This window comes from Delphinus delphis, chromosome 1, assembly GCF_949987515.2.
Source record: "Delphinus delphis chromosome 1, mDelDel1.2, whole genome shotgun sequence".
Lineage (NCBI taxonomy): Eukaryota > Metazoa > Chordata > Mammalia > Artiodactyla > Delphinidae > Delphinus > Delphinus delphis.
The window spans coordinates 167,205,238-167,272,235 of NC_082683.1; the positions used below are offsets into that span (position 1 = coordinate 167,205,238).

Here is a 66,998-nt window from a genome sequence, read left to right on the forward strand (position 1 = left end):
ACAATTGGGTTGCTTCACCTTTTTGGGTATTGTGAACAATGTTGCTGTGAACATGAATGTACAAATATCTCTTTGAGACCCTGCTTCCAATTCTTTTGGATATATACCCAGAAGGGAAATTGCTGGATCATAAAGTAATTCTATTTTTCATTTTCTAAGGAACTGTCATACTGTTTTCCATAGCAGCTGCACCATTTTACATTTACACCAAGTGTACACAAAGATTCCAGTTTCTCCACATCCTTGCCAACACTTGCCTTCCTTTTTTTTCTCTTTTTGGTGATAGCAGCCATCCTATTGGGTGTGAGGTGATTGCTCGCTGTGGTTTTAATTTGCATTTCTTTAAAGACTAGTGATGTTGCGCATCTTTTCATATGCTTTTTGGCCATTTCTATAGCTTCCTTGGAGAAATGTCTACTTAAGTAAGTCCTTTGTCCATTTTTTAATGTTTTTATTATTGTTGTTGACTTGTAGTTCTTTATATATTCTGGATATTAACCCCTTATCAGATATATAATTTGCAAATATTTTCTCCCATTTCATAGGTTGCCTTTTCACTCTGTTGTGTCCTTCAGTGTACAGAAGTTTTTGATTTTGATATAATCCAGTTCATCTATATTTACTTTTTTACCTGTGCTTTTGGTGTTATATTCAAGAAATCATTGCCAAATGAAATGTCATGAAGGTTTTCTCTATGTTTTCTTCTAAGAATTTTATAGTTTAGCTATTATGTTTAGGTCTTTGATCCATTTTGAGTTAATTTTTGTGTATAATGTAAGATAAGGGTCCAACTTCATGCTATACTGTATTTTAAAAAATGTGTGTGTGTGTGTGTGCTTAAGTGAACAGTAATCAGGTTATCTTAGCTTGGGCATTACTGTTGAGTTAGCAAAGAGTAAAAAATACCACTTTATTCCAACTCAGTGTAATAAATATCTCCCTAAAACCTCACAGATTTTAGCTGATATGGGTAATACTTGCTTATATAAAAGAAAAAGTTTTGTTTCTGAAACAAACATCATGACAGAGAAGAAATAAAAATTTAGAATTTCAAGAGAAAATTTGTCTCCTGAAAGCTGACAGCCAGTTTCATGGAAATAACTGTGGTAGAAACATACAGAATTTCAATTACATATATATGGACAGCTTCCACAGTATCATGAAAATTCTGTACTAAGTATTCTCTATGTATGTGTTATGGGGAACATCAGAAAAATCTCTATTTCTGAGACAGCTTAGTATTTAGTGAAAATAAGGCAGCTAGTATATGGCACATAGAAATACTTACATATACATATTTATTGGTGATTGTTTGACATAGCCTTTACCCTTATGAGAATATATATGTAGTTGCCCATAGATATTGATGCTCAACAAGGAAGGGAAGCATGCCAAGCTTGTCAAGGAATGCCAGATAGTCTGCAAAGAAACTGATGCAGACAAAACATCAGTCTGGTTGTACTTCCCCAGAGAGTGTATTTCCCATCTGTTTAAAAAAAATGAAGATCCTTTTTATTTTTATATTTTCTTGCTTTGGTGGTGGTGTTAAGAAAATAAAGGTTTGAAAATGAACATTTTCCATCAATTACCAGTGACATCTGTCCTCTAAAAATCCTACATACATATGAATACATGCAAACATATATATACACACATACATGCAATATATGTAATATATGTAACATGTTGCATAAATGTGTTTATTAACGTGCATGTTTGTCTGAATATATTTATATATTCAAGTTTCATCTCTTCTTGAAAGGAAACACAAATATTTTTAGTCCAGAGAAAGACTAAATGAAGATGCCATGGGTTTTGATATCTTCATATTCTTGCATTGTTTCAGAGTTAGGACAGTTGCTTACAATCACAGTGTTTGATGTTTTCAATGTTCTCCTCTAATATGTTTCAAACAACCCTTTCTATGTTCTCGCCATCTGGATCTCATCCTCATGCATGCAAGATATTCACCCACGTGGCCCTCCATCTGTACAAAATTGTTAAGGGATCTTAAGGATGATTTACTTAAAATTCCAAGCGTTTCAATATACTGGCAAGAGGGACTAATTTAAAAGTAGAATTATATTTCTTTAGAAATGCCTTCTACAAGTTAGCTGTCATTGTTAGTAGTTTTATGAGCTATTTTCAGGGATTTATACAACTAAATTTTGACAAGTAATTTTTTAAAAGGGCCTATAAAATAACTTCTGAATCAGAACAATGTCCATTTGGGTGAGTGACCAAGTGTGACTCTGGCATAAAGATTGGATTGAGACTTGCCCTGGCATGGTTTTCCCACAGAATTAAACTTTTCATCTAGAACAGCCTGAGTGAAAGCAACTTTGCACCAGCACCCTAAAAAGCTTCTTTGCACCAATTATTGGGGATTTAAAGTGAACAAATGCGGATCTCAGCTGAATATTTAGATAATGTCTCAGGCATTAAAAACCAACTGAGGTAATAGAATAAGGTTAAAGGAGACACAGATGGAGACAGATTTTTTCATTTGGGGATTGGAGGTTGTCTGCTAAACTTTAATTGCAATTACACCTAAGATTTTTTTTTTTTTTTTTTTGCGTTACGCGGGCCTCTCACTGTTGTGGCCTCTCCCGTTGCAGAGCACAGGCTCCGGACGCGCAGGCTCAGTGGCCATGGCTCACGGGCCCAGCCGCTCCATGGCATGTGGGATCCTCCCGGACCGGGGCACAAACCCGCGTCCCCTGCATTGGCAGGCGGACTCTCAACCACTGCGCCACCAGGGAAGCCCAAGATTTTTTAAATGACATGAGATTCACTTCATACATATTTTGCTTTTAGACACTATTGAAAACATATGGTCCAGGACAATACAATCCTAGTTAAACTAATTTTCTTTTGACCAATGGATTGACATTGCTAAACCAATCAAACAGCAGCGAGAACCCACTCGGCGGTTATTAAGTGGTCACTTCTTGAGCATCCATTTCCTCTCCTTCCAGCTTCTTCTTTCCTAGCAGAATCCAATTTCATTCAGGTATCTGCGCTCCACAAAGCGTGTCATGAGAAGATGATCCAGTCCCCAGTGCTGGGAAATGGACCCTGATTTAAGCAAATCAGGAGAACCCCACTTCTTGCCAGCAACTGGTTTAGAAATGGGCATATGACCCAAGTCTGGTCAGTAACATGTGAGAGGGAGTCTTCTGGGGACCTTTAGGGAAGTTTTCTCACTTCCAAAAAAGAATCAGAAAAAAGGGTGGTTCTTCTTCTTCCTCTTGATGATGCTGCATCTGAATGGAATGCCTGGAACTTCTGAGGCCATCACTCGACCAGAGAGGAGTTGGCCTGAGAGTACAGTCAGCCCTCTTGGGATGGCGGTGCCATGAGATGGAATGAATCTGTGTCCCTAACAGCCTGGCTGCACGGTGGAGGAGCCTGTGCAACTTCTGGACTTCTTGTTTTGTGAAGTAATACATTTATTTCTTTACTCAGTTTAAAAATATGCTGTAGGCTAAATGTTTTTGCTTCCCCCGTCAACCCCATTCCTGGTGCAGTCAAACTCATATTTGGAAACCCTAATGCCCTACGTAATGATGATAGGAGGTGGGGTCTTTGGGGGTGATTAGGTCATGAGGGAGGAGCGCTCATGAATGGGACTAATGACCTTATAAAAGAGACCCTAGAGAGCTCCCTCGCCCTTTCCATCATGTGAGGACACACTGAGAAGTCGTCACAACCCAGAAGAGGACCTTCACCAGAACCCCGCCATGCTGGCACCTTGATCTTGGACTTCAGGCCTTCAGAACTGTGAGAAATAAATTTCTGTCCTTTATAAGCCACCCAGCCTGTGGTATTTTGTTACAACAGCCCAAATGGACTAAGACGGAGTCTGTGTTTTCTATTTCATGCTGTTCCAAAGCATCCAAACTGATAATATGTCCTTTTAAAATAGACATTAAGCAGTAAGTTATTATTTAGTTAAACATATACTGTTCTCTTCTAAGAAAAGCATATCATGGAGAAAGAGTGATATAATAACATTCCCTCTTTTCTTCTCTAAGGTGTCAAAATCCGAGGATTATTTTTTAATGTCATTCTTTAACCAATTATTTTCATTGCCAAGTCCTATACAATCAAAAAACATTCCTGTGGCAATTTTCCAAAGCCATATTGTACAGCAAAAGTTTCCATTTAAAGTATGAGTTTCTTCCCAAGTGGGACACACTAAATTTAAGGAAGAGTGGCTGTTCAAAGAGCAGGACTACAGAATTCTCAACACTATAATTGACCAAAATGAACAAAAAGATGCAAAAATAGCATTGCAAATGTTAGTACTTAAAAGTAGGAAGAAGCCCAAATTCATTTCACAAACTCAGAAATATCAGCCAGGAAAAATATAATTTAGGTCAGAGTCAAATATACACCAGAAATGAACAGCCGACTTCTGTTTTTGAAAGAGTAAAGCAGAGTGATAGGAAGTAAGTAAAGGTAATTCTGAAAAGTCTTTTGATCTCCTCTGATCTGGATTTAGATTTCCTCTAATGGAGCACGCCACTAGAATGCAAGCTCCTTCAGGGCAGGAATTTCATATTCTAGCGTTTACAATACTATCCAGTGAATACTCATTGAATTAATAAACACATATTCTGTCACCTTGGTGGAACTGGGTCCCTGCATTGGAGTGTCAACAAGTTTAGAAAGCACACAAGTGGTTTTCTCTACATATTCACCCAGCAGAAAGACAGAAGAGTTAGTGTAAACTTCAAACTAAAAATGTGTGTATATATATATATTGTTAACAAAGTCAGAAAACTTTGGCTAAGCATGACTTTTTTTCTAAGGGATCTGGGGCCATGTAGCATAGTTCTGAAAACTAGTATGGAAGGAGGAGACAGTTGGGAGATTTCTGGGAAAGACTATGTTGCTTGAGAAAAGACAGACAAGTGATGAAGTCTTTCTTGGCCATGCCTTCTCTTTCTTCTTGCACTGAATGCTGCACTGTGAGGATGCACTGTTTGGTTCTCTGGCAGCCATTTTGTGACCATAGGATAACAATTGTCAGGAAAAAGGCCAACATGCTGGGGATGACAGCGTGAATAAATGGAAAAGTCTGGGTCCTTAATGACGGCATTGGACAGCTATACCAAACCAGAGAGCACTTCTCCAACTTTTCTTTGTGAGATTTATAACTGTTTTTACTGTTTAAGTCATAGTTGATCAGGATTTCTGCAGCTAAAGTCACTCTGTACTGATTACTTTAACTTTTAATACGTTTCAGAAAAGTCAGAAGGTATTCCATTATCATACACTATCTCTCATTCATGTATGAACTCATTCCATATATGCATATATGTATTTATACAACATAAATACATGTAAAGGTATGTCTATTGTATAACTCATAGAACATACATATACCTAAATATCGTTGTTAATGTGTGTGTGTGTGTGTATATATATATATATATATATATATATATATATATATACACACACACACATACATTTATCCCCAGTTCTTTCCACTAAGGGCCTGGGAACAGCAATACCCTAATAGAATGAGTCTATTTAGTGCCCAGATCTTGGTTTCTAAATTTCATGTTTCACTAAATAGGAACCAGGAGTCTTTGGAGAAATGATTGATTCAGTGGCTTGGGCAAGAAAAGTGCGAGATGCACCTGAAACATCTTTGTGAGCTGTAAAATAACACAATGTTCAAAGAATGAAAGGGACCTGTGAAAAGACCATTGAAGCCAACTCAAAAGGAGTTGGCCAATTCTGGGAAAATTTTGGTATCAAAAGGAAACGACAGAAGCATATTACAATCCATTGAATAAAATAGGGGGCCATGAGTTGATTCTGATATAATAAACAAATGAAAATTTTAATGAGGAATATGATGCTGCCATAGTCTCAAAGTATGTCCTCACAAAATACTTATTAACTGCCAAAGGGAAAGGAGTAACTTTACAGTGAATAACACTTACGTTACTATCCTTACTGATAAAATGATCAAAATGAACATTTCTAGTACTGGGAAATATTGAATCCATGAGCCACTTGATAGGATACAATGAGGAGTATACACCATCACTTCTATATTTCTGCACAAGAGGAACTAACCCAAATGTAATTGTGAGGAAACATCAGAATAATTCAGTTTACAAACCTAACTGGCCTAAAAGTTTCAAGAGTATCAAAGTGATAGAAATCAAGGAAAAAGTGAGGAACTGTTCCAGACCAAAGGCAATTAAACAGACATAACAAATAAATGTAACGTGTGATCTAGTGTGGATTTTTTTTCTATAAATGATATAACTGAACACTTGGTGAAACTTGAATGAGGGTCTAGTCTAATGAGGATTAAACTGTAGTAATGTATTATTTTGAACTCCTTGATTACTATGGTTGCACTATGGATGTGCAGAATGTTCTTGTCTGTAGAAAATATGCACCAAAGTATCCTGGATGATGGGGCATTCTGTTGGCAGCTTACTCTTGAATAGTTCAGGAAAAAAAGTTCTTTGTACGGTACTTGCAATTGATTTTTATACAAATTTTAAATTGTTTTAAAACATACACTGGCCTATCCTACCTTCCTACTTGTTATTAACTAAACCAGAAGACACTAAATTAGTTTTACAAGTTAACTACCTCATCGTATATAATATTTTAACTTAACAAAGTTAAGGGCAGGAGATGAAGCTAAAATAGTAGGTAGGGACTAGATTGCAAAGGGATTTGCTGCTTAATTAAAAATTTTTAATTTTTTTCTGAAGACAGTGGGAAGCCCACCCAGACAGTGAGGTTGTTAGGTAGTAGAGAAGGCCATCCTGGAGAATGAACAGACAAAAGAGGCCAGAGGCAGACAGGTCCAAAGGTACAATGAGACCAGAACTAAGGCAGAGACGATTTAGAGGTTTAGAGGCGAAAACAGAAAGATGTTTCACTGATAGAACATCAAAATGAATTGTTAACTGACATAATGAAAAGATGAGAGATGGAGAAGAGTAGGGTATGACACAAAGACATTGTTATGTGGAGGGAAGGTCATTGAAAACAGACCACAACAGGAGAAGTAGGTTCTGGAGTGGACAACAAAGCAATAACTCTCCACTTGCTGTGCTGGGCTCTTCACATTTAATCTCATAACAAATCCACTGTACAGGTGAGGGAACAGGAACTTGGAGAGATCAGTTTTTTTTTTTTTTAACCCAAATCACACTTGGTAAGTGTGAAAATTTTGCAATGTTGTGAATATATGACATATATCTTGGTTGTCTGACAACCAAGGTGGGAAGCTCCAGCAGGAAGTATAAAATGCACATGTGGAGCAACAAAGAGAGCTTGGGGCCAGAGGTGCAGATAGGAAGCCAGCCTTCTGAAGCCATAAAAGTGGAAGATCATCCAGAGAGAGAATAAAGACAAAAATAGAACCAAAAGGAGTCTCCACATTAAGGGACTAACAGTAAAGAAACCATTGAAGGAGATAGAGAAATCATAGTCCAGAGATATTAGAAAAACCAGGCTGGAAGAGCTGTTTCCAGAATGAGGGGTTCATCAGCGTGTCACATTCTATAAAGATATCGAGTAAGATAAGGACTGAAGCAGGTTATGGGATTCAGAAATTAGAATTCTGATAGAAATGGTTCATAATCTTTAAAAACTCTTAAATCTGTACCATTACTTAAAAATGAGGCTGGGCCTGCTATTACATTGAGGCAAAGGGAGAGACCACTACATTCATTTTAGCAAAACAGTACAAATGGAGCCAAAAGGAGCATGAATATAAAATGTCTACAAAGGTTTAAATCTAAGACATTTGAAATTTATGTGAATATTTCGCTATACTTTCTGAACAGTTACTGCTACGGCAATGTGGCATAGTGAAAAAAGCATCAGAAAGGGAAATTATGTTTTAGCCCTGCTTGTTCAGGACTATGGGTACATCACTGACTGTCTCTGAATCTCAGTTTCCATATGTGTAAAATGATCATCTCTGAATTCCCTCCAGCAGTAAAAATTGTTTGATTATATGGCAGAACTAAGACAATGTTAACCAGATGCCCTAAAGCACACTTGACATTTCACAGGATAATTAAGAAACGTTAAAAAAAAAAAAAGGATTTCAGCTACTATTTGAAATTGGCATATTTTTCATTTGCCATTTAAAAATCCTGTTTTTAGGTTTAACTAGAGATTTATTGCTCTTGAAGTTAAATTTTTAAAGAGAACCATTTATTTGCCTCTGCCAATTGCATGCCATGAACTTTGGTTTTAACACTTCTCTCTTGTTATATGGTAGAGAAACTGGCTTAATACTTAATGCCTAAGGGAAAGACTTCGTTTCTCATAGAGACCCGCACGCAAATTTTCAATTGCAATAATTTCATTGGCAAAAGAAAGCATACCAGAAGTGGCCAAAATTAATATGTCAAGTAACTAATATGTCAAGTGTTTCTCTAGTTTCAATTGGACAAGCCACCAACTGACTAGAAAAAATTGAGGTGGGAAGAAAGAGAGAAACAGAAAATGAAAACAGAGTGATTTCCTTTTTTAATATTTATTTATTTATATAGGCTGCACCGGGTCTTAGTTGCAGCATGCAGCGTCTTTTTAAGTTGTGGCATGCGGGCTTCTTAGTTGTGGCATGCAAACTCTTAGCTGTGGCATGCATGTGGGATCTAGTTCCCCTAACAGGGATTGAACCCAGGTCCCCTGCATTGGGAGCATGGAGTCTCAGCCACTGGACCACCAGGGAAGTCCCCAGAGTGATTTTTAATTAAAGTAATACTCTGCCCTTAAGTGTAGGTAGTGAAACACCAAAATAAAACAAAACAAAACAGAAAAAGTATGAATTTGTTACAATAACAAAAAATGAAGTAACAAGTTGTTTTGAAATCTCCCCTAAAACGAATTTAAAATAGAATGCAAAAGCATCAAACTTTCTCATTTCTTTAAAAAAAAAAAAAAGAAAGAAAAGATCCCTGAGGCTCTGCACTAAACTATTGGCAAAAACATGTCTCTTATGGGCATTTTGCCCAAAATATGATTTCTTCAAAACAGGATGTCCACTATTCATCATAGACTCATTAATTCTATTCCCAATATAAAAATCACATATGGCTTTTGCAACCAATCCAAGACAAAAAGACCTAAGTAAAATCACAAAGGTAATGCACATAATAACTGGAGGACAGCACAAAGAAAATGTATTTTAAGATAATATTTTACATTTTTGTAGAAGTGCACTCAATATTTCAAATTAAATTTCACACTCATTTTCTAAAATGCTGAAGTATGAGAAAGGAAAGAATGAAGGCTTTGCAGGATGATGAACAGAATTTGAGGGAAGTCCATGGGAAATGGCAGCAAACACATTGAAGAAATTGTATGTCAACTGGGCAATAAATGGTCTTCCAGTGTATTCATTCTTAATGAAAAGAAATTATGTAATAGAGAATAACAAATCTGACTCCATATTAGATCTGTTTTGTTGCCTGTGCTTAGTCATGCTGGCTCTGCACCTTTTGCAAAACAATGTTGCCTGAAATACACAGGATAGACTATTCTCATGGCTCTGATCTTTGACTCCATTCATATAGAGATAAAAAGTTGCAGAACAGAGAATAATATTTGTCTTGTTGCAGGGTTACAGGAACATCGTGACCTGACAAACAGGGACAGCTGCAAGAACAAAGAAATCCTACCCCAAGAAGTCTGCAACAACTAACCATGCCCCTCCCTCACCTTGCCTTTAAAAGTGCTTTGCTGAAACCCTTCAAGAAGCTCGGAGTTTTTTGGGCACGAGCCACCCGTCTCCTTGCATGACCTTGCAATAAACCTTTCTCTGACCCAAACTCCAACCTTTCAGTTTGTTTGGCTGTGCATGGGGCACACAAACTTGTGTTCAGTAACAATTGGGGGGGGGGCCATTGCAGGCTAAGGAACGGGATCCAGACAGCTATCCAATTGGTACCCTATCCATTGCTAATTCTCCTTCAGTGGAAGGACCTCGGTAAACCTCAGCTTCGGGCCCACCCCTTTAGAATAACTGATACTAACATTCATTCTGTATGGGTAGAAGTATCTTTTCTCTTTCAGACAACAGTTACAGAGACACATATCTGCCTTGAGTGTGAAAGGAGTGAAATTCACAATCCCTAAGAGGAGAGACCAGGCAAATCTTTAGAACGTTCTCTGGTTCACCCGGTAGATAGAGAGCATTGTGCAAGGATGCTCCTTAAGGAGGAACAGAACAGCTGGGTTGGCTTATGGCTCAGACCCTCCTGTAGTCTGTTATGCCAACCTTAGATCCATTTGAAGATGGCAGTAAAAAGTCTCAGAGCTTTGTCTTATTGTTTTGCAGTGGGTCCTGCCTGCTTTCAGGAAGTTTTGGCCCCACTTCCCTGAGACAATTTCCCATGGGAAACCACAGAGAGGGCATTGACTGGTATTCAGGCTTTTAGTGTCCTAGGTTCGGTTTACAATGCTGATGAGGCTGATCCTCTGAATGAGAAACTGACTCCAACAATCTAAATAAATTATTGCTTGCTGCTGACACGCCTCCCCAAAGTGAAATGTGACTTGCTTACTGCATGGAGTCACCCTCCCTCTCCATACCCCTATGACCCATCCTGTCTCCTTTCACTGACCTCAGCTGGTTTAAGGAGTAAGATGGTTGGGGCTAGGTGACATTGCTGTGTTCCCAAAAGGGATGAGAAGCCATAATCTATGAAAGGGGTTAGGGAATGTCGGGAAGAGAAGGGATTCAAACTTTTGTGGCTCTGGTGGATACTGGCACCTGAGTTACCATCCAACTGGGTCCCATTAGTGAGTTTATGTCCAAATTCAACTGCTGGGGTCGGGACAGGGTTCACAGTAAGAAAGGAACGTTAACGTGTCCAGGGAGTGGAGTCCTCTGTGTTAATGCAATGTATTGTTGTTCTGGCTTCCACTGCTGAATGTGTAATTGGTATTTATGTTTTATATGCTTATACTGTAAATGCCCATAAGATCCAAAAGGGATTCTCCTGTTTGGGAAGAGCTGCATGTAGAGAGGTACTGATGCTTCTGGGGCCTACATCCTCAATGATCCCTTTGAGCTACAAGTCTCTGTGAGTAATGATGCTGCCAGTTGGAGCTTCTGGCAAAGGGAGGTGGCCTCTATTTGGAGGTGCCTCATTGACTCATTGACTCCTTGACACAGCAACCAGTTTTACTTTTTTTGAAAGCAGCTCTTAGCTCACTATTGGGCTCTTACTGAAACTGAGTGCCTGACCCCTGGAGCAACTGTGACTCTCTGGCCTGGTATTTCCATTTTGGGATGGATCAATTCAGACTCAATGACTAACAAAGTGAAAAAGGATCTGGTAATGGAAATGGTACATTCAAGAATGTAGCCAGCCTGGCCCTAGAAGCATCTTGGCTCTACATGAAAAAATGGCAGCTATTCCACTCCACCACCTGTAGCAAAGTTGCTGGCTCATCGGGGCCCTTGATTCACAGAGGTTCCCCATAATGTCTGGGACTGCTTCACTGATGGTTTGGCTAAGCTGACAGCTGGTGGTGTCCACTGGGCGGCTGCAATTGTTCAGGCTCAGGGCCAACTTATTCAGAACTCAAAGTGGACAGGGTCATTCTGCTCAGGGGGCAAAACCCAAGGTCATTCTTATAGCTCTGACAAATACGACACTTGATAAATCTCATTATATTTTTACTGACTCTTGGGTTGTTGCCATGGCCTGATTATTTGGACTGTCACTTGGAAAACCACAGACTGTAGGATTGAAGACTACCCCCTTTGGCACTGAAACCAACTGGAATCAAGCTGCTGGTTGAGTCTGCACTGCCAGACTGCAAGTGTTGCTTACTTGAACCATCATCAGACCAGACAGAGTGACACATCAACCATCGTGTTGGGTACAAGGTAAAACAGCTTCTGTTTTTGATACACAGGCTACCACTACATGCCAAACTTTTTGAGTCCTGACAAAAGCTGACCCAGTTGTCTGTCAGTGAAGGCAACCACATAGCAGGGGGCACTGCCCATACTTGTTCCTGACACACTGATTACATCTGACCTTTCACCTCTTCTTGGGGTTATAGGTGGTGCCTCACTACTTATTAACACTTTTTCAGGTTATATGTTGACGTTCCAGTGTGATAAGTTTACACTGGCCACACTATTGTGGGTCATGAAACTCATCTGTGTTATATTTTTGGCTTATATTTCTGGACGGCTTTCAGTCTGGCAATGGTGTGCCTTTTGTTGCAAAACAGTGGGCTGGTAGTCAGGTATTCGGTAGTCTTTGAACATTCCCTGCAATTCACTGGGATTTGGTATTGTTGAGAATTGGGGGATTCTTGTCAAAAATTGACTCAAAAGATGTCTGGCTCTACCTCCTTCACTTTCTTCTGGTCCAGGCACCTTGGTAAGGTCAAGGAATACACCCGTCCTCAGAAAGGGATCATCTCCTCTCAGCTGTTTCCTGGGTAAGGGTCAGAATAAAATTATTGGGAGATTATATAAAGTGCTTTTGAAAATTTGTTGTTCCTCCTGACCACCGAGTGTAATGCTGCTTCTTTCCCCTAATGGCAACCCAGGCTGATCTGGTTGGTACACCTTCCTGGAGGTTGCTTAGTCAAAAGCAGGAAGGAGATTTAAACTTACTTCTGGTTTACAAGTATGGATTTATTTGTTTCAATGACATGATCTTGGAGAAACAAGATCATGACTAATTGGTTGAGCACAGTGTTTGCAGAGTCCCCCTATAGTGGTCCATGTGGCCCAAATGGGGGGCATAATGGGTCTCTGTAGGTTTTATAAAAATGCCTTTGCCCTTGTTGTACCCAACCCTTCTGGATGAAAGGTCTGGGCGTAAGGGGCAACTAGAAAAAAGATGAAGTTATAGCTACTGGAATAGGACATAAATTATGTATAAGTGGAGAGAAAGCAATAGGAGAGAGCATTTTAGACCCCAGGAACTTATGGGGAAGAGAGGGACATTAATGATTGTTGTCTTTTAGGACCACCCTGGAGCTTTCCTCAAGCTGGAAAACACCCTGGTGAGGTTTCCCACACTGTTACAAGCACCTTAGATTTAACTGACTGCCGGGTCTGCCATCTCTCTACAGAGGATTCAAGATTTGATCACCATTCTTCTTAACCTTACTAAGTCTGTGGAAACAGCAAAGGATGGCCCCAGCCCCTGTACCAAACCCTTCCCTCACAAAAGACAAAAACCAACCATCTGTCAGCACACTCCCCAGATATCTCCTCCATACCCATTCCCATAACTGTCACTTATTCAGTCTGTGGTATGGACAAATGCAACACAGCTCGTGGTGTGGACAAACAGCACAGGCTGGGGTGACTTCTCCTGGGCATTCTCTGCAAAAACAAGGACTAGACTCAATTGCTGAACTGAACTGGCCAGGAGTCATGCTGGAGACACTGTCACCTATGCCTTTGGCTGATGTAGGTCCCATTTGAGGGGGCCTCAGAATTGCGAAGTAGGTATTAACTTGTATCGCTGGAAAACATGGTGACTTTCACCTGTCATAATAGACTTTCAAGCGTTTTAGGAAATACCACAAACAGCTCATGCAGATCTAAGATGACTGGAGATCTCTCCAAAATGAAGCTACCTTGATCATTCGGGAAAGCTTTCTAGAGAGATGACAACCAGTTTGCTATTTATGTACAGCCTAAGGGCTGTGACCTTATCATGGGAACCATCCAATTGGAAAAACTGGTATGAAATTTGCGTGTATCTTTAGCTAAAATGATCAATGACACCTTCTTGTTCCTGGGAGCATTCAGGTCCACCTCAGTTCATGGCCATGGTTGCTGTGGAGGATACCTTGTCCTAGACTGTGTCCTCGCAGGCCAAGGTGGAGTCTGTGCAATTGCTCCTGCAATGCCTGGATTAATGCTTTGGTTCAAGTAGGAAGGTTAATACAGAAACTTAAGGAGAAGGACAGCTGGCCTCCTAAGGCACATCCTTACTAGGCCATGCAATTTGTTCAGCTGGGTGGCACCAGGGCCCTGGGGAGCACAGCTGAGAGCAGGGCTGTAGGTTGACCTCATTCTGGTGCTTGGAGTCCTGTTCATAGTCTTACTGCTGTATGAAACAAACTGAGCTGATTTGGTTGCAGCTAAATGGCAGAATTTAACAAATATGACAGAGAAAACACATGCATGGGTCTGCATCTTACCCTCAGTGTAGGAATATGCTGAGGCTACACTCCCTTCAGAAGACTGTACATGTGTATACTCCCAGAAACATAGTTCTAAAGGGTAAATTTTAAAGGAGAATCAAAATGTACATAACAGTACATTTGTTCTCTGTAAATATAATTCTAGCTTTTCATGTATTAAAATTATATACAAAGTCTTGTGAACCAGCGGTCTTTGTGTATCATATAATCTGACTTTTCTTGAAATGTTTACATGGCTTTCTGTTCTCTTATTGTATATCAGGAAATTCCTTTTATATGATAAAGACGTATTGTTTAAATATATTCTGGCTAAGTGATATCTGGACTTTTTTTTTTAACGTATTAAAGTACTTTAAATTCTCAATAGCCAAATTGCCAGTCTGTTTCATATTTTGTTCTCAGTTCATTTTGTTAATTGAAATTCTTAACTTCCTATAAAGAATACATTTAATTTTCCTACCACTGATGGTGATCTTTCCTACTCAGTCCTTAGTTGAGAAAAACTGCCATCAATAAACATTTTCCTTCACTTTAAGGATTACAAAACCAATAAAGCTCATTATAAAAATTCAAACAGAAGAAATATATGGTAAAAAGTGAAACATCTCCCTTCACTTACATACTAGCTTTATCTCGCCTCTCTTGAAAAATTCCAGTCTCCCCAACATATAAACATATATAATTTACTGTGATACTGATTTATGCTTTCTTCTTGTTGCTATTCTTCCTCTCCCATGTAAGAAAGTATCAAGATCATTTCAACTCTCTTGCCTTAGGAAATGTTTATGTGGGTGAAGCAACAGAACATGAGGAAAATGGCTGAGCTGTTTCCTTAGGAGGATAAAACCTTAAACTCTCGTGTGTCTAGCCTTAGCAATGACTTTTCAGGCTCAAATACTTGGCTTTAAGAGACCTCATGCGTATGGACAATAGGTGTCTCACAGTGAGTGAGCACTGGATAATGGAGGGCCTCCCCTAAAGATACTGCCCTTTGCAAGGGGGCCCAGACTGGCATGATTTGGAATGAGGTAAAGCAGCAAATGATAACTAAGATTGAATATCCTATCAGCCCAATGGGTAGGGGAGTAGAATTGGATCAAAGATTATCATATAAAATATTTAGATATATCTTCCATGCATAGATCAGTTTGTGGAGAAAGATTTATAACCATTACACACATACATCCCTCCATTTCTGGCAAAACAATACAGGTAATACCTTCAATTTCTTTAACTTTACATTTTATTAAAGGCTCTTACACATGCTATACAACTTGATCCTCACACAACAATTTCACAAGAGTATACTGTAGCAGAGGCTGAGAGTTATCCAAGAATACACAATTATCAAGTGATAGGACAAATATTCACCAAAAAAATCTGGGTTCCTTTCTCTTATATTTGGTATGTATATACTCCACACATATAAGCCTGACACCCTTATCTATGATATGTATATATGTTACTCCTAAGGCAAATTGCAGCCATAAGGGCTTTAAACATGAGTGATCCCATGTATATTCAAGCCAGGGCATTTAAAATTTCAAGAAGTTGAAGGTCATTAAAAGCTTAAGATAGGGGGCTCGAAGGGAAGATGGCGGAAGAGTAAGACGCGGAGATCATCTTCCTCTCCACAGATACACCAGAAATACATCTACACGTGGAACAACTCCTGCAGAACACCTACTGAAGGCTGGCAGAAGACCTCAGACCTCCCAAAAGGCAAGAAACTCCCCACGTACCTGGGTAGGGCAAAAGGAAAAAAGAATAAACAGAGACAAAAGAATAGGGACGGCACCTGCACCAGTGGGAGGGAGCTGTGAAGGAGGAAAAGTTTCCACACACTAGGAAGCCCCTTCGCGGGCGGAGACTGCGGGAGGCGGAGGGGGGAGCTTCGAAGCCGCGGAGGAGTGCACAGCAACGGGTGCGGAGGGCAAAGCGGGGAGATTCCCGCACAGAGGATCGGTGCCGACCGGCACTCACCAGCCCGAGAGGCTTGTCTGCTCACCCGCCGGGACGGGCGGGGCTGCGAGCTGAGGCTCTGAGGCTAGGGTTTCGGTTTCGGACGGAGCGCAGGGAGAGGACTGGGGTTGGCGGCTTGAACATAGCCTGAAGGGGTTAGTGCACCACAGCTAGCCGGGAGGGAGTCCGGGGAAAAGCCGGCACCTGCCGAAGAGGCAAGAGACTTTTTCTTCCCTCTTTGTTTCCTGGTGCGTGAGGAGAGGGGTTTAAGAACGCTGCTTAAAGAACTCCAGAGACGGGCGCGAGCCGCGGCTAAAAGCGCGAACCCCAGTGACGGGCGCGAGCCGCGGCTGAAAGCGCGGACCCCAGAGACGGGCGCGAGCCGCGGCTGAGGGCGCGGACCCCAGAGACGGGCGCGAGCCGCGGCTGAGGGCGCGGACCCCAGAGACGGGCGCGAGCCGCGGCTGAGGGCGCGGACCCCAGAGACGGGCGCGAGCCGCGGCTGAGGGCGCTGACTCCAGAGACGGGCGCAAGCCGCGGCTGGAGGCGCGGACCCCAAGGCGGGCGGGAGACGTTGGGGCTGCTGCTGCCGCCACCAAGGGGCCTGTGCGCGAGCGCAGGTCGCTCTCCACTCCCCTCCTCCGCGGAGCCTGTGCAGCCCGCCACTGCCGGGTTCCCGGGATCCGGAGACGACTTCCCCGGGAGAGCGCACGGCGGGCCTCGGGCTGGTGCAGAGTCACGCCGGACTTTGCCGCCGCAGGCCCGCCCCGCATTCCGTGCCCCTCCCTCCCCGCCGCCGGCCTCCGTACGCCAGAACCCCCGAATCAGCGGCTCCTTTAACCCCGTCCTGTCTGAGCAAAAAACAGACGCCCTCCAGCGACCTACACGCAGAGGCAGGGCCAAATCCAAAGCTGAGCCCCTGGGAGCTGTGAGAACAAAGAAGAGAAAGGGAAATCTCTCCCAGCAGCCTCAGAAGCAGCGGATTAAAGCTCCACAATCAACTTGATGTACCCTGCATCTGTGGAATACATGAATAGACAGCCAATCATCCCAAATTAAGGAGGTGGACTTTGGGAGCAAGATCTATGATTTTTCTCCCTATTCCTCTTTTTGTGAATGTGTATGTGTATGCTTCTGTGTGAGATCTTGTCTGTATAGTCTTGCTTCCACCATTTGTCCTAGGTTCTATCCGTCCATGGTTTTTTCTTAAAATTTTTTTTCTTAATAATCAATTTTAATTTTAAGAACGTTATTATACTTTACCTTCGTCCTTTCTTTCTTTCTTTCTTTCTTTCCTTCCTTCCTTCCCTCCTTTAGACAACGAATCATCCCAAATTGAGGAGGTGGTCTCTGACAGCAAGATTTATGATTTTTCCCCCTTTACCTCTTTTTGTGAGGGTGTATGTGTACGCTTCTGTGTAAGACGTTGTCTGTATAGCTTTGCTTCCAACATTTGTCCTAAGGTTCTATCCGTCCCTTTTTTTTTTTTCTAATTAAGAATTTTTTAATTCAATAACTTTATTATACTCTATTTTATTTTTACTGTATCTTCTTTCTGTTTTCCCTTCTTTCCCTCCTTCCTTCCTTCCTCCCTCCCTCCTTTCGTTCCTTCTTGCCTTCTTTCCTTCCTTGCTTCTTTCTTTCTTCCTTCCTTCCTTCCTTCCCTCCTTCCTTCCCTCCTTTAGACAACGAATTATCCCAAATTGAGGAGGTGGTCTCTGACAGCAAGATTTATGATTTTTCCCCCTTTACCTCTTTTTGTGAGGGTGTATGTGTACGCTTCTGTGTAAGACTTTGTCTGTACAGCTTTGCTTCCAACATTTGTCCTAAGGTTCTATCCGTCCTTTTTTTTTTTTTTTTTTCTCTAATTAAGAATTTTTTAATTCAATAACTTTATTATACTCTATTTTATTTTTACTGTATCTTCTTTCTGTTTTCCCTTCTTTCCCTCCTTCCTTCCTCCCTCCCTCCCTCCTTTCGTTCCTTCTTGCCTTCTTTCCTTCCTTGCTTCTTTCTTTCTTCCTTCCTTCCTTCCTTCCTTCCCTCCTTCCTTCCCTCCTTTAGACAACGAATTATCCCAAATTGAGGAGGTGGTCTCTGACAGCAAGATTTATGATTTTTCCCCCTTTACCTCTTTTTGTGAGGGTGTATGTGTACGCTTCTGTGTAAGACTTTGTCTGTACAGCTTTGCTTCCAACATTTGTCCTAAGGTTCTATCCGTCCTTTTTTTTTTGTTCTAATTAAGAATTTTTTAATTCAATAACTTTATTATACTTTATTTTATTTTTACTGTATCTTCTTTCTTTTTGTTTTTACTTCTTTCCCTCCTTCCTTCCTCCCTCCTTTCGTTCCTTCTTGCCTTCTTTCCTTCTTTGCTTCTTTCTTTCTTTCTTCCTTCCTTCCTTCCTTCCTTCCCTCCTTCCTTCCCTCCTTTCCTTCTTTCTTTCCTCATGCATCTACTAATTCCCTCTACTTTTTCTCCCTTTTATTCTGAGCCGTGTGGATGAAAGGCTCTTGGTGCTCCAGCCAGGAGGCAGGGCTCTCCCTCTGAGGTAGGAGAGCCAACTTCAAGACACTGGTTCACAAGAGACCTCCCAGCTCCAGATAATATCAAACGGCGAAAATCTCCCAGAGACCTCCATCTTAACACCAGCACCCAGCTTCACTCAACGACCAGCAAGCCACAGTGCTGGACAACCTGTGCCAAACAACTAGCAAAACAGGAACACAACCACACCCATTAGCAGAGAGGCTGCCTAAAATCATAATAAGGCCACAGACACCCCAAAACACACCACCAGACGTGAACCTGCCCACTAGAGAGACAAGATCCAGCCTCTTCCACCACAACACAGGCACTAGTCCCCTCCACTAGGAAGCCTACACAACCCACTGAACCAACCTTAGCCACTGGAGACAGACATCAAAAACAGGAGGAACTACGAACCTGCAGCCTGCAAAAAGGAGACCCCAAACACAGTAAGATAAGCAAAATGAGAAAACAGAAAAACACACAGCAGATAAAGGAGCAAGATAAAAATGCACCAGACCTAACAAATGAAGAGGAAATAGGCAGTCTACCTGAAAAAGAATTCAGAATAATGATAGTAAGGTTGATCCGAAATCTTGGAGATAGAATGGACAATAGAATGGACAAAATGCAAGAATCAGTTAACAAGGACCTAGAAGAACTAAAGATGAAACAAGCAATGATGAACAACACAATAAATGAAATTAAAAATACTCTAGATGGGATCAATAGCAGAATAACTGAGGCAGAAGAACGGATAAGTGACCTGGAAGATAAAATAGTGGAAATAACTACTGCAGAGCAGAATAAAGAAAAAAGAATGAAAAGAACTGAGGACAGTCTCAGAGACCTCTGGGACAACATTAAACGCACCAACATTCGAATTATAGGGGTTCCAGAAGAAGAAGAGAAAAAGAAAGGGACTGAGAAAATATTTGAAGAGATTATAGTTGAAAACTTCCCTAATATGGGAAAGGAAATAGTTAATCAAGTCCAGGAAGCACAGAGAGTCCCATACAGGATAAATCCAAGGAGAAATACGCCAAGACACATATTAATCAAACTGTCAAAAATTAAATACAAAGAAAGCATATTAAAAGCAGCAAGGGAAAAACAACAAATAACACATAAGGGAATCCCCATAAGGTTAACAGCTGATCTTTCAGCAGAAACCCTACAAGCCAGAAGGGAGTGGCAGGACATACTGAAAGTGATGAAGGAGAAAAACCTGCAACCAAGACTACTCTACCCAGCAAGGATCTCATTCAGATTTGATGGAGAAATAAAAACCTTTACAGACAAGCAAAAGCTGAGAGAGTTCAGCACCACCAAACCAGCTTTACAACAAATGCTAAAGGATCTTCTCTAGGCAAGAAACACAAGAGAAGGAAAAGACCTATAATAACGAACCCAAAACAATTTAGAAAATGGGAATAGGAACATACATATCGATAATTACCTTAAATGTAAATGGACTAAATGCTCCCACCAAAAGACACAGATTAGCTGAATGGATACAAAAACAAGACCCTTACATATGCTGTCTACAAGAGACCCACTTCAGACCTAGAGACACATACAGACTAAAAGTAAGGGGATGGAAAAAGATATTCCATGCAAATGGAAACCAAAAGAAAGCTGGAGTAGCAATTCTCATATCAGACAAAATAGACTTTAAAATAAGGACTATTAAAAGAGACAAAGAAGGACACTACATAATGATCAAGGGATCGATCCAAGAAGAAGATATAACAATTGTAAATATTTATGCACCCAACATAGGAGCACCTCAATACATAAGGCAAATACTAACAGCCATAAAAGGGGAAATTGACAGTAACACATTCATAGTAGGGGACTTAAACACCCCACTTTCACCCATGGACAGATCATCCAAAATGAAAATAAATAAGGAAACACAAGCTTTAAATGATACATTAAACAAGATGGACTTAATTGATATTTATAGGACACTCCATCCAAAAACAACAGAATACACATTTTTCTCAAGTGCTCATGGAACATTCTCCAGGATAGATCATATCTTGGGTCACAAATCAAGCCTTGGCAAATTTAAGAAAATTGAAATTGTATCAAGTATCTTTTCTGACCACAACGCCATGAGACTAGATATCAATTACAGGAAAAGATCTGTAAAAAATACAAACACATGGAGGCTAAACAATACACTACTTAATAATGAAGTGATCACTGAAGAAATCAAAGAGGAAATCAAAAAATACCTAGAAACAAATGACAATGGAGACACAACGACCCAAAACCTGTGGGATGCAGCAAAAGCAGTTCTAAGGGGGAAGTTTATAGCAATACAAGCCCACCTTAAGAAGCAGGAGACATCTAGAATAAACAACCTAACCTTGCACCTCAAGCAATTAGAGAAAGAAGAACAAAAAAACCCCAAAGCTAGCAGAAGGAAAGAAATCATAAAAATCAGATCAGAAATAAATGAAAAAGAAATGAAGGAAACAATAGCAAAGATCAATGAAACTAAAAGCTGGTTCTTTGAGAAGATAAACAAAATAGATAAACCACTAGCCAGACTTATCAAGAAAAAAAGGGAGAAGACTCAAATCAATAGAATTAGAAATGAAAAAGGAGAGGTAACAACTGACACTGCAGAAATAAAAGAGATCATGAGAGATTACTACAAGCAACTCTATGCCAATAAAATGGACAATCTGGAAGAAATGGACAAATTCTTAGAAATGCACAACCTGCCAAGACTGAATCAGGAAGAAATAGAAAATATGAACAGACCAATCACAAGCACTGAAATTGAAACTGTGATTAAAAATCTTCCAACAAAGAAAAGCCCAGGACCAGATGGCTTCACAGGCGAATTCTATCAAACATTTAGAGAAGAGCTAACACCTATCCTTCTCAAACTCTTCCAAAATATGGCAGAGGGAGGAACACTCCCAAACTCATTCTACGAGGCCACCATCACCTTGATACCAAAACCAGGCAAGGATGTCACAAAGAAAGAAAACTACAGACCAATATCACTGATGAACATAGATGCAAAAATCCTCAACAAAATACTAGCAAACAGAATCCAACAGCACATTAAAAGGATCATACACCATGATCAGGTGGGGTTTGTTCCAGGAATGCAAGGATTCTTCAATATACGCAAATCTATCAATGTGATAAACCATATTAACAAACTGAAGGAGAAAAACCATATGATCATCTCAATAGATGCAGAGAAAGCTTTTGACAAAATTCAACACCCATTTATGATAAAAACCCTGCAGAAAGTAGGCATAGAGGGAACTTTCCTCAACATAATAAAGGCCATATACGACAAGCCCACAGCAAACATCATCCTCAATGGTGAAAAACTGAAAGCATTTCCACTAAGATCAGGAACAAGACAAGGGTGCCCACTCTCACCACTCTTATTCAACATAGTTTTGGAAGTTTTAGCCACAGCAATCAGAGAAGAGAAGGAAATAAAAGGAATACAAATCGGAAAAGAAGAAGTAAAGCTGTCACTGTTTGCAGATGACATGATCCTATACATAGAGAAGCCTAAAGATGCTACCAGAAAACTACTAGAGCTAATCAATGAATTTGGTAAAGTAGCAGGATACAAAATTAATGCACAGAAATCTCTGGCATTCCTATATACTAATGATGAAAAATCTGAAAGTGAAATCAAGAAAACACTCCCATTTACCATTGCAACAAAAAGAATAAAATATCTAGGAATAAACCTACCTAAGGAGACAAAAGACCTGTATGCAGAAAACTATAAGACACTGATGAAAGAAATTAAAGATGATACAAATAGATGGAGACATATACCATGTTCTTGGATTGGAAGAATCAACATTGTGAAAATGACTCTACTACCCAAAGCAATCTATAGATTCAATGCAATCCCTATCAAACTACCACTGGCATTTTTCACAGAACTAGAACAAAAAATTTCGCAATTTGTATGGAAACACAAAAGACCCCGAATAGCCAAAGCAATCTTGAGAACAAAAAAAGGAACTGGAGGAATCAGGCTCCCTGACTTCAGACTATACTACAAAGCTACAGTTATCAAGACAGTATGGTACTGGCACAAAAACAGAAAGATAGATCAATGGAACAGGATAGAAAGCCCAGAGATAAACCCATGCACATATGGCCACCTTATCTTTGATAAAGGTGGCAGGAATGTACAGTGGAAAAAGGACAGCCTCTTCAATAAATGGTGCTGGGAAAACTGGACAGGTACATGTAAAAGAATGAAATTAGAACACTCCCTAACACCATACACAAAAATAAGCTCAAAATGGATTAAAGACCTAAATATAAGGCCAGAAACTATCAAACTATTAGAGGAAAACATAGGCAGAACACTCTATGACATAAATCACAGCAAGATTCTTTCTGACCCACCCCCTAGAGTAATGGAAATAAAAACAAAAATAAACAAATGGGACCTAATGAAACTTCAAAGCTTTTGCACAGCAAAGGAAACCATAAACAAGACCAAAAGACAACCCTCAGAATGGGAGAAAATATTTGCAAATGAAGCAACTGACAAAGGATTAATCTCCAAAATTTACAAGCAGCTCATGCAGCTCAACAACAACAAAAAAACAAACAACCCAATCCAAAAATGGGCAGAAGACCTAAATAGACATTTCTCCAAAGAAGATATACAGACTGCCAACAAACACATGAAAGAATGCTCAACATCATTAATCATTAGAGAAATGCAAATCAAAACTACAATGAGATATCATCTCACACCAGTCAGAATGGCCATCATCAATAAATCTAGAAACAATAAATGCTGGAGAGGGTGTGGAGAAAAGGGAACCCTCTTGCACTGCTGGTGGGAATGTGAATTGGTTCAGCCACTATGGAGAACAGTATGGAGGTTCCTTAAAAAACTACAAATAGAACTACCATATGACCCAGCAATCCCACTACTCGGCATATACCCTGAGAAAACCGAAATTCAAAAAGAGTCATGTACCAAAATGTTCATCGCAGCTCTATTTACAATAGCCCGGAGATGGAAACAACCTAAGTGCCCATCATCGGATGAATGGATAAAGAAGATGTGGCACATATATACAATGGAATATTACTCAGCCATAAAAAGAAACGAAATTGAGCTATTTGTAATGAGGTGGATAGACCTAGAGTCTGTCATACACAGTGAAGTAAGTCAGAACGAAAAAGACAAATACAGTATGCTAACACATATATATGGAATTTAAGAAAAAAAAAATGTCATGAAGAACCTAGGGGTAAGGCAGGAATAAAGACGCAGACCTCCTAGAGAACGGACTTGAGGTTATGGGGAGGGGGAAGGGTGAGCTGTGACGGGGTGAGAGAGAGTCATGGACATATACACACTAACAAACGTAGTAAGGTAGATAGCTAGAGGGAAGCAGCCGCATGGCACGGGGATATTGGCTCGGTGCTCTGTGACAGCCTGGAGGGGTGGGATAGGGAGGGTGGGAGGGAGGGAGACGCAAGAGGGAAGAGATATGGGAACATATGTATATGTATAACTGATTCACTTTGTTATAAAGCAGAAACTAACACACCATTGTAAAGTAATTATACCCCAATAAAGATGTTAATAAAATAAAAAAAAAAAAAAAAAGCTTAAGATAATTAGAACACTGCACGAACTGAGTCTTCTCTGAGGGGATTTGGACTTTATTAGTTAAAGTCTCAGTCTCTGTCTCTCTTCCTCTCTCCTTCCTACCCTTTCTTTCTCCTTCCCTCCCTCTTCAAATTTACAGTTTATAGCTTCAAATAAAAGGGGAATGAAGGGACTTCCACATATGACCAAGACGGCCAAGGTGGAACAGGGACCAGATTTATTTTTTGACCTGAAACAACTGAAAAGGTGGGCCACATATATATTTTCAGATATTGGGCACTAGCAGTGCAGGAGAGTCATCCCTTAAGGAGAAGCAAATGCAGTGAGCTCTACAAACGCCCAGCTTACTGTGTGAAGAGTTTCAAGGCTACAGCATGGAGACGGAGACCCAGATGGAGCTGAAGGAGGAGACAGAGTTGGGAGTCCAGAAAGTCAAGGAGCTTCGAGTTCACATGACAGAGTACTGGACGGCTGCAAGACTGCCAGAGATCTTCAGAGGGTCCCCCTCAAATCTTCAGCAGAGTACTAACCAACAGATTTGTGTAAGGCAAGTATGAACTACCTAGAAGGAACAGAAGGAATGATCACTGAGGCTCAGAGAGGACTGGGAAAAATTTGAGTTCCCACTAGTCAGAGTGTAAAACCTCACAATCCAGTGAGTATCAGCTAGAGTACTCAAACATGTGTTGCTTGAACGGTGGGGCAAAGTTAGTCCTGGAGCAAACACTGCTCTCGTACTACCTAAGAAAGCTTAAAAGGAAGCCTTAAAAGGAAGCCTCAAAATACTTCTAAGTACTTTCCAAGTAACTTAACTGCATTCCATGGCAAAGCTCATAAATATTTATAGAAATGCAAACTGATCTAGCACTTAACAATGTAGAATTCACAATGTCTGAAATCCAATAAAAAATCACTAGGCATATAAAGGAAGCAAAAAAATTTATCCTTAATAAAAAGAAAAATTAATTAAAACAAAGTCAAAAATGACAGAGATGATAGACTCAACAAATAAAGATATTAAAACTGCTATTAAAACTATATCCCATATATTCCAGAAGGTGGAGAAAAGACTAAGCATATTAATTATATGAATTCAAGAAATTAAAAAAAAGAACTAGAGATAGGCAATATCTGAGATAAAAAAGATGGGATTAATGACAAATAACTGCAGAAGAGAATATCAGTGAAATTCACAACAGGAATAGAAACTATCCAAAATAAAATGGAGAGTGAAAACAAATTTAAAAAAAGAAAAAAATAAGCACAAGTAAGTTGTGAAACAACTTCAAATAGTCTAATATAAGTATAATTGAAATCCTACAAAAAAGGGACAGGAGATAGGCAAACAAATATTTGAAAATGCAATGGCCAAAACGTCTCCAAATTTCATGAAAACTATAAATCCACAGATTAGAAACTCAAGAAATTCCAAGCACAAAGAAACTGGAGAAAACAACACCAACGCACACCATAATCAAATTGCTTAAAACTAAAAATAGAGAAAATTGTAAAAGCAGCCAGAGGATAAAAGATTAGAACAACAGTAGAAAAAATGCAAACTAGAAGATGACAGCATAAGATCTTTAAAGTAATGAAAGAAAGAAAACCCTGTCAAGTTAGAATTCTATACAGCTCTCAAAAATAAAAACAAAATAATACTTTTTCAGATAGAAAAATGTTGAAAGAATTTAACAGCAGCAGACATGTCTGTCATAAATGTTAATGTATTTCAGGCAGAAGGAAAATGATACCATATGGAAATCTGAAGCTATATTAAGGAATGAAGAACATTAGAAAAGGAAAGAATATGGGTAAATATAAAAGACTTTAAAAAACTTAAAAAAATCTCTTTAAAGGATAATTTAGCATTCAGACATAATGTTATTAATAAACAGGGACTAGATGGATTCTTTCACCTGAAACAAACAGAAAACAAAAACAAAACAAAACAAAACAGACAAAGGCAAAGTACTGGAGATAATGTTTTTCAAAGCAGCATACATCAGGCAATGAAGGATAGTGATCACTGAGAGAAGGAAAGGAAACACGGTGAGCCTTATAATGTCCCTAGCTTATTGCCTTGAGAGAGTTCCCAGACTGCAGAACAGAGAGGAAAAATCCATGCAGAGCCTGGTGGACTCCCTGAGTTGACATGCAGAGCTAAGAGTCTGAGTAGATGATGTTGGCTAGAATTGAGAGGACAGAGTACCAGAGAAGAGTAAGTTTCACAGAGACAGAACTCCAGAGATCTAGAGATGGTCCACCTGGAGTATTCACAGAGTAAACTATCTGGGGCCAGAAAGAACCACCTAAAAAGATTAGCAGGAACCCCTGGGATAAGAAACATGAAAAACTATACCAACCAATATATGTCATAATCAAATTGCTCAATATCAGTGACAAGAGAAACTCTTAAAAACAGCAAGAGTAAAAACACATACCAGATATAGAAGAACATATTATTAACAGGCTAAAGAGAATAATTTTATATTATTAATAACTATAATATAATAATAAATTATATCATTAATAATTATACATAATTTTATCCCTTGTTGTGGAAAAAGCATTTGATAAAATTCAACAACCATTCATGATAAAAACTCTTAGAAAACTAGGAATAGAGAGGAGTTTCATTGACTTGATAAAGAACATCTACAAAAAACCCTACAGCTAACATATTTACTAATGAAAGACTGAATGCTTTCCCCCTAAGGCTGGGAACAAGACAAGGATGTCTGCTCTCACTGTTCTCATCCAGCATGGTGCTGGAAGTTCTAGTCAGTGTAATAAGCAACGAAAAGGAAATACAAGGACTTCATTTGGAAAGGAAGAAATAAATTGATTCCAATTTGCAAGTGACATTTTCTTTGTAGAAAATGCCAAGGAATTTACAGAAAACCTCCTAGAATTAGTAACTGACCTAAACAAGATCATATGATATAAGACACCCACACAAAAAACAATTGTATTTCAATAAGCTAGCAATGTACACAGGGAAACTGTATTTAATAATACAGTACCAATTATAATTCCTCAAAAAATAAAATACTCAGGTACAAATCTAACAAAACATGTACAGAACTTGTATGTTAAATGCTACAAAAAAATAATGAAAGAAACTACAGAAGACCTAAATAAGTGGAGTAATATATCATGTTCATGAATTGGAAGATTCAATATGGAAAGGATGTCAATTCTCTCTAAATTGTTATACAAATTTAACACACTTCCTTTCAAAATTCCAGCAAGATTTCTTGGGTGGATATAGATTAGTGTATTTTAAAATTTATATGGAAAGGAAAGGAACTAAAATAGCTAATACAATTTTGAAAAGGAGAATAAATTAGGAAGAATTAACTGTACCTGACTGCAAGAATTACATAACTATAGTAATTAACGTTATGTGGACAGACACAGAGATCAATGGAACAGAACAGATAAACAAGAAACAGACACACAAGCAACAGACAACTGATTTTTGATAAAGGTACAAAAATAATTCAATGGAGGAAGGATAGTTTTTTCACCAAACAGTGCTGGGCAACTTGGTATCTATAGGCAAAAACATAAAATGAATGTCAACCTAAATCTCACACCTTATACAAAAATTAACTCACAATAGCTCACTAACACCAAAAGCATAATCCATGAAAGAAAAAGTCAGTAAACTGGACTTCATTAAAATTTAGAACTTTTGCATAAAAGGACCTAAGAAGTTGCAAAGACAAGCTACAGACAGTGAAAAAGTATTTGAAAACTATATAACTAACAAAAGACTCACATCTAGAAGATATTAAAAGAAACTTTCAAAACTCAACAGTTAACGCAAACAAAAAAGAAAATCCAATTTGATCATGGGCAAAAGACATGAAGAAACATCTACCAAATAGGATATAGAGATGGCAAATAAGCTTATGAAAGTAGGCTCAAAATCACTAGCCATTAGGGAATGCACATTTTGACCACAATGAGATTTCATTATATACCTATTAGAACAGCTAAAATTAAAAAAAATAGTGAAACTACAAAATGCTGATGAGGATGCAGAGAATATTTATCTCTCCTGCCTTGCTGGTAGGAATATAAGATGGCACAGCTACTCTGGAAAAGTCTGGTAGTTTCTTAAACATACACTTATTATACAACCCAGGAATCACTCTCTTGGGTATTTATCCCAGAGAGAAAAAAAATTACAGCTAGACAAAAATCTATACAAGAGTGTTCAAGGCAGCTTTATTCGTAATAGCCAAAAAAAACTGTGTTTTAATTGGAGAACAGTTTAACAAACTATAATACTGAATACATTCACGTCATGGCATACTACTCAGCAATAAAAAGAAGTAAACTATTGATGGTTGCAACAATTTGGATGGAGTGAAAAAAGTCAATCTCAAAATGTCACATACTGTATAGTTCTACTTCTATAACATTCTCACAATGTCCAGTTATAGAGATGGAGTACAAATCAGTGGTTGTTATGGGTTAGATGGTGACAGAGGAAGGGATTGATATGACTATAGGCAGCACAATGGGCATCTTTGTGGTGATGGAACAGTTCTGCATATCGATTGTAGTGGTGGATACATGAATCCATGCAGCCATGTGAAAAAATGGCATATAACTACACACACATTGTACCAATGTCAGTTTCCTGGTTTTGACATTATACTATAGTTACGTTAAGATGTAACCATTGGGCACAGGGTACATGGGACTCCTCTGTACTATCTTTAACACTTCCTGTGAGCTTGTAATTATTTCGAAATTTAAAAAAGTTTATAAAAATTATATGCTATAAACCCTAAAGTAATCATTAAAATAAAAGTACAAAGTATCATAACTAAGAAGCCAGCAAAAGAACACATAATCCAAGGAAAAAAGGGGGAGTAGAAAGAGAGGAATAAGGGAGCAAAGAAGAAGAGATGGAATATAGAGAAAATAAACAGCTAAGATGGTAGCTTGAAATCCAAACATGCCAACAATCACATTAAAATGTTCTAAATAATCAATTAAAAAGCAGGGATGACCATACTGGATAGAAAAGGAAGGCCTAACTGTGTTCTGCCTGATGGAATTGCTCTTTACAGATAAAGACACAAATAGGTTAAAAGAGAAGTATGGAAAAAGGTGCTAGGCTAAAGGGAGCTGGAAAGACTATATCAATATCACACAATGAGTATTTCAGAGCAAAAAAATCTATCACGGATAGAGATGATCATTTCATAAAGAAGAAGAGGCCAGTTCATCAGGGGAACATAATAGTCCTACATGTTTACGCATCTAATAATGGAGCCTCATAGTACATGAAGCGAAAACTGAGGGAATGGCAAAGTGAAACAAATTCAGTTATACTTGGAACTTTCAATATTCCCCTCTCAATAATTTATAAAACAAGCAGGCAGAAAATCAGCAAGGATATAGTAGATTTAAACAAGGATATCAACCAACTTGATCTGACTGATATGTAGAGAACACTCCACCCAACACTAGCATCATATATATTTTTCTAAAGTGCACACAAAACATTTACCAAGATAGACCATCTTCTGGGCTATAAAACAAGTCACAATAAATTTAAAAGGTTTCAAGCCATACAAAGTATGCTCTCTTGACCCACAATGGAATTAACTTAGACATCAATAGCAAAGATCTCTAGAAAATTCCCAATATACTGAAACAAAATAACACAATTTTAAGTAACCCAAGGGTTAAAGAAGAAATCAAAAGGGAATTTAGAAAGATTTGACCTGAATGAAAATGAAAACACAAAATATAAAAGATCGTGGGATGTTACTAATATAATACTTGCGGGAAGATTTATAGCACTAAAGGAGTGTATTAGTTGAAGAAAATATAAGAGAAACTCTTAGTGACCTAGGATTTCTTAAGATTGCTTAAATATGACATCAAAAGCACAAAGTATAAATGAAAAAAAACGAATAAACTGGACGTCATCAAATTAAAAACTTCTGCTCTTTTGAATTACACTGTAAAGAAAATAAGGCAAGCCACAGACTAAGAAAAAAAAAAAAAGGTAAAACATCTGGCTAACAAAGAATTTCTATCCAGCATATATAAACAGCTTTTTACAATGCAAGCTGTTACAATGCCCTAATAAAAAATGGGCAGAAGATCTGAATAGAGATATCATCAGAATTTATACAGATCACAAATAAGCATATAGAAATTGCTTAACACCATTAGGTTAGGAAAATGCAGATTAAACCCACAAAGTGTTACCACTGTATACCCACTAGAATGGATAAAACTGAAAAGACTGGCCATACTGAGTGCTGACAAGGATCTGAAGAGCAACCGGAACCCTAGGACTGGAGCAGAGCAGCAATCTGGTCTCAGAGAAAGGGAGCTCCACTGGGACCAGAAGGTCTGGATTCCAGTTTTTACTCTTGAGGCTTTGGGAAAGTTTTCAATCCTTCTATCCCTATTATAAAATACCAGTAACAACTACTCAGTCTACTTCATCAAGCTCTTGTGATGGTCAGGTGAGGTAACGGGAAACTACTCTATAAATGTGGGGTACTAATGTTATTCTGTCAAAAACTACACGAGCATGAATATCTCCGGAAAGGCAATTTAAAGAAAGTGACAACAAAGATAAAATAATATCATGTTAAAACTTTTCCTGGTTTCTCATTGCCTTTATTTAAGCTAGTTTAATTACCTTCTAATATTTCACTATTTACTTACTTACAAGGCCTTCAAATATTTATAAAAATGTATCTGCCAAATAATACACAGATGTTTGTCTAAATTAATGTTAACCATTAATAAGATTATACTACTCTCTATGGTGCTAAGCATTTCAATAACTAATAAGTCAGTAAACTGCTGATATTTTTTAATATTTTAATTATTGTTTATCAAATTAGAATTTGGCAGTAAAAATCACTTTTCATAAAGACATTGCTTATATATTAACAAATCAATCTTGACTCATTCAGTCTGGCAGCTTTGTAAGAATCCATGACTTCAGTTTTTCTAGCTCAGCTTCGCTTAACTCATGGTAAACACCTGGGAAACTATGAAACTTTGTCCTCACGCCTAGAGATTTTAACACTGAGTTTGTCTCTTCACCCCAAGAATGAAGAACTAACTCATCTGCGGTACCATGACACTGAAATAATTCAGGGAGGACACCATCACTTTTCTGAAGAGCCTAGAGAAGAGAACATAAAAATGGAGAAGTTTAAGAAATTCATTTAAGAACATTATTCTCAGAAATCAGAGGGACGGAAAAACTCCAATTTAACCAAAGCTTCAATATTTAAAGGGGAAGAAGAGGCAGTGGTAGAGCTCTCTGAGGTATATACTGATGGGCCAGGACCAGGAGCTTAGCTGGTTGCTGGCACCACTGGAGCTGCAGCTGTACGTGAACTGAATTTACTCCGTAGAGGACTGTCTCAAAAATGGTCAAAGCATTTCCCGCAGAAACCTTGTGTCTTGGGAAGACAAACCTCTTCACATGGAGTGGAAAGAGGGAGGAACACAGAGCTCAGGTACAATCAAGGAAAAAATAGCATTCTTGTTCTCATTTCCATACCTACTGGTTCTACTTCTGGTAATGAGGCTGCAGCACTATAATATGACATACTCATAAATCAGGATATTGCTGAAAAATAGGTATCAGCCATGTAACTGATTCTTTGGTTTGATTATGTTCATGACATAATAAGCAAACCTAGTTGTAATCATCTATATTTTTAATATGTATGCAGGATACATATATAGCATACACATATTTTTTATCCTTTTCTCTTTGACACTTTGCTTAACAATAATCTCTGTACAAGGCACTTCCTAAACATGAATGACCAGCTGGAATTTACCAATATAACTAATCTGAATTCCCAGGAATGCTCTGTGAATCAATTGTTATTGTGTAATTATCAATGTTGTTTTAGTTTCAATGTGTGAATGTCTCATTTTTTTTCTGTTTTGTTTTTAAAATCTGGAACTTACCTGGTAAACAGCAGATGTCTTATTCAGAAAACTAGAAAGAGCAAATACTCCTGCCACATCCTGATGATTTCTGTATGCTAAATGCATTGCCATGCACCCTCCCATAGAAAATCCTCCTAAAAGAAGCAAAAATTCACTTATCAGAAAAAGCAGAATATATGTAACGATAATTTAGAACAAGATATAGCTATGCCAATCTTCCATAAATATTTGGAGACCTAAAAGAGATACAATGCTAAAGAGAAATTTAGCCTCCTTTAGATCTCATGGAAAAAAACCTGCTATGAGTAAATAACACTGTTCTATCTATGCCATCACTGGTAAAATAATTTGTTATAAAAGGAGCTAGAATTGAAAAAATAAATTTTGGTCATCAAGTAAAAATATTTATTATATTTCAAAATATGAGTCATAGCACAAGTGTTATTTATTTAAACTTCTAGTGTCTACTTACATTTTGTTTATACTTACAAGAGTCCTCACACTGCAGCTACAATTAATAACATGCACCTTTCTGTCTTACTTGCCAAGCTACAAGCTCCATGAGGATTATATTTCTAGAGTTTGCCATATAATAGATGCTTAGTGATCTCTGAATTAGGAAGGATGATCAAAAATTTGGTGAGAAAGATAAAACATCTTTGTATTATAATATTATTTTGAAAACTGACTTGTGATGGTATAATTCAAACATAGGTACCCATATGTCCTTTTAAAAAAGAGTTTGGGGAAAAAATATTCACTTGACAAACTTTTATTGTCTTTTATGTGCCAAACACTGTCACTGGAGTGACACCAGTCACCAGAGATATGCAGATTAAAATACCTGGACCCTTCTGTTCAAAGGCGAAAACCGACACAACACAGAATATGGAGGTAGGGACCTGACCGTGACATAGCAGAGAGGATGGCCCAGCTTCAGCTTAGAGACTCGGTGTGATATTCCCCAGCATGACTGAGAGTTAAGAGACATCTCATGATTTAAAAGAAATCCATATGTTAGAGATAACAAGGCTGTAGGAACACAGTTTTTAGTTTTTGGAGAAATTCAAGAGCTTGAGTTATATTTTTTGTCAAATGTACCTAAGTAACATATTAAATGGGACTAGTATGACTAAGGAATTAAACATTTACTTTAATTTTACCTAGTTAAAATTTGAGTTTAAATACATGTGGCTAGGGGTTATCATATGGGACAATGAAGTTCTAGATAATCTAAGCTGCACCAATGATGGAAAAAAAGCTTTAAATTTCATAAATGGAGCAAAATGAAATTAATGTTCCATAAAAAACATAATGTGGCTAATATCATTAAATGTGATCTTTTAATGTGATATTTAAAAAAAATCATACAAAGATAAAATGTGAATAAAAATAGACCAGTGAGCAAAAACATATTTAAAAATTATTATAAAAGCACACCTACTGAGAAAATTTTTACACATTAAATGCACCCACCCCATCACTGCGCTTTTATTGACTAGGGTAACTTAATCACTTTATGGGATTCCCGAGCCCCTTGGGGGGACCAGCCTCACAGCAAGAACAGCAACAAGAACAGCAACAAAACTAAGAAAGAAAACACTTTCCCACGTATGAAATGCCATTATGAACAAAGGCATCCTTGAGACATTTAACCTCATGTTCAATTCTCCTAATTTATAATGAAGAAAAATGTACTCGTTGAAAACTCATTATTTTAAGATTCAATCTAAGTTCCTTGTCCATTTATAATCTCGTGAGGTAGCCTGCAATTCCTCACCAGCGATCTTTGACAATACAGTCACCTTTAACGTTGCGGACACCGGTGTGAAAGGGACTTTATGTATTTTTTTCTAATGGAAGAAAATTTAACACAAAAGACTAGTTATTTCAATTTTCATCTAAGTGTTTAAAATGCAATATAAAATATACTGCTCAATAAGTAAATACCAATGAGTAAACTCATTGTAGGTAATAGTTATGATGTATATTTATAGTCGCTGGTGAAGCATTAAAATGTCAAGAGTTAACATTTCAACATACATTTAAGATTAATAGGCTGAATAAAAAACATGTTAAAAAATAACCTAGTTTTTATGAACTCTTTAAATTAAATAAAACAGTAATAATGTATAAAAACTGTACTGGGAAAACTAAGCTAATCTATTTGAAAACAAAGTCCAGGGGTGGGGGGGTGCGGGGGGGAGGCAGGGAACTTACAATTCAAGTTTACCGTCAATTGAATGGGATTTTAAAAATGGAATAAAATCCACCCTCCAACCAAATTGCAACAATTTTTCCACTTTATACATAATTATTTTTCAGAATGAACTGTGATAAAGTCTCAAAAATTTGGGAATATATAAATTATGCCCACCATATTTGTATATTTTCTCTCATATAAAATTGACAGGGTAAACAAAATATTTATCATCTTCTATGGAAAGCTATTAAAACAGCAGTCCCAAGCCTTAAAAGTTCTGATAGTTGTTGCTGAAGAAACATACATTATTTAAGATATATATATGTTAAAAGAAAGTAGAAGGATGCTATCATTCTCCAGTTCCCTCCAAGAGCTTCAAAAGAAACTTATATAATGTCAGGAAAGTCAGCCTGGAAATTGTGGAGCTAGGTTTCATCTTGGTAACTACAACTATCCCTTCATTTTAATTTTAAATCTTATTATAAAATTAATATGTGAATATATGCCCACTGTGTAAAGTATTTCCACCACACAAAAATAAAGAAAATGCGTTATCCAAAATCTCACTACTCACATATAATTTTGACATGTTTTTAAAAATTCATTTTAACAGTTAAACTCACTCTATATGTACAATTTTATACCTTACTTTCATGTAATACTGATTTGAATGTCTTTAAACAGAATTACAAAATTCCACAATTATTTTTTTACTACTTGAACACATACTAAGTATACTAAGTACCTTCTAAATGTATGTATATAGTATATAATGGTTACATAATAGTCAGTTGTATTAACAGACCATTACTCCCTTAACCGCTTTCCTCATGATGGGTATTTAGAGCATCATAATGGGTATGTAGAGCATCCATGTAAATTATTCAGGTGTAATTCCAGAAGCACTTGATTATCCCTGCTTCAAAATTCTAATAATATTATCAGAGAACATGAAAAACTATACCAATAATCTGGTCATTATCATTTGTCAGGTTCTATACATCCTAGATCAAAGTTAAATCTAAATTATGTCAGTTTTCTCTTAACAACAAATTATCACCACCTAGTGGTTAGAAAAAGGAATCTCATTATGGTACAAAGTTCCTAAGTCAATGCATAGGATCTGGGTTCTAGTCCCAACTCTATTTTAGCCAGCAGTCTCTTTGAACTTTAGTTTCTTCTTATCTGAAATGAGAATAATAATTTCCTACTTCACCTATTACAAGGGTCAAGAAAGATACTGTATTTGAAAAAATGTGTATAATTTAAACACATTATAGTGTTAAACTATATTCTTAATAATTTTTTCAGAATACAGAATCTGAATCCAGGTTTTAACAATAGCTATGTTGCCAAATTCAGAAAGTAATTTAAAAGTCACTATTTTATTGCCTGTGTTTCCCCTAATTTTTACCATACCCTCTGTAGAATCATGTGTGGTATTATTATATAAAAATAAATAAACTTTCTTATACCTGATCTTCTTAATATGCATAGTAAGGATTCACGAATGTCTCCAAGGAACACATTTAAAGGTTTTGCCCAGTTCCTCCTTTCTAACCAAAGTTTATTCTTTCCATTAAGAAAGAAATATATTTCCATTGTTGAAAACAAGAAAACAAAGGATTTTTCTTAGCTAAACTCGCAGTTGACTGCAATGTTCTTTAGTGTAATCTTACTCATCCTTTGTTTCCAAAGTCGTGAAACACTGTACGTGTTGGTCTTTCATCATTCTACTGGATCTATTGCATTTGCCATCTTCCTATTCCCCCGGACTTCAGACTAGCCAGCCTCCACAGTGTTGTCAGTGTAACCTTTTTAAAATGCTCATCTGATCATGTCATTCTCTGTATATAATTCAATAATCCTGGGAGTTGAAGCGCATATCAAACTAGTAGTCCCTGAGAGATTTTAATGTGTCCCTTGTTTTCTTTCATGAATGTGTTCCCCTATTTGTTTACCAGTCATATTCTCACTCATTCTTTAAAACTCAATTGGAGATTATCTCTTCTAAGAAGCAGTTCCTAGCTCCCCCCAAAATCGACTTGTTCTTTAGAACACTTTACTTCTGTTATCTCCCTCATTATACTGTAAAGCTTTTGATAGTTTTTGGTACTCCAGCACTTATTAACAATTTGGAAATTAAATTTAGTATGAGAAGTTTCATTTTTGACCTGACTAAGCTGTGTAAACTACCTAGAAAAGGTGGTATATCATACTCTATAAAAACATTGTTTTTAAACTAAGTTTAATATAATATCACTAATCAAAACAAAACCACAGAAAAAGAATGGGCTGCCACCTATGCAAATATAGAGAATAGTTTTGTTTACAAAGCTATATTTATTAAAATTACAATATCAGAGAAAAGGGTTCCATGAGGACACAATGTGTGATATTAAATCTGAAATTTTATCACATATTAAACAAAATCAACAAGGGTAACAATTTTGTACTATTATCTCTATTTTTTCCTTTTTTTAAAAAAAATTATTTATGTTTGGCTGTATTGGGTCTTCACTGCTGCCTGCGGGCTTTCTCTAGTTGTGGTGAGCAGGGGCTACCCTTCGTTGCGGTGCGTGGGCTTCTCATTGTGGTGGCTTCTCTTGTTGTAGAGCACGGGCTCTAGGTGTGTGGGTAGTTGTGGCGTGCGGGCTCAGTAGTTGTGGCTCGTGGGCTCTAGAGCACAGGCTCAGTAGTTGTGGCACACGGGCTTAGTTGCTCCGCGGCATGTGGGATCTTCCCAGACCAGGGCTCGAACCCGTGTCCCCTGCACTGGCAGGCAGATTCTTAGCACTGCTCCACCAGGGAAGTCCCTTTCCTTTTTAATCTTGTAATTTTTCTAGTTTTTCCTCTTATAATTAATTTTTTAAAATAACCTATGTTGTTTGTATATGTGTGTCTAGCATCTCAAATGCACTTTGCTTTGACGTCCCACTAGATCCCTCCTTCATTAAAATGTTATATCATTTAAATCTTACTTAATTTAAAATGTTCTATAATAGACACTTGACAAAAGTATTAAACCAGTAGAAAAATATGAAGCAGTACTTCTGTTTAAAGAATCTATGAGCAATGAAAAAGAAAGAGGGAAGCACAGCACGTGTACTACTGAGAAAAGAAAACAGCTGGTAGGGAAGGAACAGTGAGCTCCCTAAGTCTCCACAGGCAGCACTGGTCCAGTACGGCCTTTCTGTTGTCTGGAGAGACCATGGGGAAGGTGGTATAGAGAGTGTTTAATAACAGCAAGAAAATTTCTTCAACATTACCTGCCAGGCATATTTCTAAGTGTTTCACATGAATTGACTAACTGAATCATCACACCTCTGTAAGATAAGTACTATTATTATCATCCACACACAGAGGTTAAGGAAACTCATATACCTACAAAATAGTGAATCTAGGATTAGAAACCTGCAGTCTGAGTCCAGAGCCCAAGTTCTTAACCATGTTATACTGCTGTCAGTTGCACTCATGCATTTGCAATTATGATATTCACAACTCAAGAAATGCATGTACAAATATTTGAATACATAATGATATTTTGCTTCATGTGCCATGTTTTCAAATAAGTGAGAAGTTCAGTTAGATCAATAAGACAAAAAAATAAAAAACAACTACAAGAGAAAATCCCTATAGGACTAGAGTGCTATTTCCTCTATGCATCAATAGCTAATCCATGTAAAGAAAAAGGAGGTAGTAAAGTAATGTTTTGTCATAATAAAAGAAGGTCAAGAATCACGTGTATTTTGGCACACTTGTTTAACTCTACAGAAATGTAAGTGAAGATTTATTTTCATTGACTGCTTAAATAACTAAAAGTAAAGTAACAAGGACAAACAACCTTGGATCTGCACTTGTCGTCTCTTTCATATCTCAAGCTAGGAAAGAGGCTTTATAGGAGTTCATAAGCTCATCTCACAAATTCTAAAAAAGCATTTTTTTCTTTCCCAATTTTTATATTCATAAGTGTATATAAATATCCTATTATACGCACTTTGTAATAAATTTCAAATTTTATAATAGTTTATAACCCTTCCAAAATGAAATTTTGTTAAAAATTCAGTGGAGCTTTGATAAAACATCGACTACATTACTGATTGCTTTATAAATAAGATCATCTTTTAACAAGGTTCTCTTGGTACTTCAGAAAATAATTAAAACCTTCCATGACATGGTAGAAAGAAACTAAAAAACAATTCCAGATGAATCAAATAATTAAATATTTAAAAAATTATAGAAAAGCCAGAAGAACACCTATTTGAATATTTATTCAAGTTCTAGAGAAATACCTTCTTAAACTGAGAAATTATTTGGAAAAAAATAGACAAGTAAAAATAGCTTTCTTGTGTCAAAACATAAACAGAATTAAAAGAAAAATAAATTAAGTGCATATTGATTACCACTTTTGTTTACTTAATTTTAGCAAATATTTTTCAAGACAATATTATTCAGTGAGGTATAATAAGATGGACATTCTAATATAGGTGGGAGAAGTATCAACTGGTACAGTTTTTTCACAAAAGGAATTTGACAAGATGTATTAAGAATTTTACAAACGTTCAGTTAAATGGAAGAACCATGGGCTCTGAAATGAAGTAAACCCAGATTCAAAATTCTTATCAGCTCTCCGACCTTACAACAATCCATAACCTCTTTTCAAAGATGAATAAGATGAAGTAACTGATGGACACAGGGAAGGGCGAGGAGGAGGGATGGGGCAGGAGACAAGCAGACAAGCAATTACAATTCAACGTGATACGTTCTTTAACACATATACATTAGAAGTACGATTTGTATGTTTTCTACGTTTTTATGTGTGAAGATTTTATAATTTTAATTTAAAGCAATTTCTTACAGTACTAATATTTTGTTTTCCCACTGTCATTACGTGACTTCAGGATCTCATTACCCTATAGTCATAAATTCAGTAACTGGTTTTCCCATACCCAAATTGTTATCTCTTCACTTACCCCTTCTGCCAGATTAATTTTCCTAAAGCACAGTTCTAACTATATGACTCAAAGACATACTTGAGTCATCTCTCCTCAATTACCTACAGAATAAAGGATAAAAGGGGAACCAGAAAGTATTTATTGAGAGTGTAAAATGAGCCAACTGTTTTACAAACATCATATCCCAGTAAAATAGTATTTTTATAGTATCATTATTCCCACTTTGCAGATGAGGTAGCAGAAATTCAGTGTAGGCAATTAAGTGATGAACCAGCTAGGCAGTGGTGGACTTTAGATTCGACCCATTTTGGTCACTATACCATTTGCTCTTCAGGTTGTTAGTCCAGCTAACAGATCAATAGGCATTTTCCAGTCAGACAACAAACTTTCTGCTAAAGCCATCTAACATCCAGACAGATAAAAACAAGCACTATTTTTTTTTTTTTACTTCTATTTACCATTCATATTACTCTCTATGTTTAGACCTCTACACTATAATAGTTAAAATTTTACTTATTTGCACATCTCAAAATCTCAAATGCCTCTGATACTTTCCTATTAAATTGTTCTCTAATAGCCCCAAATACTTATGACCTCTTTTCATCTGAATTCCTGTGATACTTAACTACTTAAGTCATCAATTTACAGATCAGGTCATGCTGCTCATTATAAATGTTTAGCTCTGTGCTAAGCATTGCGATGGGTCCTGAGAAATAAAAATACATACAGATGATCATTCCCTTTGAAGAGCTGTCAGTTATATTGCTTTAGGGCAATCATCAAGGCTGGCTGGCCTTACAGTTACCATTTTAAGTACCTCATGGGCTCTTCTAGGTTGTAAGCAACTGTGGCATTCCTGTTCTATTTATCGGTGTGTCTCTTTGAGCATCTAACTTACTGCCAGACACACAGTACTTAGAAACTTAGAAAATATTTGCTAAATCATTGAATGACAGAATCTGTTACACATTCACATATTTTGAATTCTATCTTGTAACTGTTTCATGATGCCCTCGACTGAATTGGTGCCCCTTCACTATGCTCTTCCCAGTACTCCCATAACGTTCTGTATTTATCTCTATGGCACAGATGTTAAACACAGAAACATAGAAATATAGAGTTAAACACTGATGAGGAAACAGAGGCCCAGAAAGGTGATGTTACTGCACTGGAGGGCACACTGCTTTTAACAAAAGTGAATGCTGAAGCCAAGACAGAAAAATGTATTCCATCTATTATATCATATTGCTTCTCAACTCAATGAATAGTTTAGTACTTCAATAAACACAAAGGAAGTTTATTAATTTGCCCAAATCCTGTCTACACAGGATTTCAATGTACATTTTAATGTTATTTAGAACATGATGAAGATACTTAATTTGCTTTATAATTTCAACATTAAATACAACTCATTATAAATTAAAGTTATTTGGAAATAACTCTTTAACAAAAATCCATCCTGTATCATTCACATTCTATACAGTTTATCTTATTTTTGTATGTATTATAAAATGGTTTATGTATTTTATGATTGCAGAAAAGGAAAGGGGTGTAAGTAGAATAAAGCTTATATAAAGGCATGCTATATCCCCTTGGGAAGAGAGATTGCTAAAGACATGTTTAACAAAAGTTTATGAATACCTTATTCCTACAGTATTAACTCTGAAGAGTTTACTTTTCACGAATTTGCTGTTATATTTTGACTATGTACTCGAATTTATCTTAATTATGGCGATAGTAGTTTAAACATATAAAACTTAAGCTAATTAAAACAAAATGTTTTAAAAACTGGAATGAATAATCTCTTAATTGAAAATTAAAGTAGAAAGAAAATTTTAACCGCCATGGGAGTCTTAAAGTATGTTATTATTAAAAAGCAAATCATTTAAAGTTTCATGAGTTTTTGCTTATAATTCTATTACCCTTAAAATTCTTAATATGTAAAGTTTATCTGAAACTGTGAATAGGTCAAATGATATACAAAGTGCTTCCAAATAATGTTCCAAGTAAAATTCAATGTATAGAATTACACAAAAGTGAAAAAAATATTTAAATTCTCAACATCTAAAGATCTTACCTACTAATATCCTGTTCTTCTTGATACCACTTTTTACTTCACCATCAATCAAATCTGTAAGCACCTGACACATTACATCAATTGATTCAAGGTGTTCTGGGCAGTCATTAGATATTTGAAATCTGTCAAACCATACATTGGAGAATCCTCCTTTCAAAGGAGTATATGGCCTGTTTAAAACCAAAAAAAGAAAAAGAAAAAATTAAAATAGATGTTTTAATTTCTAAAAAATTAGTGTTTTGAATAATTACAATTTCCTCCAAGTTTTAAAAGTTAAATAATTCACATTAAAAATATTCCCATGCTGATTGCCTTAACTCTCCTATACTTACCTTGGTTCTATTAACATTTATTAATGCCAGTTCATCATCTTAGTTTCTCTCCATCTTTTAAGTTTCATAAATTCTCCAGAAAATCCCCATGAAAAAAGAGTAATTATTTATTGCGTGTGCATGTTATTTTTTCCACTCAATTTAAATGATTATTTAACTATTTACAGCTAAATAAATAATGTCTGGCCATGCAAAAAGTCAATGCCTCAAGAGTAGAAAATATGATTTACCAAAATGCTTTTCAAAAGGTGGTTAGTTTATAGCACATAAGTATGAAGGCTACGTTAGTAATTTAAAGGTTTCTTGATCACACCCAGGTAGATTATCCTTAGAATAGGAGTCTTCAGTATTTTTGTTTTGTTTTGTTAATCAAGAGTTGGAGCTATTTTATTTTTAAATCTTCTCAGGAACCTTGAAATGAGTTTAATGGGATACAAATAATCTTTGGAAGTGCTTATCATACAGATATTCCACACTGTTTGCATCATTTGGATCTCAAATTGGGTGCCTTGTTGGACTTAAAAACATTTTATGTGATAAGATGCCCTGAACTGGGTGTCTTGTTGAACAAGACTGATATTATAAGACGCTTTACATTTAAGTATGAGATGGGGTGGTTACAGTATTAGTGAATCTTGCTCTGGATGCTCTGTTATCTTAAGTATACATGTGTATGTATGCACACGTTTGTGTGTAACCCAAGGTATTCCAAATATTCTGTTTTAATCAATTATAATGGGGTCAAGGGGTCCTGTATCAAGTCTTACGTTGGTAAAGGTAAATGAAGGGAATGAAAACACTCTTAGAGCTTCCTGTAGCAAACACACAGACGTTTATGGGGATATATAAGACACACATGGAGAACAATAGTTTTCCAAAGATGAGGAATAGGAAAGTTTAATAAATGATACAGCTTTTCACTTAGCAAATCTTGCTTTCTCCTCATGTGACCGTGAAAAAGTTCTATGTTATAAGTAAGAAGACCACAGAAAACACAAACAGTGACAAAAGTATACACTATAATTTGAAAGAAATCTAAACCAGTGATGACCACAGATGCAGGGTTTCTCCTAGACCAACACCTCTACTACTTTGCCCCATCTCAAATTTAGCTACATATACTCACCCTCCAGAGTCAGTGAAATAAAAGCATTTTATAAAATGTACAGCCAGAACAAAAAAATGGAGGGCTGGAAGACACCAGCTGAGATCTGAATGTGCTTCTTTGCATTTTCTTTAGTGAAAAACCAAGTGGAATCCTGGCGAACCCAAGGAGGTAGAACTATTCAATTCTCATTCTCTCAACCACTGTAGCAAAAGGACTCTGCAGTCTGTGCAGATCTGACCATCAAAAACATCCAACTGTTAGGACCAAAGGGTGGTGCTGAAGGGAATAGGAGAACTACACAACTGTTGTTCTGTATTGGTCTTAACACTCTAAAATAAACAGATATCCACTTAAGGAGCCTAAAAGTCAAGAGAAATATTTTGGAAACTTTCTCAGAGAAAGTGAAAGAAATCTGGAAACAAGGCAGTTGCTCTGACTCAGATTTAACAAGAACTCATCTTCAGAGAACCTCGTATTTACTAAAATATAATCGTGTTATAAACTTTACTTGGTAACATACTTTCTAATATTTGAATGTATATTACAAATATCTCTGTAAGTCAGTACACAAAACCCTAACATTTTCTCCTAGTTTATGCACATGCATGAAATCTTGCAAATACAGGCTATTTTGTCTGTGTGTGTATTGTTTTGATGTCTTCCAATTAAGTCCTTTTTATTTTTTTGCTCAACTCTCCATTCCTCCTCTCCTCTCCCACCCCATTGTACATCCTGCCCTTCACATTAGGTAAACTATGTTAATGATCTGGAATGTTTTTCTTTGCACATACATTAAAACATGTTTCTTTACATTATAGTTTTTAGAGCATTTGCTTTTCAAAAATGAAGTAAGCCTATTTGGTTTTCTTATGTGTGTCATACTTTTCTCCTTTAACAATACCTCATGGAAATCCTTTCATCTGATATAGCTCTTACCTATCCTTTTAAATAGCTATATAATATAATAAAGATGTTCCACAATTTAATCTGCCCTTCACCTACTAATGGGCATTTATTTGGTACCCAGGTTTTAGCCACTAAGAACAATTCTGCATCAAACATATTCACGTACATGTTTTTACATACTGGGACTTTTATTCCTATGGAACAGAGTCTGTGAAATAGGACCACTGGATGGAGAGGTATGATTTTTACCTTAATAGATGTTTCAAAGTTGCTTCCACAAAGGCTATAAAAATTCACCTTTCTACAAGAAAGGTCTGAGAACATCCTTTTGCCCAACAGCCCTACCCTAATTACAACAGGTACCAACATACTTTAAAATATTACCATTGAAGGGTATCAACTATGGTTTTAAAATCAACTTTACTGAGGTATAGTTTACATATATAAATGCACACATTTTAAATACAAAGTTCAAAGACCTTTGACAATGTATTTCCATTATGATACAGAACATTTACTTTACTTCAGAAAATTCCATCATGCCCACTTACAAGCAAGTTCCATTCACTTCCCAGGAAACCGCTGACTGATTTCTATCACTATAGATTAGTGCTGCCTTTCCAGAACTCCACATAAAGGAATTACTTATTCATAACGTTGGCTATTTTATTCTATTGGGGTTTTGATTTTTTTTATTAGTTTAGAACCGCATCTGTGTATTATTGCCATAAATATTTTTCATTTGTATTTCAAGTATTTTTTTCAAATCAATTTCTGTATATTGACGTAATGTATTTAAAGTATCTATCTTTTTTTAAAAAGCCAAATAAAAGACTTTTACAATTGATATAATCTGTCCATTTTTTTTTGTATTAAACTAAATTTCTGGGTCTTCTGATTTATTTAAGGTATTCTCAGTCCATACATTTTTACATATAGAATCCAAGATTTTCTTCTAAGGTTTTTTTTTTTTAGTGGTACGCGGGCATCTCACTGTTGTGGCCTCTCCCGTTGCGGAGCACAGGCTCCGGACGCACAGGCTCAGCGGCCATGGCTCACGGGACCAGCCACTCCGTGGCATGTGGGATCTTCCGGGACTGGGGCACAAACCCGTGTCCCCTGCATCGGCAGGCGGACTCTCAACCACTGCGCCACCAGGGAAGCCCCCTTCTAAGATTTTTGTTTTCATTCTTACATTTAAGTTTTGAATTTTTCTGGAATTTACTTCATACATGAAGTGACCTAAGGGTTCAAATTCATTTTCTCCCAAATGGATAGCCAGTTGTGCCTGCACTACTACAAAAAACCAAAAACTTTTCTCATAAAGGTGAAATTCTACCTTTGCCATATTATAGTTCTGAATTATCTAGTCTGTGTCAACCTAGGTAAATAAGAGAATTAAACCCTAATACCTAATAACATTTACTGTCTATAATGAATGGGCTTCTCTCCAAAGCATCTAGATTGGTACTAGTTCTGTTCCATCCTAGGCAAAAATCAAGAAAATGACAAGTCATTTTGTGTGTTCTGTGATTCAGGTGGAAAATTCTGGTTGGGAAAGGCTCTATTTTGTTCCACTGATCTGTTTATCTACTCCTGTGTTAGGATCATGTCGACTGTATTTACAGTGGTTTTAGAATATGTTCTGAGGTGGAGTCAGGTGGGCCACCTCTCCCTACCATCATTACCACATGTCTTCCAGACTTGTCCTGCCTATTCTCAGATATCTAATCTTCTTTCTCTCTCTAAGAAATTAATCAAATATTTAGTAAATTCTTAAATAATTCCCCTTAAAAGTCCTTGTGGGATTTCAGGACTTCCCTGGTGGCGCAGTGGTTAAGAATCTGCCTGCCAATGCAGGGGACATGGGTTCGATCCCTGGTCCGGGAAGATCCCACATGCCGTGGAGCAACTAAGCCCGTGTGCTACAACTACTGAGCCTGCACCCTAGAGGCCACGAGCCACAACTACTGAAGCCCGCACACCCAGAGCCCGTGCTCTGCAACAAGAGAAGCCACTGCAATGAAGAGTAGCCCCCGCTCGCCACAATTAGAGAAAGCCTGTGCACAGCAACGAAGACCGAACGCAACCAAAAAAAAAAAAAAAAAAAAAAAAAAAGTCTTGTGGGAATTAACATTTTATGACATGAATCTGGGAGGTGGGAAGATTTCTGCAGACTGTGCTCTTCCCAGGATCAGCCACATTCTGGGCCTTACCTAAGGCTTCTCCTGCCTCGTTCCCCAGGCTCTAAGTGGGTACACTGGGTGCAGCAAAGATAAAATCCTGCGCCAGCTCTCTATGGGGACCCCCACAGAGCCTAAATTCTCCCTCATTCCTGTAGGCCTTCTGACTTCAGAAGCTGCTTGGCTCAAGAGAGGTAGATAAATTGGAATCAGAAAGGGAGAGAAGACAGAAAGCATTCTACCCTCCCACCTCCCAGAATCCCTTCTCAGGATTAACTTTCTTAAAGTACTCTGAAAATGAAAGCAGGTGCTTTCCATATAGCATTTATGTCACTGTTAGAGAAAAAGAATTCTCAAACTATTGAAATTGTCACTTAAATCACAGTGATCTTCTGAATGAAAACAATATACAACACTCATACTAAAGCCTGAATTAGACTGGTACTTTTTTGACTTGTTTCTACTTCCCTTTTCATTTTCTTCTGTTTCTCTAAGGGTTTATTTGCCTGTCGAAGCACTTAAATAAGGATGATATCATAGGCTAAAATATGAATCATTCTGGGAACTCAGCCATTAATAGAAAAAAAATGACATTCACTTAACTTTTTGTCTTTGACAGTACCTTACTTAATTAGAGATAGATGCTCCATAGAATATAAGTTTTACTAATATAGTAGCCTTTTGTTCTCTCAGTTCTCTAAGAAAATTAATTCTGTTCAAAGGAGATAATAGGAAAAATGTGATGAGACAAAGAATAATTTTGAACTTTTTTTGTTAATAAAACCATCAACAATGTATAATTCTCCTAAGATGTTAGAAAAACCTTTCAATAAAGCATGAAAGTAAGATTGTCTTTTAAAGCAGGTAAACAAACTGGCACATATATTACACTCATTCACCTTCTTCCTCAAATAAACCACTTTATTAGCTGGTATAAAACGGCTCAGACATTACCACCATAAATAAATATGTTTGGCAAAGAACATCCGTGTGGCTCCTCAATCAATCAATCAATCAATCAAACCATTATACACTGGTAAAATATTAAGCGGGAATGAATGTCCAAGGTCTAAAAAAATAAAGAGTTGACATTTCAGCTTGACACCAGATTTTGTTCCCTATAAGTCATAAAATCGAAAGGTCATTCATAACCTTTCAGATAACATCATCGGGTTCCAGGCTTCCTCTCTGTGCTCATTTCACTGCTCTTCCCCCAACATTCACTAGGTTCCAGTCACATTTCCCTCATTTTTCTTCAGGACCACCTCACTACTGATCCAGGGACTTAGCACCTGACATTCCCTCTCCTTGTAATGCTCTTTTCCACAGTGATACCCCCAGTGCCAAGAACAAGTATTTGTTGAACGATGAATGCCAATAATCATTTGTGATTTGGGAATCATTTTTGTCAGCAGAATACCTAAAATTATTTTATTTTGCTCTGAATATCTTTTGACTTTAATTCTTGTAATATCCATTCTGTGATTTCCAGAAAAAGGTCAAAATTTTCTTTTGTTGGTTTTTTTTAAAAAGAACATGTTTCTAAGAAAATAAGCTTTTACATACTAATAGATATTTAAATGTACCATTTAAAATACTTACCAAAGAAGTATACTATTTCTTCAAAATAGCATTTTTTAATGAGGGTTCCTTGCCAGTGGAGTGTACTTATAGTACAGATCCACCGTTCTCAGGAGAGAGATCTCGTAATATCATGCTTCAGGTATGAATCCTAAGTGATGGAGTAAAGATGAACCCATTACTAAACCTAAATCAAGAGTGCCTAACCCTGTTTCAGAATATATGTTTAGTGAAAAATATAAACATGCACTTCATGTGGAAAAACAGTGGATCTAAAAGTAGAGGCACTACTGACTGAATCTTATTACTTTTAGAATTTTTCAAAACACCGAGAAACTATATCATCATATAAATTACTGATGGCCTGTTAAAAATTACTGTTATTTTTTAAATGGAAATTCTACTAGTAAACCCAAACCAAGAAAACCTCTAATTACAAATACAGCTAAAGTATGTCACAAAATAAAAACCTTTATTGAGCACTTCAATTAAATATAGTCTAAATTAACATAATAAAACAATGAAGCAATATTTTCCATTTAAATCAACACAGCAACTAAATGCTGATTTTAATATGCCCCTCACTCAGCTGATTAAAAACATCTATTAAATAGGGTTGAGAAAAGGAATACCTTATAGTCAAAGTGGCAATTCACAATTTAATCAAAACATACTGATATGTTGTAACAGGCCACACCTGGGTAACCATAATAGACTATTGTTCTCTTCTTAAGTTCTTTAAAACATGTATGATGTTTGAAAGCAAAAATTATAACTTTGTTTGACAGAGTTTTCAATGTACATTGATAAAACATATACAACAAACATAAAGGTGGGGAGGATAAAGGAAACTATATGGTTGTAAGGCTTCAACATCTTGTGTAAAGTGGTAAAAAGTAAACAGGTGAAAGGTGTGATATGTATCTTATAATCCCTAGAACAATCAGGAAAAAAAGGAATAAATGAAAATAGAGTATTAATTTTCTTAAATCCAAAAAAGATGGAAAAGGAAAAAAGAGTAACAAAAAGCAATAAATTTAAACATATCAATAGTTACAGTAAATGCAAATGGTCTAAACAAATCACTTAAAAGATAGAAACTGACAGATTCGTTAAAGAAAAAACAAAGCCCAAATATATGTTATCTATAAGAAACCTACCTTAAATATAATGATATAGGTGTTAAAAGTAAAAAGATGAAAAATATACGCTATATAAACAGTAAAGATAAAAGCTGATATATACTATATTATTATTAAACAAAGTACACTTTGAGGAATTACCAGAGATAAAAACGAACATTAAAATATACAAGTAGCTATTAATGAGGAAGACAATAATCCTACCTGGGAATGTACATAATACAGCTTAAAAACCATGAAGAGAAAACTGACAGGACTAAAGGGAGAAATAACCAACCTACAATCATAGTTGGAGATGTTAATACCCATTCGTTACTAATAGAATGACTTAGAATTACTAAGAAACTATAACATTTGACTAATACTATAGCCACCTTAAGCCACTGACATTATTGAACCCTATACACAAAGGCACAGAATAACAGTCACCAAGAAGACCTTATGCAAGACCATAATACAAGTGCCAAAGAGTATCAGAAGACTGAAACTGTACAGAATATTGGCAGCAGTAGAATGAAATCAGAAGTCAACAGCAATAAGAGATTGAGAATAGCCCCACATATTTGGAAATTAACAACATATTTCTAAATAACTTACGGGTTAAAGAAGCTTGCAGAACTCTGTTTTCCATATCTGGCCAAAACAATATCTTTCATCCCACATGCTCTTCTTGAGGAAAGAGCACTATGTAACTTCTAAGACTATGTCTTAAAAGGCAATACAGCTCCTTTCTGGTTCTCCTTAGGGCATTTGTTCTGGGAACTCAGCCTCCACTCTGCCAGGAAGCCCAAGACACCAGATAATGAGAACTCATGCAGGTGTCACAGTAACAAGACCAAAGGAAGGTCCCAGCTAATATCTAGTATTAAGTGCCAGATATGAGTGAACCTTCAGATGATTCCAGTCCCTAGCAGTTGCCCAGTCATCCCCAGCCTTCAAGTTTTCCCAGCAGAGGCCCCAATTATCATAGAACAGAATCAAGACATTAGTGCCATGCCCTTTCTGAATTTCTAACCCATAGATGTTTCACCATAATAAAAGTTGTTTGGGGTGGTTTGTTACACAGGAATAATAATGGGAACATAAGAGAGATTAGAAAATATTTCAATATAAATAATACTAAAAATACAAAAGAGAAAACTAGTGGGAATTAGCTAAGGCAGTAATTAGTGAGAAATTTAGAGCTTTAATGTAATAAATAGGAGGAACTAATAAATGTAAGAGCAAATATAAATGACATAGAAAACAAATAAGAGAGCAAATTAACAAAGCCAAAGCTGGTTCGATGAAAAGATTAATAAAATTAATAACCCCTTGGCAAGATAAAGCAAGAAAAAAGAGAAAAATATACAAATTATTAATATCAGCAATGGAATAAAAGATATCAACACACATCCTAAAGGCATTAAAAGGAAATATCACAAACAACTTTATGCCAATAAATTTTGTAAATTAGATAAAAATTCCATGAGAAACACAAATGATCAAAACTGACAGAAAAAGAAACAGAAAATCTTAATATTCTCATTATATGAAAGAAATTATCAAAATCTTCACAGAAGAAAACTTCAGGTCCAGATAATTCCACTAGTGAATTTTATCAAACATTGAAGGAAAAAATAGCACAAACTCAGAAAACAGAGAAGGTAACATTTCCTAACACATTTTAAGAGACTGTATGACCTAGATAACAAAACTTTATAAAGACATTAAAGAAAATTACAGATCAATATCCCTCATGAACACAGACACAAAATTTCTCAACAAAATAACAGCAAATCAAATTCAGCTATATATAAAAAGGATAATACATTATGACCACGCAGGGTTTATAATAGGAATGAATAGTTGGTTTAACATTTGAAAGTCCACCAGTGTAACTCACCATGCTGACAAAATGAAAGATAAAAATCAAGATTATCTCAAAACAATATAGAAAAAGCATCTAACTAGTTCATAAAGAAAACTCTCAGCTAATTAGGCAAAGAAATAAATTTCCTTAATAAAAGGTGCAAAGAAAAAACCTATTGACTAACATCATACTTAATGGTGAAATACTGGACACTTCCCCTCTAAGATTACACAGGAAGGCATTCCCTGATTCTATTAAACACTTTATCAGAAGTTCAAACAAGCACAATAAGGCAAGACAATAAAATAAAATAAAAGGAAGACTGGGAAGGAGAAAGTAACACTGCCTTTATTCATAGATGATATGATTGTTTATATAAAAATCATAAGGAATCTACTAAATAACTACTAGACATAAGTGAATTTAGGAAGATAGCAAGATAAAAGAACAAGATACAAATACAAAATGTTTCTATGTACTTGTAACAATCAAATTAGAGATTTAAATTAAAAAAAATTCCATTTACAATAACAAAAAAACATAAAATATTTGTGAATCAATTTGGCAAAAGACCTCTATACTGAAAACTCTAAACCACTGCAGAGAGAAATGAATAGAGATCTAAATAAACGGTGACACACCATGTGCATGGACTGGAAGACATCACTTTTCTGTAAATAAACCTGCTATGGATTACATGCAATTCTAATCAAAATCCAAACAGGTGTTTTGTAAAATTGGTAAGTGGATTCTAAAATTTACATACAAATGCAAAGAACCTAGGATGAAAAAGTGTTAAAGAGAACTTATACAATTTGATTTCAAAGTTCCCTATAAAGTTATATTAATCAGAACGGTTTTATATTGGCATAAAATTCAAAAAATAGACCAATGAAACAGAACAGAGTTCAGGTAAGAATCCATTAAAATATGTTCACAAAAACACAAAAGTACTTATAGCAGTGACATACATTGTTTTCAAAAACTGGAAATAATCCAAATGTCTATCAACAGTAGAATGGATAAATAAATGTGTGGTACATTCACATATAATATCTACTCAAAAATTTTTAAATGAACTACTGATAAGCACATAAACACTATGTTGAGTGAAAGAAGCCAGACACAGAAGGTTAAATTATCCCATTTAGTTGAAATTCAAGAACAGGCGAAACTACACTACAGTGATAGAAATCAGAACAATGGTAATCTATGTGTGGTAGGAATTGATTGGAAGGAGGCACAAAACACTTTCTGGGGTGGTGGGAACATTCTCTATATTTGAAGTAAACAAGTGCATATATTCATAAAAACTGATTGACCTGTATGCTTAAGATGTTTGCATTTCACTGTAAATTTTACTTTTAAAGAAACGTATTAGGACTTCTGGTCACAGGATTTCATTAAGAGAGTGACAATGCAAACCAGACAGGGACAAGATATTTGAACGCATACATCTAACAACAACAACAAGCTGTATCTAAAAATATACAGAGCTTTAACAAATCAGTAAGTAAAGGATAGACAACCAAATAAAAACATGGGCAAACAACATGACTGGGCATTTCTTTTGAGGATATCATCTGGAAATTTGAGCACTGTCTCCTCACCTAAATTAAAATAAAGTTTCAAACCCAAATAAGGCTTAAGAATACAACCCAGAAACACAGATCTGGAAAATTTCCTCAAGGATTATCGGTAATTCTTTGGATATTTCTATATCTTGCCCACAAGGATATCATAGACTACTCTAAGTAACTAACATTTATTGAGTGCTTATTTTATGTCAGACTTCATGCTGAAGAATTTATGTGCATTATACGTCCAATTCTCACAACTCTGAGGTAGATACAATTATCTCTACTTCAGTGCTCAAGAAACTGGGACACCATTAGGGAGGCAATATACCTTTGCTCAAAATCTTATAGCATTAAGTAGAGAAATCAGGATTCAATCACAGGTCTGCCTAATCCAAAAACTGCATTCTTAAATACTGTACCACAATACTTCCATGTATCTTCAATCTCCTACTGAATAATATTATCATCTTGGGTATTTCCCTGACCTACTGGCCTAACAAGTACAGCAAAAAAGACGATGAGTATTACACTACTGGTTCTTTTTTTTTAAATGATTTTTGTTTAGCTTGGTTTTGAACTTCACATAAACCCAGTTTGCTTTTTATTTTATTTATTTATTTAGAAGTTTAAAAATTTTTTATTTCTATTGTTGGCTGCATTGGGTCTTTGTTGCTGCACACAAGCTTTCTCTAGTTGCGGCGAGCGGGAGCTACTCTTCGTTGCAGTGCATGGGCTTCTCATTGCAGTGGCTTCACTGCGGAGCATGGGCTCCAGGTACGTGGGTTTCAGTAGTTATGGCATGTGGGCTCAGCAGTTGTGGCTCACAGGCTCTAGAGCGCAGGCTCAGTGGTTGTAGTGCACAGGCTTAGTTGCTCTGCGGGATGTGGGATCTTCCTGGACCAGGGCTTGAACCTGTGTCCCCTGCATTGGCAGGTGGACTCTTAACCAGTACGCAACCAGGGAAGTCCCACACTACTGGTTCTTACTCTATCTTTACTAGATAAAATCTGAAGGGTCCCCAAATCCAAAAAGTTAATCATTGTAAGTGATTTTAGAGATCTAGTCAAATCTGTTAATTTCCGACGTGAAAATTAAGACACAGAACTGACAAATTCTTCATTAATAGTCCTTATAATTTTATTTTAATTAAGAATTAGATGACCTATTTCTAAAAGTCTTCACTTCTTCTCTTTAACTGAAGTACTGGTTTCTCAAAGATTCCACGTTGTATAGTACATACCAGATTTTTCATTCAAACTAATTACAAGGAATAACAAGTGGATTTATTTTTGATTTATTACTATATTTGTCACTTAGATATGTATTACATATGCTTCACTCTTATTAATTTATGATATATTGAAATATAAATGGCATTAAAAATGTCTAACTATAACATAAAAGTGACTTCAAATGTATTTCCAAAGCACATACCCGTTAACTAAGCTTAAAATTGATCAACAAATTAGTAGTCTGTTCTTATTTTGACACAACTCTATACTTTTCTTTTCAGTCTTCTTTGAGAGGCTGTTAAATTATAAAGTAGGTATCACTGTAAAGGCAACAATTAATTTTGTGACCAAGAAAAAATATTTAAAAATTTTTGAGTGTACAAGAAAAAAAAATCACACATCTATACCTATTTATCTAACTACCTATCTACTTTTGTTTTTTTTTTTTGGCCGTGCCATGTGGCTTGTGGGATCTTAGTTCCCCAACCAGGGATCGAACCTGGAGCCCTGGCAGTGACACCACTGATTCCTAACCACTGGAAAGCCAGGGAATTCCCAATCTACTATTTTTTTAACCTAACCACATTACATTAATAACAGGCTAAGTTAAATAATGCAAATTGTTCCATTTTTGGAAAATAATTTGGAAAAGCTAATCCCCTAAACAAAAAGAAATTGACTTTAAGACCTCTGAGCACTTTCTAGGAATCTTTCCTGAAGGAAAATAAGAAATAAGATAAATAGGTATGCATAGTGATAAACTGAGGATAAAAACTAAAATGGTCTACGACACGAAAATGAACAAAAGAATGTAAAATATCATTTTAATAATTTCATATTGATTACATGTTGAAATGATAATATTTTGGATATAAGGGTTAAATAAAATAAGCTATTAAAATTAATTTTAGCTGTTTCTTCTTCCTTTTTTTAATTTGGTGCCAAAAATTTAAAATGTATATATGTAGCTTATAGTATATTCCATTGATAGTATGGTCTAAAATGTCTGTTGATCTGTCCAAATAGCTATTGACTATGAAAACATATAATAAAAAGTTACTATGAATTCAATAAAAAATTTCAATGCTTTTATATTTTATTAAATCACAACAGCACCTACAAATAATGCTTTAGAGCACATGGAGATTTCTGGACTCTCAGAAACATCTGTGGCCTAAGTATAAGGTACACTGGTCTAGAATTCATATCATAATTGGTGATGACATGATATTCATAAGCGAAAAATAGTAATTCCTAGAATCATGCTTCCAATGATCTTCCATTCAATTTTATCAGCCAATTACATTTATATTTAGCCAAAACTGAACTTATCTTTCCCATTCCCATGGGAAATACCACTGTCTTCCTCCCTCTTAACTTCACTCACCCTAAAAGCCAATAGTAAATAATAAGTGCTTTGGACATTTTCAAAGACCTTCAATTTACAGCACAAAAATAACCCACTGGCCATTAGGTCTTTTATCTTCACTACCAAAATACTAAACTGCTCCAAAATTATATTAAAATAATAACTTTTCTTTGAATCTTAAATCTTACAACAAAATTACCATTTTATTGTTCTACCTTTTTCAATTCTATCAACTCAGGTAAGTAAATTTTTAACAGTAGATATGAAAAGGTCCTTGAAGTTCTGCTTCTATCAATACTTCTCCTTAATACTAAGTTTCAGAAAAATAAATCAAAGCATTTGCATAAGCACACAGTGTGCTAATAAGACCAAATCAAGAACAGATTATTGGAAGTCAGATTGGGCTGCATAGTTCAGCACAATATTTCACTTACACACACAAAAAAAACTTGTAAATCCCAGTTTAAAAGACCATGTGGATGTTAATTTAATAATCATAAAAAAGCAGTTTGACTTCAAATCTATACCATGATTGTGCATTTTGTTAAACACGTCTACAGGTTGTATAAATATGGATTAAGTAGTTGATTCCATGTTCCTATTCTGGTTTACTGATTCAAAAAGCTTAAAATTATTTCTAAAACCTTCTATGTGTAGAAAGAATGCCACAAAAGCCTTTTTCCAGAGATTATGAACTCTGGTTTAACTGAATTATTAGAAAGATTATCCTTGTTTGAGTTATTAGTTTCTTTAGGGGGTGAATGAAGGGGAAAAGAGTTTGAAAGATGAGCAATCTGCAGGGCCACAGAAAGCAGAGTCCTGTAAACCATGCCTGGGACAAAGTTTAAGTTAAGAGCTTCAGGGAATGCTTTTCAAAGAATAAATTACCTAGCAAAACTTGGTCTAACAGAGTAATTGCTAAAACAAAAAAAAAGTTCTGGAAAAAAGAACCCCAATTTAAAATATTTTAAATACAGAATTAAGCTGTAAAACCATCTAGCTGGTACATTTATATATATTTTATGCCACAGAATTATACTGAGTAATGAATTAAATTACTGCATACCTGGAAGGAGCTGTTGGATAAATAACTTTTACATGTTGGAATGTGAAAGCTTGATTTAAAACTTGCTCGATCCATGTTCTCAATCCTTGTCCAGAATCACCTGATGAATCACAAAATCTAGGTTAAGTTAAAACAGTTTGACAATACAGTGTATTTAAAAGCAGTCTATAACTTTCATGTCACACAGAGGCTGGAACACAGAATAAAAAAATCTTCATAAATAAAAATAACTGTATAGAATCCGATTTATTAACGGGAAATAACTGATCAGCCATCAATAGTTAGAAATAATTTTGATTATTTTACTCCTGACTTCACTTTAAAGACCTGTTTAACTTTGAGTTTTAAGTTTCCTCATTTGTTTAAAGGATACAATAGGAACAAATAAATCAATTGATTTTTCTAAAAAAGAAATCCTTTCCATATCTGATTTTAAACACTTTATTTTTTTTACTCTTAAAAATAGTAAATTCCTAAAGTGCTTATAAAATTTTGTAACTGTAACAACCTAAAACAATTTTCTTGGTTAAAAAACCAAATTTCTTCAAAAGGGGTATTCAGCATACTTTTATTTTTTACCTGAAGAAATGAGAATTTAATTTTGGCAATGTTTAATCTAAAATAATGACTGTACATCCCATGGCTGAAAAACAACCAAGCCTCATGCAAGAATTAATATATGTGTATTTCCATAAAAAAATGGAAGGAATTATAGGTTTACTTTATGTGGTCCTAAAGAGAAAATTTTCAAGTTAACAACTCTAGTTTTTAATCAATCAATTCATTAAGGCAGCAATTAAAAAAGTATCTATTGAATACCTACTAATGTGTCAGACACTGTGCTTACTGCTAGAGAGGCAGTGATGGGAAGGTGATGGGGAGAAAGAATTCCTATACTCATGGAGTGTATAGTTTATTGTGAGAAACAGACATTAGTCAAATAATCATATAAATAAATGTGAAAGACAAATGTAACCACTGCAAAGGTAAGACACTTCGTACCTCAAGGGTTTATTAGATTCAGAATTGACCCAGTTAAGGATTCAGGGATAACTTCACTAGAATATAAACTCCACAAGGCAAGGTTCATTTTGTGTTTCAGCCAGTGAGTTACTTGTTCATCTGATGCCTAGGACAGTGCTGACACAAACTAGGCATCCAGTAGATAGTCGTTGAATGGTCTGAACTGCGATCTACAGGATGGTAAAAACTGAAGTGCACAGGGAAAAGCATCTCAGACAGGATATGGCAAATGCTGAAATGCTGTACAGGAAGCAGTATGGCATTGAAGAAATGAAAAGCCGAAAATGAGAGGAAAAGCAGTGAATGCAGGATGGATCCCAACATCCCGACAAAGCCTGAGAGCATGGAGAAGCCATGAAGGTTTTTTGGGGGCAGAAAGGGGGCATGCTTCTAAGGATTACTCTGGAAGCTATGTGAAGACAGACCTGAAGGAGGACAAAGATAGATGTGGAAGGATAGTTAAGAGGCTACTGTTCAGAAGACAGATGCTTAGACTACAGTGATAGCAGTGGGATATACAGAAATAGATACTAGAGATATTTAGGAGATAAAATTAAAAGAAACTGGCAACAGATTAGTTATGAGGGGTCAATTATGAAGGGTTTCTAGGGTGATGGCAAGGTTTTTGGCCAGAGCTATATACACCAAGACAGGAAACACAGGAGGCAGCAGGTCTATACACACTGAGTGTGAGGTACCCCTTTGTAATGCATTCTAGGTCCTACACGAAGGGTTGAGCAAACTACAACCAGGTGGAGGACAAAATCCAGGTTCTTAAGAGCTGAGAGCGTAGAAAAGTGCTTTGCACAGTGGCCATGTAATAGATATTTCTTGAATGAATAGATTAATGCATGTATGACTATTAGGCAGTTGGATAACCAGGTCTAGAGCTCAAAGGAGATCTAAAATGGAGACACATATTTGTGTCACATGAACGGAGATAAAAATAGAATCTGTGGGCTTGTATGGAATTTAGCCTGAGGAGAAAAATGGAGAGGGAGAAGAAAAGAGAACCTAGGACCGAATTTTGAGGAAGCCCAACATTAATGGCCAGGGAGAGGAGAATGAGTGTGCAAAATACATATAAAGATACAAAGAACCAGGAGAGTGTTTCAAGAAGAAAGGTGAATGCTGCTGACAGTTCAAATAAAATGATGACTGAAAAATGTCCATTACATTTAGCAACACAGAGGTTACTGGCGAATTTAGTAAGAGCCAACTCAGTCAATTTGCTGAGACTTACTCTACGGGGAGAAAGCAAGTCATGCATGATTTGGGCCTGTGTGAACCTTAGAGCTCAGTGTGGAATACAGACATTAAATTAGGTAATTACAAATACGGTGAATGCCACTGGAAGAAGAACCTCAGTGTCCTAATGGAGCGTATAATAGTGAATTTATCTAATCTGAGAAGCTGAGCAAAGCTAATTAAGCTATCATTTGTTTTCATCATCCTGAAAGAAGAAAGTACTTTTTTGGTATTTTAGTAGTTGGAAACACTCAAATTAAGTTGGCTAGATATAACTTCTATTCCTATATGAAGTTCTATGGCTGCCACAGCCTGGAAGAGAACCTCAAGTTTTCAAGATTTTTTAAAAAAACAAAATCTGCCTCTAAACACTTTTTCAACCTTGAAAAGCAAAACTAAATGCTACAAAACAACATGCATCCATCCATTCATAAAGTCTGCTCTTTAAAAAGCCAGCACCTTATTCCAAGAGTATGGTAAAACTGTTAAAATCGGTTTGCCCACATTTGTATTAACCAGAAGCCAAACATATCCTATAACATAACCACATATATTATTGTCTAATGTAAAATCATATTCCCAATAAGTTGGAGCTCAAAATACACAGGAACTGCATTATACTTGCATAACTGGCAGGATTCTTTGGATAAACTCTTCGTTCAAAGCACAGAGGGAAAAAATATATACGTACAACTTTGGCTTTCAGAGACATATGGTTACAAATTTAAAATGTCAGTAATTTGACATTGAAAAGAGTGAGGATAGTAACTTTAAGCAAAGCTGTCCAGGGAAAAAAGAAGTCTCAGACTTTTTATGAAATTATTTACTTATTAAAAGGACTATGGTATTGGGGAATTTCTGGGTGCTTATAAACACCCTTGGAGCCCCAAATAATATTAGTATTAGTCTCCGAGTTATAAGCATTGCTGTCATCTTAGACCCCTCATCTTCTAAGTATATTTCATTAGTCAAGTCTTGCCCTTCAAACATCTTTGGTCTTTTTCTTCCCTATTTCCAAAATGATACACCCTAATTCAGAGTTTTTTCAACTTACCTCTCCAGAGCACTGATTCTGGAGTCAGAGATCTGGGTTCAAATCCCAATTCCACCACCACTCACAGTAATAGCCAAGTGACCATGGACAAACTATTCAATCTACCCAGACTCATTTTTAAAATGAGAATATTTCCTACAACTGCCCATTTCCAGGTCTCCACCCTGTACCTTTACAATCCTCTCCACTATCCAATGACTGTCCTCTTTAAGCCTACATAAGTCCCAGTTTAAAGACCACTTCCTCTGGCAAACCTAACAAGCTCTTCATTTTCCAAAAGCCTTAACAATGCCTATCCAAAGTTTTTTTCCTTACAATTCACTTGGCAGTAAATCACGCACCATCTTGTGATCTCTTGTGATCTCCACTGCTGAGTCAAACTAAATGAATTGTTTTTAAATTTAGGTAGGCCCCCTGAGGACACAGGCTACATTTCATTGCTTTAAAAAACACTTCCCAAGAACTTACCCTGGGCCGCACTAGGGATGCAAAGATTCAAACAAGCGTCCTTACTCTTGAGGAAGAAGTGAAGTGGGGAAGACAGAAGTAACTACAGGTAAATGTAAGAAACGCTATACAGAATTAAACACATCACTAAAGGCAGGCGGTGGAAGGAGAATACCACCCCTGGGACTCAGAGTTGACTCTGTGCTTTATCTTGGGGTCTGAAAGACAAGGGGGGGTGGGAAAGGAGAAGGAAGGGGGAGCAGGAAAGAGTGAAGGGGGAAAGGCACTCCAGCCCTGGCATGGTCCCTCACAGAAAGGAGATAAATAATCCACTGCGGTTGAAAATTCCAATCGCTAGTAGCTGACTCTGAAAAGTACTAGATAATGTTATTTGTCTCTAGCAAAAGACTTACCTTTCTAACTTGCTCTGTTTAACTTTGGGGGAGAGACATGGGGCGGGGGAATGTGTGGCAATGGTGAGAATGTAAACAGAGGGCCTCCGGCCGAATGACGGGACACAAAGGCCAGAACAGCGGGCCAGTGACTGCAAGACAGGCAAAAGGAAGACAAGGGTGGGGTGGGGGGTAAGGACGGCCGGGGACAGGTTACCAGACCCGTGTGTCCACAGCCGCGGGGCTACCGAGGGGAGAGTCACACTCTCCGAGTCCACCGCGCCCTACTGGGGCCAGCGCTTCCCCCACTAGGGCAACACTGGGGGAACCGAGTGGGGGGGGACGTTTCCCATGCTGCAGTAACCGGGACGGAAAACTGTAGTCCACCTGAGCCATGCAGGAAGATCAGAGAGGCGCTGTGCCTCCCAGCCGGCGACACCACGCAGCGCTGTAGGCGAACTGAACCCGACGCAGCCGCCATGACTGCCGCCACGACTAGAGATTCACAAGCCCCGCCCTTACGCTGTTCCGCGGGCCCGCGCACGTAGGCCGGCAGGGAGCGCGCCTCGAGACGCGCATGCGCACTCGGGCTGCGCAGTCCCGCCTCCGGGTCAAGTCTGAGGCAGTTTAGGCTGTACTGAGGCTTTGGTTTTGCCAAGACTCGTATCACACAGGTGACCCCTTCGGTAAGGCACGGATATACTTCTTTGCTGTAGGATTTTCAACTGCAGTTCGAAAACTCTGGATTGCTTTTGATTTGGAGAAATATTGGTGTTAGGATGTTTAAAATTTAACATATAATAACCATATTTTACCTTCTCCTGTGAGACTTACACAGGATGTTTGTAGCATATTATATACAGGATAAGACAGCCGTGTAATAATAACTCTTCGTGTAGTTTATAAAAATAGTTTGCTTAGGATAATCTGATTGAAAGAGGTACCATTTCATACCTATTAGGGGGCCTTTTTTTTTTTTTTTTTTTTGCTTTATGCGGGCCTCTCACTGCTGTGGCCTCTCCCATTGCGGAGCACAGGCTCCGGACGCGCAGGCTCAGCGGCCATGGCTCACGGGCCCAGCCGCTCTGTGGCATGTGGACCTTCCCGGTCCGGGGCACGAACCCGTGTCCCCTGCATCGGCAGGCGGACTCTCAACCACTGCGCCACGGAAGCCCTAGGGGCCATTTTTTAAAAAATTTAATTTTACTTATTTTTTATACCACAGGGTCTTTCTTATTAGTTATCTGTTTTATACATATTAGTGGTTTTATGTCAATCCCAATCTCCCAATTCATCCCCCCTGCCCCACTTTTCCCCCTTGGTGTCCATAGTTTGTTCTCTACCTCTGTGTCTCATTTCTGAAGGTGGCCATTATTGAAAAAACAAAATAAGTGTTTGTGGGGAAGTTGGAAAACTTGTAGATTGCTGAGGGGAATGTAAAATGGTGCAGCAGCTGTGGAAAAGTTTGGCGGTTCCTTAAAAAGTTAAACAGAATTACCATATGATTTAGCAATGCTCCTTCTAGGTATACATACAAAAGAAATGGAAGCACAGCCTCAGATACTTGCGCACCAGTGTTGATAGCATTATTCGCAATAGCTAAAAGGTGGAAACAACCAAAGTGTCCATGGATGGGTGGATGGAAAAGAAAATGTGGTATACACATACAATGGAATATTATTCAGCCTTAAAAAGGAATGAAATTCTGATACATGCTACAACACAGATGAACCTTGAAAATAAACTGGACATAAAAGACAAATATTTTATGATCCCACCTGTACGTGGTCTCTAGAATAGACAGATTCTTAAAGGCAGAGTCGAGTAGAATAGTGGTTACCAAGGGCTTTAAGCCAGGGCGGGGGCCTGGAGGGGAATGATGGGAAGTTGTTGTTTAATGAGTACAGAGTTTCTGTTTGGGATGATGAAAAATTTCTGGAAATGGTGATGGTTATACAACATTGTGAATGTGCTTAATGCCACTGAAACTATACACTTAAAAATGGTTAAAATGGTAAATTTTTTGTTATGTATATTTTATCACAATTCTTAAAGTACCAAAAAAAAAAAAAAAAAGGCATTGCTTTCTATATCAAAGCCTAATCATAGGCATCTTTTAATACTGAGGGCTTCAGTCCCAGCAGGTGGCTCACTCCTCATGTAAAATTCAGCAAACAACCCAGTGGAACTTTAAGAGCCATTAAACACCAGCCTTCCATTCATTGTAGTCTGCTCCATATTTAAGCAATTGCAACATATCTTTTATTTGTTCAAGGTAATTATGCTACTCCCAGGTGACTAAACTGCTTATCTTCAGATGCCAAGATAAGCTCTATGCTATCAGTGTTATACCAATGCTGTCCCTGGGAATAGCCCTACATGCCATTAGTTAACTAGATCAAAAAGGAACTCTTGTTTTCTTTCACAAGCCTCTAAATCTTCAACAGAGAGTACTGAGAATGAAGTCATTAATGAGGACAGGCTGGGATGGGCAGAGCTCTGACAGCCAATTCTCAAAAATTGCTTCTAGATTAGGATTGACATATATACGCTACCATGTGTAAAATAGATAGCTAGTGGGAATCTGCTGTAAAGCACAGGAAGCTCAGCTTGGTGCTCTGTGATGACCTAGATGGGTGGGATGGGGGGGTGGGCTGGGAGGGAGGTCCAAGAGGGAGGGGATATATGTATACATAGAGCTGATTCACTTCATTGTACAGCAGAAACTAACACACCATTGTAAAGCAGCTATACTCCAAGTTAAAAAAAAAAATTACTTCTGTCTCTAGATTGGCCTTCCCCACTTGAATTCTCGATAACTTTCAAGAGCCAGGTGAGAAGAGGGCAGGGCTGTATGAGGAGTGACCACTGGAGATATGCCAGGTAAGGCTTTGAGTTCTACTCTTAGAACTCCATTTACTGCCGGAAAAACTTTTTGTGCACTACTCCATGCTTTTGAAATGGCAAAAAAATCAGAAACATAATTATTATGATTATTATTGCTAATAATAGTAAAATAGTAATAGTAAAAAAGAGTAAAACATTGGGACTTAACTAGGTATCATAAGTACATTCCCATAAAACTGAGACAGGCTGGAATCTGGGACCCTTTGCTGCAGTACTTGCACCTGGACAGACGTCTCCTACAAAATACAAAGAAACTATAAGGGACTAAAAATAACTGCTTGCATGCCAGTTGGGTCAAATAATGAACAACAAGATACAAAAAGACCAAAAACCCAGTTGCCACTTCTGAAGAGCCAGGAGCAAAATCAGGGGACTGCACATGCCCCCTGCACACAGCACCACCAAAGGGGTAGGCAGACCATCTAAGGCACCCCTCCGGCCTGACCCTTGGACACATCCCTTCCCTCACCCCATATAAGGAACTAGCTCCCCCCCCACCCCCGCCGCCTCCAGGGAGGAAGCAAGGGGACCTGTTGCTTGTTCTTGCTGCCCGCGGCTGCAGCAGGGGCCCCAGTAAAGCCTTGCCTGAATTTCTTGTCTGGTTTCTTATCAATTTCTATTGATTAAGGAGGCCAAGAACCCTGGTCGGTAAGAAAACTGTGCACTGTTACTATCTGCTTTTGCCAGTGAGGCTCAGAGGGGTAAAGAACTTGGCTCAAGCTCATACTGCCAGTCATTTGTAGAGCCTTGATTTGTATATTGGTTCTATCTGACGCCAAAGTCCAGTCACACACATTTACACAGTAGCTCACAAAAATTAGGGTATGTACCAACTCTTCTATTTTAGGAAAAAAAATGCTTCTGGGATTTAGATTGTAGCCCTTTAGAGTCTCTATCGATTAGGAGTTCTGTGTTACTTCAGATTATCCCCAAGTCTCCTGGTTTTCATTCCTGGTTTGCTCCTCCACCTTGAATGAGCACCAGTTTGCCTTGAATGAGCATCACTTTGAGCAAGTAGATAAGCAGTACCTGAATGCTGGGATTCTGAGTTTCACCTAGAACTTGAGCCTTCCCACATTTAGGATCATTATTGGAATAAGCCAGATTCTTATAAACCTAATCAAAATACTCTTTTATTTCCAGTGATTTCAATGCTTAGCTATTGTTGCTATTCCTTTCATCTTTATTCATAGAACAAACAGAAGGTTTTAGATTACTGTATTTAGAAATGCCATCTGGTAGGAAACTGTTGAACAAAAATGTTTTGTTCCTTTCATGTAACTTGTTTTGTAACTTTCATGATCCTTTCATGCATTACTTTGCAATGTAATTACGTCCCAGGATGGTTGTTTGCTTCTTTTCTGGTGGATCTTTTGCTCTTTTGAACTTGGGGGAAGAGTTACCCCTGGAAGATTTTTCTTCATACATTCTTTTACTCTTTGTGTATCTCTTAATATTTTTGTTTTTTACTCATTTCCTTTCAGCCAATCTATATGCCCATTATTGATGCACTCCCTTTTTGGTAACTTCAGTGTTTAACCTCAGAAAAACAAGTAAATAAAATAAAAGTGAAAAACAAACAAACAAAAACAAAAACCCTCCCTTTTTGCAGTGTTTCAATATCTGTTGGGATCTAAAGATAAATGGTAAGGTGAGAGTTTAGTTTGCTGTGACACTATGTGTTTAGAAATCCTTTAGGACACACTTACTGGCTTCAGAAAGATGATTGTAAGATAAGCCATTTAGAGTAGTATATTTGGTACTTTCAAATGATCACAGTTAATTGGGATCACTTTAGTCATCAGACAATACACAGTTTATGCATTTGTTGTTTTCCTCATTCTTGAGCATCAAATCTTACCCTCTTTGTGTTGGTTGGTTTTTATCTGTTGCATTATTCAGAGAGAGAAACACATATACATTAACAGTACGTACAAATTGGACAAAATACGTCAGTGTTAGGTAATACTTAAAATTTTATAAACTAACAAAGTAAGTTCCTTTATACTTTTCCCTTATCCATTTATGAAAGAAAAACTAGAAAATACTTAAAAGTCCTGAATTCTTATTAAACAATAAGAATGAACTTTTTAGAAATGAATGGCTATGTGAGATTATAAACTTTAGTATAGCCATTTCCTCAGTTCTAGGGACCTTAAGTTTTTTCAGTTCAGTCCTTCTAAATGCAGGTGTGGGGAATCCTCCTTTTTTCACCCACTACTCCTACTAGATATGCATGGCAGACATGGGGCCATTTCACAGCAGATGGGTCACCTGGGGTACTGTGAGCTAGGCTGAGGCAGCATGGGGGGATGACACATGAGTTACTCAGATACAGACTAAATACAGTCTTGCAGCATGGGCACTTGTCACTCCTGATGGACTGTTCACAGTCAGAGTGATTCACACCAGAGCAGTGTACAGGACTTGGTTGAGGACGGTGGAAGTTTCTGCCTCAGACGTAGGCTGGGTGCTCAGTGTATGTGACTGGAAACTGCAACAATGTTGTTTGCGTTGCGACATGACTCTTCTTTAGGAAAGGGATCACCTCCCTTTCGAGCACTTCCCATGACTGGTTCTCATATTCCTAAGCTCTTGATACTTTCTGGAAATGCTTCCTAGTCACCTTCCTCTACGTCCTCACATCCCTCATGGGAATCCCTCCATTGATCTTCGGGATGTCTGTGTACCCTAGCATCCATTCTTTGCCTTCTCTAACAGATCCTGATGGCTCTTCAAATTCAGAGCAAGAGGTATTAGCAACGCCTAACCAGATCTTGTTCCCTTGAGGGCAGGAAAGTCTCAATCTTCAAACCATCCCATAGGCTGAGGGAAAGATGATGCATTCCGTACACATGTTTTTAAAAAAAAGCAAAGCAAAGCAGAAAGAGTAATTTCCCTATTAATACAGTCTGAACATCTATGTCCTGCTACGTTCATTTAAGAGCAGATGAAATATGTATGTAATCATAATAGCATAATGGCACAATAGCATGCAGTGAGCAGAATATTGAAGTGATGTTCCAGCTTCAGGAGTAACAAGCTATGTAACATTAAACAGACCATTAGTCTCTTTGAACCGGTTTATCCAACTGAGAAATCAGGGAGTAGGGCTTGATAAGCTCTCAAGTTCTATGATTCTAAGATCATGAAGGAGTTTAAATTTGTGACACATGCCACTTTTATAAGTATACCTCTGATATTTGATTATGCTTGGCTCAAAACTCTTAATTGTAGTGCACAAACTTTTATTTAGTAGTATCAGAAATATCAGCAAATATAATTCTCCTCCTTTCTTGTGTGGCTGATTTTAGTACCTTTACTCTCTCTTTCTACTCTCTTCCTGATGATTTCTAAAGCCAGGGAAAAAGAATTAAAAAAGATCTTTTAAGAAGACAATCAGATCATATGAACCAATCTTTGCAATTTAGAAAGTAAGTGCAATTTATTCTGAAGTGGACTATTTTCTGCCTATCTGTGTATATTATTGACCAATGGAAAATATTTTATGTAAAGGTATGACAATGGATTTTCTATTGCCATCTCTATTTTATTAAGAAAATACAGAAACTGTAAAATTCTCCTTAATTCATATTCTAAAGGCAAATACCATTCCTTTGTCTAATTATACTTTCAGAGAATTTTTTATAAAATGCTGGCAAAATGTAAGTCTTTAGGAGAAAATTTTCTTTGTATAGGTTAAAAATGGATGCAAGTGAATACATTCAAAATAACTGAAAGCAGGGTCTTGAAGAGATATTTGCACTCCTATGTTTATAGTGGTACTATTCAAAATAGTCAAGAGATAGAAGCAGCCCAAATGTCCATCAAGAGATGAGTGGCTAGAGTAAGGTATATGATACAATGGAATATTATTCAGCCTTAAAAAGGAAGGAAATTCTGTCACATGCTACAGCATGAGGGAGACTTGAGGACATTATGGTGAGTGAAATAAGCCTTCCACAAGAGGACACATACTGTATGATTCCACATATACGAGGTGCCTAGAGTAGTCAAATTCATAGAAACAGAAAGTAGGAT

General features: G+C 37.1%; 1 protein-coding gene across 1 annotated transcript; it reads right to left on the reverse strand.

Annotated features, from left to right (window-relative positions):
- Positions 1 to 24,915: 24,915 nt before the first annotated feature.
- Positions 24,916 to 60,561, reverse strand: LYPLAL1 (lysophospholipase like 1). The gene is made up of 5 exons (XM_059998284.1): positions 60,438 to 60,561; positions 55,887 to 55,986; positions 41,536 to 41,705; positions 32,319 to 32,434; positions 24,916 to 31,515 (listed from the first exon to the last, which is right to left on the reverse strand). Exons 1-5 carry the CDS (start codon positions 60,529 to 60,531, stop codon positions 31,297 to 31,299), a joined length of 699 nt encoding a protein of 232 aa, XP_059854267.1. The 5' UTR covers positions 60,532 to 60,561; the 3' UTR covers positions 24,916 to 31,296.
- Positions 60,562 to 66,998: the final 6,437 nt, after the last annotated feature.

Bases quoted from the DNA above. Each gene is read 5' to 3' on its own strand.
- LYPLAL1 (XM_059998284.1), bottom strand. From the start codon at position 60,531: ATGGCGGCTGCGTCGGGTTCAGTTCGCCTACAGCGCTGCGTGGTGTCG. The intron at 41,706-55,886 runs GTATGCAGTAAT...GGTTTTAAACAG, and splicing joins TATCCAACAGCTCCTTCCAG to GCCATATACTCCTTTGAAAG. The intron at 32,435-41,535 runs GTAAGATCTTTA...TGCTTCTTTTAG, and splicing joins GAAGAACAGGATATTAGTAG to GAGGATTTTCTATGGGAGGG.